The following is a 70,762-nucleotide window of genomic DNA, read 5'->3' as shown; positions in this document are numbered from 1 at the left end:
CCACTTCACACTATGGTTAACAAGTAATTGCCCTGCATCCACAAGTTCTTAGTCTCTTAGCTTTATAATTTTTTCCCCCACCTGAGTTGTAAATGGTGACTCAGCCCTCAGATTGTACTTAACATCCCCACACGTAACTGCCACCTTGAAGTGCACATCGCCCTCACTGGCTGCGATGTCCCCCACCGTGGTTTCATTAATCCCTTCCTCTCGCCTTCTTGTAGACAATGTCAAAGACCCAAGTCACCGCCTAATTCAACTTTTGATTCCTTCCTCCATTTTAATTCACTCAAAACTTTCTTACTCGGGCAAAGATCCCTCGCTTTCTTTCTTTCTTTTTTAAGTGTCTGGTTCCATTTATACGAAATTTCCAGAACAGGCAAATCCATGGGGCCAGAAGGGATCCCTTGCTTCCTGAGAAAGCTTTGAGTCTTGACTTCCATCCCTCATGCCCATTTCCTGGCCCTCCTCTCAGGGTCACTTCTCCCAAGGAGGTTGTCTGAGTTTCCTGTAGCTGCTATAACAGATCACTGCAAACTCATGGCTTAGAGCAACGGAAATTTACTCTCTCACAATCTGGAGGCCACAGGTTCAAAGTCAAGGTCGGCAGGGCTGGGCCCCTCTGAGGCTTTGGGTGAGGGTCCTTCTTTGCCTCCTCCTTCCTGGTCGCTCCAGGTGGTCCTTAGCTCTGCCTTGGTCTGCACATGACCGTCTTCTCTTCTCCCTGTGTCCCTCCTGGACATTTGTCATCAATTTAGGGCTTGCCGGGGGTAACCCAGGATGATTTCATCTTGCGGATCTCCACTTACTACCTTCTGCAAAAACATTTTATCCAAACAAGGTCCCATTCGTGAGGTTGCAAGAGTTAGGAAGTAGACATCTTTTTGCGGGGAGGGAGCTACCTTTCAACCCACTTCAGGAACCCAGCTGTTATCCCTGGGGGAGAGTTACTGCAAAGGCCGAGAGAAGGGGAGCCCACCCACGTGAAGGTGAAACAGAAGCTGAAAGGTGGGTGAGGTTCCCTTGCTGGCCATGTGGCTGCAGCGACTGAGACGTGTTTCAGCCAAGTTTCATACACAGCCCACCACGGGGCTTCGGGCTGCTCTCAGATGATGGAACTGACTGATAGGACAGCCTCAAATACCAAAGGTCAAGCTGTACCTTGTTCAGCAAAGAATAAGGAAGTCAATGTCATTGTTCGTCATTGGCAGTCAAGTCCACACAAAGAGCAGATGCCTGGTGTGGGCCCTCAGCTTAGCCAGCTGGAGGGGGGTAGAGGGGGGTGGCAAGACGCTGGCCAGGCTGAGTCACAGTTTCCTCACTGGTTCACCAGGGACTCGGGGCTAACAGGGCGCGTTCTGCTTATCACAGGGCAGGGGCAGGGCAGCTGATGTCTGCGAAACAGTCTGCAAAGTGTGAAGGGTTAGACCCACACAAGCGGCGTGCCCTTCTGTTTGCGTCAGGGGAAAAACACTCTTCAGTGAAAATTTCAAAAGATTTCAGTCTTGCATCCCTTAGAAGTTCATCCTGTGACTTTGGGCAAGTCACTTGAAGTGGAGATAAGAATGCGATCCAAAATAAGGAATGTCATAGAAGGCAAGTCTAGGAAAGGTACAGAGTACTATATAAATGCCAGATGCTACCATTATTATGGTTTTTCCTACTTCAGCGAAGAATTATAAAAGACATTGCATAATGTAGTTACATCTTTTTATGGATAAAACGTTTAACATAGGCATCCATACTTACTATCCAACATTCTACATGTTCGCTGAAAAGGCGATAAAAAGTCACCCATGGAACTCATTAGCGTCATTGGCCCAACAGATATGTGTTGAGTCTTAGGTATCAGGAATTGTTCTGAGCTTTGCAGAAAAGTAGTGAAGAAAATGGATACAGTCCCTGCCCTAATGGAGCAGAACTTGGGCTGGAGAGATAGAGAATGAATTGGGAAAAGAAAAAAAAAAAAGATGTAAAGAATATTCAATAATGATATGTACTCAAGAAAAAAAAAATCATGTGGGTCTGATGGGAGTGGTTGAAATGTTGGTGGGGTAGCCAGGGAAGGTCACAGCACAGGTGACTATTTAGGGAAAATCAGAGGCAGTAAGGGAAAGAACTCTCCCAGGAGAAGAAGGAGCCTGCCTGGCATCTGGGGGAGGCCAGAGGCTGGTGCCCGGCAGGGGTGCAGGATGGGGGACAGAGGACAGATCACAGACATAGAAGGAGGCCAGGTCACAAGGCATTGAGGGGCCTGGCGGGCTCTTGAGCTTTTCGTCCAAGCCACATGGGCCATTGGATGGTTTCTGCTGGGGAAGGACAGGATGACAGATGTTTCAACAGCATGCCTGTGAGAATAGACATCTAGAAGTCTTTAGAAATAAGCATAAGTATTTCAATTCACAAGTTATACTGCAAGTCGTTTAAAATTGTCGAATGATGTCATTGTATCTTAATAAAACTGAATGGAATAAGTGATAAGCAGATGCTAGATGCTAGATAGATAGATAGATATAGAATGGTTGTTTTTCCTAGACTATAGCAAATGGTTCTTGCAGAGAAATAGTCTACTCGTTTTGCTATACAAATGCCAAAGTACAGGGTGAAAATAAAGAAACAGGAAGGCACCACTCACCACATTTAGTCAACAATCTTCTTGCTCCCCAAGCTCAAACTAGCGGCGCCCAAGCTGAGAAGGAGACGGGTTTCCCTGGTCTCCCTCCCACAGCGCTGCGGAAGGCCAGGTGGGCGGTCAGGTGAAACCCAGCCTGATCCTGCCTGACGTGACTTTGTGTCTTCCTCCCCTGCTCAGGCTGGTCCAGGAAGAGAACATGAGGCGTTAGCCCACTCTGGGGGCGAAAGATGCCATAAATTTCTTTTTTATTTTTATTTATTTATTTTTGGAGGTTAGTGTGGATATTTATCATTTTCACATGAATAGGATCATACTGTCCAGATTATTTAGCCAATCGCCTTCTTCACTTGGCTGTATATCTTGGAAATCTTTCTACCAAAACCAAAATCAACCTTGTTTTTTTCCTGGAATTCTTTTTTTTTCTTGTATTTTTATTTTATTTTTTTAATTCACATCCAAGTTAGTCAGCATATAGTGCAACAATGATTTCAGGAGTAGATTCCTTAAGCCCTTTACCCATTTAGCCCATCCCCCCTCCCACAACCCCTCCAGTAACCCTCTGTTTGTTCTTCATATTTAAGAGTCTCTTATGTTTTTGTCCCCCTCCCTGTTTTTATATTATATTTGCTTCCCTTCCCTTGTGTTCATCTGTTTTGTCTCTTAAAGTCCTCATATGAGTGAAGTCCTATGAGACTTGTCTTTCTCTGACTCATTTCGCTTAGCATAATACCCTCCAGTTCCATCCACATACTTGCAAATGGCAAGATTTCCTTCTTTTTGATTGCCGAGTAATACTCCATTTTATATATGTACCACGTCTTCTTTATCCGTTCATCCATCGATGGACATTTGGGCTCTTTCCATACTTTGGCTATTGTTGATAGTGCTGCTATAAACATATAAACATTGGGGTGCATGTGTCCCTTTGCAACAGCAGACCTGTGTTCCTTGGATAAATGCCTAGTAGTGCAATTGCTGGGTCGTAAGGTAGTTCTATTTTTAATTTTTTGAGGAACTTCCATACTGTTTTCCAGAGTGGCTGCACCAGCTTGCTTTCCCACCAACAAGGCAAAAGAGACCCTCTTTCTCCGCATCCTCGCCAACCAACATCTGTTGTTGCCTGAGTTGTTAATGTCAGCCATTCTGACAGGTGTGAGGTGGTATCTCATTGTGGTTTTGATTGGTATTTCCCTGATGATGACTCATGTTGAGCATTGTTTCATGTGTCGATTGGCCATCTGGATGTCTTCTTTGGAGAAGTGTCTATTCATGTCTTTCGCCCATTTCTTCACTGGATTATTTGTTTTCTGGGTGTTGAGTTTGATAAGTTCTTTATAGATTTTGGATACTAACCCTTTTTCTGATATGTTGTTTGTAACTATCTTCTTCCATTCCTTCGGTTGCCTTTTAGTTTTGCTGATTGTTTCCTTCACTCTGCAGAAGATTTTTATTTTGATGAGATCCCAGTAGTTCATTTTTGCTTTGGTTTCCCTTGCCTCCGGAGATGTGTTGAGTAAGAAGTTGCTGCAGCCAAGGTCAAAGAGGTTTTTGCCTGCTTTCTTCTCGAGCACTTTGATGGCTTCCTGTCTTACGTTTAGGTCTTCCATCCATTTTGAGTTTATTTTTGTGTCTGGTGTAAGAAAGTGGTCCAGGTTCATTTTTCTGCATGTTGTTGTCCAGCTTTCCCAGCAACACTTGCTGAAAAGACTGTCTTATTCCATTGGATATTCTTTCCTGCTTTGTCAAAGATTAGTTGGCCATACGTTTCATTTCTGGGTCTATTTCTGGGTTCTCAAGAACCTCTCAGATCTGTTCCACTGATCTGAGTGTCTGTTTTTGGGCCAGTACCATACTGTCTTGATGATTACAGCTTTGTAATACAGCTTGAGGTCCGAAGATGTGGTGAGTTTCATTGTGCAGCCCAGCAGTTTCCCAGGTACCTGCAAATGGAGACTGGACACTGGCTATAGGAGAAGTGTATATCATATATATATATATATATATATATATATATATATATATATATATATTTACGTCATGAAAGGAATGGAATACTGACACATGCTACAACATGGATGTCCCTTGAGGACATGATGCTGAGTGACAGAAACCCATCACAAAACACCACATACTGTACAATCTCATTCATGCAGAGAGTCCACAAGAGGCAATTCTAGAGACAAAATCAGATTGGTGGTTATTTGGGACTTAGGGACAATAGGGTGATAGCTAACGGAAACAGGTTTTCTTTTTAAGGTGATGAGATGTTCTAAAATTAACTGCATAGTAGTTGTACAGCTCCATGAAAAGTCTAAAATAAAAACGATTGAATTGTGTACTTTAAGTGGGTCGGTTTTATGGTATGTGAATTAGATCTCAATAGAGTGTGTGTGTGTGTGTGTGCACATCTACATACCTACACACACACACAAACACAATGTTTTTTCGTGACTTCTAAAAAATGTTAATAATCCCTAATGGAAGCATTTATGCCCAGCCAGGAGAGAGACTTTTTAAAAAATTTTTATTATTATTATTATTTTTTTAGAGAGAGAGAGCGTGAGCAGGGGAGAGAAAGAATCTCAAGCAGGCTCCACTCTCAGTGCTCAGTGCCCAACGCGGGGCTCAATCCCAAGACCCCGGCATCATAACCTGAGCCAGAATCAAGAGTCAGACACTCAACCAACTGAACCTCCCAGGCACCCCCAGGAGAGCCTATTAAAAGTGCATTTTGAACCTCTGTTGTCACACAGGAAAGGATAGTTTGAAGCGATCGACCGAGATGACCCAGTCTCTGCCTGTGACGGGACTAATGGGGCCCTGAAGGTGCAGAAAGCCCTGGGTCAGATGTCCCCCCCGGGACCAACTATATCATTTGGAGGGCCCATTGCAAAATGAAAACGGACCTCTTGTTTCAGACAGTCACTAAGAATTTCAAGATGCCAAGTGGAACCCTGTCCTTTTCTCCAGCCGTGGGGGCGGGGGTGTTCTTACCACATGAACCTGCCTGTCAGCTCTGCTTCGTTTTAATGAAAGGGTATTTCTTCGCCAAAACAGGGGACTCCAACAGCATTCTGTGAGACTCTTCCAAAAGATGGGTGCTGATGTTTCTCTCCCTTGACAGCTAAGTGTGGACAATCGCTTTCCTCCTCGTCCTCCACCCGACCCAAAAGGCATGTTCAAGTGCAGTGGTGAAATTTTTGGCATTTAAGAGGTAAAAGAAAGCATTAGCTGGGAGCAAAGTACATGAGGAGGTGTGATTTACATAACAGCTACAAAACAAGAGGTGCTAATAGCTCAGTGGGTCTGAAATAGACAAAGAGACCAAAATTCCTAAGTGCAAAGGAGTCGGGGAAACCTTGCAGCAATTGGGAAACCATTCTTCAAAAGAATGGACACCCCCCGAATATCCCAACATCTTCACGATTGATTCACATGCCTGCTTGAGTGTGTTGCATTATTTAGCTTTAAAACATTAATCCAGGTTTCAGTTGCCACCAAAGCGGCAGGTGAATTAACCTTTACTTAATCACTTGCTAGGCTGACCGCCACAGCAGTGACTAACTCTTCGCTTGTGCGAGGCCTAGTGTGGCTCAGTGTTGGGTTTGCAAGGCAGACAGTCAGGCTGATGATTTGAGCATTATCCAGTTGAGTGCATACTGTGGGAATCATTCTGTGATTCAGAAAAAAAAAGCACACGCAACTCCAAAATCATATATCTGTACCGGTCTGACTCACACTGCAGACACATTTATTTAGGGATTATCGATTTTACAGCATACAAAGGGTCTTTTGCTATTTTTGTTGTTCAGACTTGCCTAAAGCATGGCATCATGCAGTTTAACACCACGGCGGATTTTGAAGGTGTTTTATATACTCCGAGAGTAATACCTTATAAGGGAAAATGCCGGCAAGGGCCAGTCGGCCTGGAAATAACCCCCAGCCCCAGCCCTGCCAGGAAATAGCCGAATGACCGCAGGTAAGGGATTGATCCTCCTTGGGCCTCAGTTTCCTTATAAAAACAGGAGCTGATCTCACTTATCAGATCTCTGAAGTTTTTTCCAGTTTTAAAATTCAGTGTTTTCATTCCACCACCGAAGGCAAGCGAATTATGGTGAAGGAAACCGTAGGCTCCTATTGATGGCATTGGTCTTGACTTTATTCCTTGTTGTGAACCAAAGTCCTGCTCAGAGTGTAGAGCAAAGCGGCCATCAGAAGGCGCTGGAAGGGATGGTCGGAGGATCTGCTGCTGATTTATCACACACTTGGGCTTGGACTTGTGACTGTGTGGCCGTGCATAAGAAACACTAACTCATTTCATCCCAAGGCAGCCTTTGGAGAAATGTCAGCATCGCTATTATGCAAACTTGACTGAGAAGGAAACCGAGGCTTGGAGAGGTAAAGTAATAACTTTCTGAGGGCCACAGTGGATGCCTAGTGAAAAAGACTGAACTGGGTTTTGACCCAGGGAGTCTTACCCTACAAGTTACCCTTCGGAGGTTCAGATCACAGGCTGTATCTAGTTTTTAATGCCTTTGTACCCACGGGGAACCCAACCAATAAATGAGTGTTCTAGACACTCTTCCCCAAGAGTATAGATACCGCCTGCTCTTACATAGCTTGGGACCACCCTGTCAGGAGGCTGGGAGGCTGCTCCACGACCCCAAGTCGCCCCAGCTTCCTGGTAACTGATGCCAGCTTGCAAATGGGCAACAGAGAGCCACTTGGATCGCGAATGTGGTGTCTGAGGACATGGAGATGGGGAGAGGTGCGGGTTATAAACCTTCACTTCGTCCTTTCCTTGACCCCAACATACATCCGTGGGGTCCCTGCTGCTGCCAGACCCCACCCACTCCATGACTGCAAGGTAAATAAATAGTCAACAGAGGAAATTCAAGTGCCAGAATACGCGTGAGTTCCGCGATGCCCATCTGTAAGTGCGTTTCCCCTCCCCCATCCTGTCCCTGCCCCCAGGATCTCCAAGATTTCCTGTTTCTGTGTGATTTTTACAGTGCTGTGGACTCATTTTTATGTCTTTAAGGGCAGGGGCTAGGCTTCACTGGTCTCTGTCTTCTCAGCAGCTGACACTGTGTTTGCTGACTGGGTAAATGAGACACTTCCGACCAAATGACGTCTTTTGTGATTACAACTAGAAACCACACGTACTGTATGTTGACTATTGATTTGGATTTCAAGGTAAATACAGACATGTTTCTAAGGAAACATGTTTGGTTGTTTTTCAGGGTTTTTTGGTTTTTGTTTTTTTGTGTTTTTTTTTTTTTTACAGAATGACTTGGGAAGCTAATCACTTTTAATAATTATGTCTGGATTCTAAAAAACTCCTGACTGCATTTCAGTCTCTAGACATTTGGTATTTAAACACACATGTTCTCCTGTAATATTCCTTTCCTCTTCTCTTCTATGAGTGTCCCTCCTTCTGGAGAGCAAAGAGTCAAGATAGCTTTTAAACTCAGTTTGACATAGTGCATCTGATCATTTCACCCCGCGTGCCTTCTGACTTTTAATTTCCTTCTAACACGTTCGACTTTTGATCTTGAAGCACAAGGGCTGTCCTTTTATTAGGTTTAATTTACTGTAAAGCTCAGTGTTCCCTGTGAATCAAGCCATAATAGTGAATAATCACAGGCTTCATTCAGTCAGCCAGGTTTTCGTTCTGCTGAGTAACTAGGAAACCGACTAGTAACAGGAAGGTTAAAAAATGTTAGGAACCCTGCTATCGCCCCAGAGCTAGGATCAAGCCATTTTATTCTTTGCACATGACTGTCCAAGCGGACAGGGGGATCAGCCATGGCACAGGACCCAGGGCAAGGGGGCTGTTTGGATGGGCCCAGGGCTCCCTGGAAGGGAAAGCAGGGGGTGACAGGGGCTTGATTAGAGTCCAGATTTGGGGCTGGCATGTGACCTCACTTTCTCTCCCCCGGCTTCCCACACCTCTTTCAGCTCTGCCATTTGTGCCTCTGGCCAGATTATTTTCAATAGGGTTTCACACAGTATATTTGAGAGGGTAGGGATAATTTCCTTCTTTTTTTTCTTTTCCACATATATGGCATTTTTTTCAAAGGGTTTTTCATAAAATGAAAAGAGAAAAGCTTGGAAAAAGACACTTAATCGCTGTATCATTTTGAGATTCTCTCTACCATGTGCTCAAGGCCCTGATAAGTTCTTTACCCGTTTGGTTCTGTGTAGACTGCTCATCACAGCCTGACGACGTAGGTTCTATAATCACCTTTTCTTCGGTAGAGGCGAGAACCTCCTTCACAAGTCAGAGCAGAAGAAAATAGTTGTCAGGAACGGATTATCTCCCATGCCCCTCTTCTGACATCTTTCTGCTCAGATAGGTTGTCCAACAGCCCAGCATGACCAAAGGTCCCCTCCAGGCCCCCAGCCTGGATCCGCCCCTGCAGGAGGGAAGATGGCTTCCCAAAGCATCAATGGACATCAATGACTTGGGGAGCCTCTGAGCTCGGACCGAACACCCGTGGTCACGGGAGCCCCACTTTGGGCGACTGAACTTAATGGAACAGCTGTAGGCATCACACTTCTCAGGCTCCATCAAGGGTTGGATGAGTAGCCTGGGGGAAAAGTCCCTCTATTCGCTGAAACTGCAGCACCCATGAGTCAGTATTTTCTGCTACAGTTAAAAAAAAAAAAAAAGTAGCATACTGTTCACATCTCCATGGTAACTTACTATGGATCTGCATTCCATTTATGAAACTCCTTCTTGACCTATCTGTGATTTCTGATCCAGGATTGAATATAAACTGAGAAGCCATCAGAATCCAATCAGTCTCCTCGAAATATCAACACCCTCTGCATGGGGGGAGGGGGGTGTTTCAGCGGTGTAGACTCTGCCTCTGACCCATGCAGGGGTGATGCCGGAAGAGCCTCAGGTGCCGGTGGCAACATTAAAGTGCAATAGTATCTCAATTATCCGGGTAACTCCAGATTTAGGGTTGCCATGGAAACCGGGAACCTTGGTAACAGTGAGATGGTTCCTGTCTCTAAACAGCACTGCAGTCCCGAGATGCGCCAACTTTCAGTCCCTTGGCCTTCCCTACGCTGGGCTGTTTTATTTTATACCACCTTCAGGAGTCTAAATTTTCCTCCAAAATATTGAGAGCCCGAGTAGGAAATGCGCGCATTTCTAGGCATGGACTCAAGTATTTCGTTAGCAACGGAAACCGGCAGTAGGGGTGACGGTTGTGACAGGGATTGGGAGTCAGATAAACTTGAGTTTCAACGTGAATTTCCCATTCATATGTTTTATGGCCCCGCAAGTTATTTCCCCAAGGTTCAATTGCCTCACACTGTCAAATGGGGACAACGATGCTTCGGAGGATGGTGAGCACTCACCCGGAGCCACTCAGCCAAGGCTGGTTACCATCCAGGCACCGCTCAACTCTAGGGGGCGCCCCTCACACGATGCCGGAGGCTGGGGGCTCCCCGGAGCAGGGCAGACTCGGCGACCCAGCCAGGGGCCCAGTTCGGACGTGTAGCATCTCAGGCGCATTTTTAGAGACTCTTCGTGACAGAATGATGAGAACTCCCGAGGCCGGGAGGAGATCCAGGAATGGGGCCTGAGCGAGTCCCTCACTACCCAAGTGTCGCAGCCCCTCGGTGCCACCACCCCGCTCCTGCCCACTTCCAGAGGCGCGCTTGGTGTGGAGGCCTCGGGACGAGGGGAGGAAACCGGATCCTCCAAGGGGAGGCCCTCCCCCTGACCTCCCGGGGCTCGAGTCCCCGGCCCACCGCGGTCCCAGAACCGCAGGCGAGGGACGCAGCCGGGTGACAGCGGGCGCGGAGCAAGGTCCCAGCCGGAAGGAGCCAGCTCCGCCCCCGCTCCCCTCCCCTCGAGTCCTCACCCCTCCCCTCTTCCCTCCCACTCCTCCGCTCCCCTCCCTCCCCCACCCTCCTCTGTTCTCACCCCACCCCTTTCCTCCCCTCCTCCACCCCTCCTTTCTCCCCCTCCCTCCTCCCCTCTTCCTCCCTCTCCGCCCCTCCCCCCGCCTCCTCCCCTCCCCTCTCTCCTCCTGTCTCCTCCCCTACTCTCTCTTTCCCCCTCCCCCTTGTCCCTCCTCCCCTCCCCTCCCCTCCCCTCCCCTCTGTCGTCTTCCCCCCTCCTCCTCCCCTCTCCCTCCTCCCTCCCGGCTCTGAAGAGCGCGCCGCGAAGGGGACTGGCCGGTTACTTCCTCCGGTGGCGGCACGGAGCGCAGTGCGTCCCCAGCCTCGAGCGCCCGGAGCCGCCCGCCCGCGTCCGGTCAGCGTCCCGGCCCCCGGCCCCGGTGCCCGCGGCTCGGACCCCCGCCCCGTCGCCCTCGCCCGCGTCCGACGCGCACCGCGGAGCCCGGCCCCGAGCCGCCGCCGGCCCTGCCCGAAGCGGCGCGGTAAGAGCGGGGTCCAGGACAGCGCCCTCCGGCGCGGCTTCTCTCCCGGGGCCCCGGACCGCGGGCGGGGGACGCGGGTAGCCCCGAGGTCCGGGTCCCCAGGCGCGGCCGGGCTCGCGGCGGGGCGGCGACTGCTCCCCGGCTTCGGGCTCGCTCCCGGGGCCGGGGCGGCTCGGGGAGGTGGCGGGGGGGGGGGGGGCGGCGCGGGTGGGCCCGGCCGTGACGCTCCGAGCCGGCCGCGAACTTGGGCCGCGGCCCCCGGCGGCCGAGCCGCCGGGCGGGGCGCGCCCGCTGGCTTCACTTGCTTTTGTTTTTAAAAGGAAACGCGGGTCTGGTGGGGGGGCTTCTGCCGGAGGGCGCCCCCGCGGGCCGATTTCGCGGAGGGTGATGGGGGGGGAGTGGGACACAGCGGAGGGTGTCGGGGCGGCCCCGGCGCGCCCGGCTTTGCGGGTGACTTACCCGAGCGCACCGGGCCCGGTGGGATCGCGGGCGCCCGAAACACCTGGCGGCTGCACCCGCCTTCCCCCCCCCCCCCACCCCCGAAAATGTGCCCAGCACCGGCTCACCTGCTCCGCCGCTCCGGGGCCCGATCGGGGGCTGTGGGCGAGGGAGGCGCCCGGGAGGGCGAGCCCCCCGCGGGCGCCCCGGGACTTCTGGATCTGGGCCCTCGGTGCCGGCAGGCGAGCGTGGGAGCCTGTCGGAAACGCGGGTGTGGGTGCGCAGGGCTGCCTTTATTTTCGCGTTCTTAAAGGGTTTTGAATGAAAGGTTGCCGTTTGTGCGTGTGTGGGTTGTTTGCTTTGGTTTCGAGCCCAGGAGACTTTTAAGATGTTGGCCTGTATTCGGTTTCGGGGTAAGCTTAAACTGCCAGGTGACGTGCTACTTATTCAGAAAGTAAAGAAGTGAGCAGTCCCCCCTTTGGAGATAGAGGTGATTTATTTTAATTCACCGGTAAGAGATTATATTTGTCCTGGACAATGGAGGCGCCCGTGCGCCCTCGGCCTGTCCACACCACCTCCAATCAGGGAGATAAATCTCCAAGTTAAGGTTTATTAAAATTCTGAGTAATATCACAGTATAGTTATAGTTAGCGCCATGGGCCCTGCAGGGAAATATTCACTCATTTCTGGGATTAGTCATTCCTCTCTCTCTCTAAATTGATAACTTTGAAAAGAAACGGCAAAACCAGCCTTCAAAAGTAGCCTATGGGTCTGTTTTGGCTTTTGTTTTTCAAATTTACCTCAATACCGACCTGTGCTCTGATCTTGTTCCGGTAAGGGTACTGTCCTTAGGCAAATTCTCTTTGTTTTAAAATTTTATTGTTCTCAGATCTTCCATTTCTGCCTTTTTTTTTTTTTCCTTTTTTTGTTCAAAAGCAGCCATCAATAGGGCAACCTGAAAGGGACCTAAATATGAAATTGATTCAGGTGAAGAAACTTGACCTTAATCAATGCCACCTTAAGAAGCCTTGTGGAGTAAAATAAGCGAATTTAAATTCCATTAGTTATGTGTCTGCCTGAAACCATTGGGGGGACACTTTGATTCTACGTGGTTCTTACAAAACAGTTGAAATGCCGGACAACAAAAGAATTCTATTCTGTAGCTAGTAATCAGAGCTTTTTCTGTGGGGATGGTAGGCTGCCTTTTCTCCTGATATTTGTACCCCAAACCAGGCGAGCTTTTTCCATCGCCTTCCATACCAATTCTCCATCCATCCCTGGAGGTTGGAAAAAAAAAATGTACAATAAAGTCAGCAAGTTGTCTGCAAACGAGACTTAGAAAAAGTGCTTGGCCCAGTGTGGGCTCAGGAGAGAGAACTGGTAACAGTTAAGGCGTCTTTTCGTTTAGGTCTTCTGTTTGAGGTTGGTTGATTTAATCGACAGGTAACAGCGTTTAGTTTATCCAGATAAATAACATAAAGCTGTGAGTGAAGGAGCATTTCCCGTGGTAAAGAGGAGTGAGCAGGGGCCTGGTCTAATAATATTTGTATGCTCTCTAGGCTCCACAGTGATGTGGTGGGAAAGACCCAGGCCTCATCATTCGGGTTACCCACCCAAGGACTGATCTGGACTGTAGTCGTGCTGTAGCTGTGTGGTCCTGGGCAAGTCATTGGAGGTCTCTGGGCCTCGGTTGCCCTGTAAGATGCAACATCACTGTAAAATGTTACGACATCCGCCTCTCAGAAACGTAGGGAAGATTCAGTGAAGTGGGAATGTGTGGTCCCCCAGCTTGGGCTTGGCTCTTGTAACTAGGATGGTGTCAGTGCAGGGATCATTAGTAGGGAATATTGATTCTTGAGCGCCTGAGCCACTAAGTGGAGATTCTGAGCCACAGTGGCCACGTTTGATCCCGGACAGTCCTTCCTCTGCTCCCTTCTCCCCCAAAGGACTATTAATTTATTGTCTGTGCTTTCCGGCCTCCACTGGCCACCATGATAATTACTCGCACTCTGAGGGTTTTAACAGCCCTCTCCAGTGTCTCTTGCCTGCTCTGTGGCATAGACTTCTCCTCCCACGCTACCTGTCTAGCCCAGGGTGCGTGTGTGTGTGTGTGTGTGTCCGCGTGCGTTCATGCACAGGTGCATGTCTAGTAGCTGGGAGGTCTGGTTTAGCCATAATGTTGATCATAAGAGGAAACAAAGTACAAACTCAAAGTAGTCACGGGGAAATGTCCTATTCTCCACCTCCAATAAGCCCTATCAATTGCGCAACACTTTAATTACTCAGAGTTCCTGGTTGTAACAGGTGGGAGCAGCCCCCCCCCCCCCCGGGGAGATCGTGGGGGGAGGACTATTCGGGGTACCCTGTAAAGCTTCCTATAGACCTTCAGTTCCATAGCCTGTAAGCTGGGGGGCGGGGGCGGGGGTGAGTGAGGCTTGCCTGTTTCTATTATTGGTGCTAACCCAGCTTCTTTGAAAATGAGTTTTAGTCGCTCTGTATGTTTATCTACCACTCTGGTGACATGATCTTGGTACCTTTCTCACCTATTAATATAGAACTTACTCCGCCAATTATATGTTAGGGCTCCAAATAAGTTTTCAGCCTACATCACTGTCCCCTTGCAGGCCACGTAAGCAACTATAAATTTTCTAACAGCCACATTAAATATAGTCAAGTAAATGAAGTTAACTTCTATGTTCCAAGTCACTGAATACCTTCAGAATGTTATACAAACGTGCCGTCAGTCCACGGTCGTTACTGAGATACTTCGCTTTTTTCTACAGAACCTTTGAAATCTTGTGTTTGCCATGCAGAGCTCTCAGCTCAGCCCATCCCAGCCCCGGGCCAAGCACTTGGCAGTCCACGCAGGGCTGGTGGCTATAGCACAGTGGTCAGCACAGGTCCGCCTGGTAAAGCCCAGACTCTCATCAGAGCCAGTAAGACTGATGCATACCCAGCATTACTCCCCCTGGAAGAAACACAGCTGAGCTACACACACAGCAGACACGTTTTGAGTGTGTGTAGACAATACTGTAGGGATCCGGGGCTTTGGACTGAAGCAGTGGTTCTGGGAACCTTTTACGTCCTACCTGGGAATGTTCGCTCGTAGCTTAGGCAGGAGAAAGGGCCTCCTAGGCTCCTTCCAGCATGCTGGTCTGGGTCCACCAGGAGCCGCCTGGGTGTGGGAGCAGGGGGCTGGCCCTTAGCTCCCAGGTGGAGCTGACTGCCCCGGGGACATGACTGTGGAAAGCAGCTTACCCCCACCTGTCCTATAGTCCTTGCTCAGCTCCCTGAACCAGGCTCCCTTGGGAGGCCCTGAGCAGCCAGCCAGAAAGTGCCTGGAATCTAAGTGGATTCGGTAGAGAATCAGCATTATTATTTAATTGCTTAAATAGCGTACCCTTTGCGAGAAGGGCCTTTTAAGCAAGAACTGGCCTTCAGTCTTGAATGACCTGTGCTGTAGACGTTGACAGACTCCACCAGAATTAGGGTTGACCTAGCCAGTAAAGACTTCTTAAAAATGTGATGTTTGTTGCCCCTGACTTTATTTCTTTTCCTTTTTTTTTTTTTTTTAAGATGAATGATTTTGGAGTCAAGAACATGGACCAGGTAGCCCCTGTGTCTAACAGTTACAGAGGGACACTCAAGGTGAGTGAGCTAAGTCTTAATTTAAACGTTTTTTTAAAAAAATATATTGGAAAACTCAATCTCTAGGATCGTAAAACGATGCGCCAGGTCCCAGAAGACTGGCTTTAGCCCCGGCCTTTTAATATACAGGCTGTGTGACTCTGGATTGTTTGCTTAGTCTCTCTGGACCTCAGTTTTCTAGTCTATAAAATGGGTATCCTGAGGCTTGTTTCTGCTTGTCTTCCACGCTAGGAAACCATTTAATTTGCAGATGGCGAGGCCTTTGTGGTTTATTTCTGAGACTCCTACCAGCTGAAAAATCCTGGGATTCTCAGTGGGACAGCGCTGGAGAAGCTGTCTCTACTGCGGTTCTGTTCATCTGTGCATTTCCTGGGGTCACGGGCTGGGTTGTTTAAGAACTGACCAGGGAAGGGGCGCCTGGGTGGCTCAGTCGGTTAAGCTGCCGACTTCGGCTCAGGTCGTGATCTCACGGTCTGTGAGTTCGAGCCCCGCGTCGGGCTCTGTGCTGACGGCTCAGAGCCTGGAGCCTGTTTCAAATTCTGTATCTCCCTCTCTCTCTGACCTTCCCCTGTTCATGCTCTGTCTCTCTCTGTCTCAAAAATAAATAAACGTTAAAAAAAAAAAAAATTAAAAAAAAAAAAAAAAAAGAACTGACCAGGGAAGATCGGAGAGGAGGAAGGCCCGCCTCCGCAGGGGGGGGGGTCCTTCCTTCCGAAGGGTCTGTGCCCACCGGGCTGCTGGAAGCCTGCTGCCACACGGCCACAGAACGGCACGCCTCTCTAGGTAAACCAAAACACAGGTGAAAGATGAAGGAGGCTTTTCCGGTGTCTAAGAGCCAAATTCCATGCAGCTTCTGCCTTCGTTCCTTTGGGGAACATTCTGAAGGAGCAGAAACTGATAATTTCCCGTTTGCTTTCTTCAAACGTGACAGTGAGACCTGATTGTTTTTTTAGCCTCGCGCAGTAAACACCTGTAGAAGCAGGGATTTTTCGATTGGCCTCCACCAAGCTTAGTGTTTCGTACGGTGACGGAGCTCCGTCGTGTTGCATGATCGTTTGTGTATCTTTAGGAGGTGATTTAGTCCGGGAGAGTCCCCGACGGCCAAAAATGGGCCCAGGCTTTTCTTGCGTATTAGGAAGGTCAGGAAACTTCCAGCCAGTGAGTTTGCTCGTTTGATTTGGTCAGATGTTTTCCACGTGGCAGAGGCTGTATAAGAAATCGTGGTGTTAGGTTTGAAACCACACCCCTAGAGAGGAAAATTCTTCCAGACGTTAAAAGAACCTGATGATGCTCATGTGATCTCTGGGTTCGGAGAAGAAACGTCGTTGCTGACATTGATGTGTTGGTACACTCAGTGGGAATTTGTATTGTCTTTTGGCTTCCTGACTTTAAAAAAAGAACTTCCAGCCAGGAAAGGAAACGCATTTCTTGGTCACCTGGGGAAATGTTACTGGGAATTAAAAAAAAAAAAATAATTAATTGGCTATTTCACTGAAATTGGTCCTGTGGTATAGTTTATAAATCCAGATGAGGATTTCGAACTTACTTGATTGTTTATTCCCTTAGGTTTCTGGCAGTCAGACATTAGAGTCTCGGGTTTTGGGGGGCTGGGCTCCCATATCGTTGGGACATCGCTGTGTTGAGTGTTTTAGGCTGCGGTCCAACTTCTGCCTGCTCTCTTACGTAATGCGTCATTCATTGTTCCGCATTTCTAGAAAGAAAGCACACAAACCGATTTTATTTGTAAATGTGTTGCACATTTTTTAAATTGATGACTCAACAGATGGTTCATTGTATTACACATAACACGGGATTTCCAGTGTATGTTGGAAAAACATAACCATCTTTTACATTGTTACTCAGCAAGTCAGGCAGTGATGAATCAAGACTTTATCTGTTACTTATAAACAAGTCTTCCATTAAAGGCTACTTTCATAACTGTTAGATGAAATTATCTTAGATCGACACAGTGTGGGGTTTATCTTTCTCTGTGTCGCCATTCTCTTTTTCCCCTAAGCTATAGATAGTTGAACTTGAAACCTTTTTCCTTTGGAAATCTTTCTCCTTAGTAGATGATGTGGGGTAGAGGTCTTTGCAACACCTTAACTTTTATAAAAGTAAACCTTAAGGTGTTTTTTTCATATCCATTACTATTTTCTGGACTATTGGAGTTGATGAGTGAAAAAAAAAAAAAACTAGTTTCAATTAAAGTGTTTCGTGGTTAAACATAAAGATAACTGCTTCCATAAATAAAGTAATTTATTTCACTGTTTGCTTCTCTGTTTTCACTCAGTCATTCGTCTTCCCTTTAACGGCAATAAGCTAAAACTGCCCAACTGAGGGTAGTTTTTGCTTTTGTGCCCAGTCTGACTGAATTTCCCTCTGATGTAGTGGAGGGACCAGGTGTTTGGACCAGGTGGGTCTCTTAGTCTGGTCCAGTCCTGTTCTTCCAAAGTTCCATTATTTTTAGGTTTGTTTACTTTGTTTCTTCGTTGAAGTTAATTATTAAGCCATTAAAAATAAATTCCTGGGTTATCCTGACTCTGCGAAGTCAATGAAATGATCCCGAGTAAAATGGAACCCTCCCCATCACTTTGACTGTCTCGTAAGTCTGGTCTGAGAGCGCTCAGTGGTCTGGTCCATTGGTGGCTTTATAATTGCCAGTTTCGTCAGGCTATGTTGGGACGATTACCCATGGACCACTTTTAAAACAGGTAATTAAATGGGTTGAAATATTAATTCCCGTTTTCTTTTCCATCTGTTTCCCAGCGCCAGCCAGCTTTGGACACCTTCGATGGGTCCCTGTTTGCTGTTTTCCCCTCTCTAAATGAAGAGCAGACACTCCAGGAAGTGCCCACAGGCTTGGATTCAATTTCTCATGGTAATTTGTTACTCAGACTTGACAAAGTGTGCCTGGTTTCTTCCCCTAGTTCGGTTACTAAAGAGGTGACCATTTGCAAGCGGCCACGGTTGGTGTCTTCAGTCTTTGGCATGCAGAGTCGGTGACTCTGGACCTGGGAGAAGACAGTTTTCTCACTATGAACATGCTGGCTCTGGTGTCTTCCACTGCCAGGCGCCCCCCAGCCAGAGCAAATGCCCTGCTGGGACCAACCTGTAGGGGAGCCCCTGAGATTTCCACTGGGATGTTTGCAACACTGTAGCCAGCCTGGGTCCGGTCTCCCAGGCGCACCTGCAAAGCCGATGATTAAAACACACCCCAGCTTCTCTGTCTGGGGTCTCCTCATTAGTCAGATCATCCACCCCACCCCACAGTCTTGGGGCAACAAATGACACTTGCTAATATCCGCCCGCCCGTATGTATTTATTTCTGTAGTTCTTAATGTCATGGCTTATTGTTTTTAAAGGGACAGCAGTCAGATAATGCCTGTACAATTACTGGGATAGGGTTATTCGTTGGAAACATTCCAGAGATTACTTTGTCATAAGAAGTAGGTGCTGGAAAATACAGCCCAGAAAACTAATTAAAACACAGATGCCTGCCTAAGTATACCATCATGCGGTCGTTTATCATTCATGAAATTGCTGAGGGAACCCGGAGAAGATTGGTTTTCAATAAACATTGCAGGTGCGCTGACGTGACCGGGGCTAAATGCTGTGTGTTCGCATTACACCAGAAGGCCCTTTACCTGCTGCTTATTTGAATGGAGGTAACTTCAGATTGTACATTTACAGGGGCACCTGGGTGGCCCAGTCGGTTAAGCGTCCCACTTCGGCTCAGGTCGTGATCTCACAGCTCCTGAGTTCGAGCCCCACGTCGGGCTCTGTCTCTGTCTCCTTCAAAAATGAATAAACATTTTAAAAAAAATTCTTTTAAATGGCAAATTATACATTTACCGTCCCTTAAAACCTTTGACCGAAACCACCTACTGTCTTTCATTGTTTAAAAATTTTAAAAGAGGGGTGCCTGGGTGGCGCAGTCGGTTAAGTGTCTGACTTCAGCCAGGTCACGATCTCGCGGTCCGGGAGTTCGAGCCCCGCGTCGGGCTCTGGGCTGATGGCTCAGAGCCTGGAGCCTGTTTCCGATTCTGTGTCTCCCTCTCTCTCTGCCCCTCCCCCGTTCATGCTCTGTCTCTCTCTCTCCCAAAAATAAATAAACGTGGAAAAAAAAAATTAAAAAAAAATTTTAAGAGATTTAGATAGGAATTTCACCTAAGGATAATGGCAAAATAATTTGCAAAATAAAATAGAACTTGCATTTTATTTTCATAAGTGTATCTGTGAGATGTAGGATATTTTCTGAATTTCTACCCCTCCCTGCCCAAATTTTTGATAATATTTATACTCTCTTAAGGAATTACGTCAAGGTTTGAGATCAAAATTGTTCTTTCCTGAAAACTTAACAAGATTTCTCCCCTGAATTCAGTATGTGGTTGTGCCAGCTTCCAGTCCTCATGTCCCCATGGGGTTTCTTTCTAGATGCATCCAGCTGTGAGTTACCTCTGTTAACGCCGTGCAGCAAGGCCGTGATGAGTCAAGCCTTAAAAGCTACCTTCAGCGGCTTCAAGAAGGAGCAGCACCGTCTTGGCATTCCAAAGAGTAAGGGCCACTTTTTCCAGTAGTTTCTCTGAGTCTGGGTTGTACTGGAAGAACGAATCTGACTGTCGTTGCTTGGGATGACGGCTGGTTCTTCCCCAGGCAGCTTGCAGGGTGGCGGGGGTGTGCATAACCCGAGCCAGCGATGGTTTCAAACCCCTCAACCAGCCGAACACTCAGTCCGGCACCGTTGTTACTGTCTTAGAGTTTACTGGGTGTCTTTCCCCTCTGCCCGGTCTCTGGTACACATCTGGACTTTGCGGGCAGATCAGGAACGACGCTGCTCTCACTGCCTCCCTCCCGTTTTCTCCCTATGTGTGTCTGTCTGTCCTTCCCTCCCCCTGACAGACCCCTGGCTGTGGACCGAGCAGCAAGTATGCCAATGGCTCCTCTGGGCCACCAGTGAGTTCAGCCTGGTCAACGTCAATCTCCAGAGGTTCGGCATGAATGGCCACGTGTTATGCAACCTGGGCAAGGAGCGTTTTCTGGAGCTGGCACCTGATTTTGTGGGTGACATTCTCTGGGAGCATCTGGAGCAGATGATCAAAGGTACCCGCTGGGGGGCCTGGCTCCTGCTCGCCGAGGAGAGCCGTGGCAGGGAAGAGGGATGGAAGGGGGAGTGGTGCTCTGTAATCGTATGGTTGGGGTTCCGAATTATGTAAAGTGCCTGAAAATGCCACCGGAGTGAGTCAGATGTGTGGCCGTGATTAGAGGGTTTTTAATCCACTGAAGTGTGTGTGTGTGTGTGTGTGTGTGTGTGTGTGTGTGTGGAATGGAGCATAGCCACGAGGCAGTGACCTGAGTCACTAACTCGTTGACCGTGGTCAGATGTCATGTGTCAGAGGAGTACGTGTTGGCTCAGATATGGAGGCCAGCAGAATTCCCAGGTGCTGGGGTGCATCTTAGAGAACCCGAAGGAGCAAGTTGCCCTGAGTGAAAGGGAGCTTTTATTCAGACACACTCCGTGCATTTTACAGTAAGTTTTCCTAAGACCCAATGGAATGCAACAACGAGAATTTCCTCCGGTTTTATCTATTTAAACAAATGCAGAAGTGATTGATATATGTTTACACGCTGACATGTTCTGCAGAAACTGGCCATTGGATAAAAAGAACTCTCATCAGATAGAAAGTCTTTAATTTTTTTTTTAATGTTTATCTTTGAGAGAGAGGCAGAGCGTGAGCAAGGGAGGGGCAGAGAGGCAGGGACACACAGAATCTGAAGCAGGCTCCGGGCTCCGAGCTGTCAGCACAGACCTCGACGTGGGGCTCGAACTTGTGAACTGTGAGATCATGATCTGAATCGACGTCGGACGCTTAACCGGCTGAGCCACCCAGACGCCCCCAGAAAGTCTTGATTTAGACCTTATAAGAGTGTTGGCAGCAATGTTAACAACACATCTAGTTAAAAAGAAAAAAAAAATTATAGGAAAGGATCAAGTTATAAATATAAGAAAATCAGTTCATTGGTAGAGTTCAGAGAAATAGTCCTCATTCACTTAATTTTAAACCCTGTGTTTCAACACCTTTTACAGACCCAGGATCTTTGAAAGACTTTAGGTTTCAGCCACCATTTCTTTTAGGCTGTGGCTTCTGGGGGCCAAGGAAGCTTATTTGTGAAGACCCCCAAATCCTTCCTGAACTTGGACAAGTCTGATTTGACGAGTTTCTGGTGAATCTGCTCACTGGTGGGTTGGGCCTGTCTGACCATCACTCAGGGTGTGAGTGTGTGTGGGCCTGGATTTGTGGGTGTGTGTGGTTCAGTGTGTTTGTAGGGAGTAAGCACACACAGGGAATGCTAATAACTTTTTCCTTTTCAAAGTTCCCAGCCCCTGGGACAGATGGAACTTCATAAATATCTAACTACCTCTTGACGGCAGGGGTGAATTAAATTCACGGTCTAGATATTTGAAATGATGCAGTAGAACATTTAGCTTGGCCAGTGACAGCGCTCATGGTGGAAAACTCACTCTAGTTATTAGAAAATGTGTTGCTGTCTCCGGTTTTTTAAAAAGACCAAATGACACTGATTACCGTGTGATTAAATGTGGAGCACAGGGGCGCCTGGGTGGCTCAGTCGGCTGAGCGTCCGACTTCGGCTCAGGTCATGATCTCGCAGTTTATGAGTACAAGTCCCGCATTGGGCTGTCTGCTGTCAGCACAGAGCCCCCCGTCAGATCCTGTTCCCCTCTCTCTCTGCCCCTCCCCCGCTCACACTCTCTGTCTCTCTCAAAAATAAATTAAAAAAAAATCTTTAAAAAAATTTTAAAAAACGTGAAGCGTAAACGCATTTCGATATTCTAAAATAACCGTACGATAGTAATTTGGGAATAAATGTTTTTAACCTTGATTTGCAATCCTATGCCTCCTGTATCTGTTTTTCAGAAAACCAAGAAAAGACAGAAGATCAGTATGAAGAAAATTCACACCTCAACTCCGTTCCTCATTGGATTAATAGCAATTCACTAGGTCAGTCCAATCGATTCTTGCCCTGAAGACCTTGGTTTCAAGCTTTTCTATTAAATTTGCACTCTCCACCCCCACGAAAAAAATAAAAATAAAAATAAATTCGGACTCCCTGGCGCACAGTCTTGGCCTGCACTGTGCCCATGTGGTGACGACACGTGGCTCTTGATGCGTGGCTGGTCCACGTTGAGACGTGTGGTAAATAATACACATCTGCAACGATAATTGGTACTATTGAGTCAGATAAAAGGTTAAAATTAATTTCACCTGTTTATTTTCAGTTTGCTGTTGCGGCTACTGGAAAATCTAACGTTGCCTGAGTGCCTGGCATGATCTTTGCCTGGCCAGTGCCGTCTAAGGCAGTCCGTAGAGCCCAGGGGCAGAGCGAAGGGGGCTGACGGTTGTAGTCAGAGCTGGTGCAATCAGTAAGAGGTGACAGGCACGGGAAGCATTTAGAAAGCAATTCTAGATTTGCTCTGAACTTTGGAGTTCAAAGAAGTGTCCTGGAATTCGGGTCTTCCCTTCTGGTCACTGACACTGATGAGTGTGGATTACAGATGGTCCCCCACCAGCCCCCCCCCCCCCCCCCCCAGCCAGCAGAGGGAGGGGATGTTCCCTTGCAAGGCACACGCTGGGTGGCAAATCACTTACTCTCTCCGAGCCTTAGAAACTGAAAGAGCCAGTGACCTCTGCCATCCCGAGGCAGGATGAAAGCATTTGATAAACCAGAGCCGTAGAAATGCTGACATCGAGGCACCGCATCTCGGTCCGGGGAATTTTGGAAAAGGGCTCCCTGGCTTCAGAAGAGCTGTTGCCAAAGCCCACGTCCCCCCCCCCACGGTTTCGTGGAGGGTGAGAGCGCGCAGAACGGGTTGTGTTTGGTTCGGTTCGAGGGCACAGAGGGTCTCTGATGACCACGTCGCTCCTGCCTAACAACTCTGCCGTCCGATCGTTGTGTCCCAGGCTTTGGCGTGGAGCAGGCAGCGTATGGTGTGCAGACACAGAATTACCCCAAAGGCGGCCTCCTGGACGTGTGTCCATCATCCTCAGCACCCAGCGCACTCGGTTCTGAGCAGGACTTTCAGATGCTCCCCAAGTCTCGACTCAACACCGTCAGCGTCAGTTACTGCCCCGTCAGTCAGGACTTCCCAGGCGGCAGCTTGAACCTTCTCGCTGGCGGTTCTGGTAAGTCAGGGCTCCAGGCTTGATTCAGACAGTCGCACAGTGAGGGGAGCTTCTCACGCAGCTCGGCCTGGATTCAGCCTTTGGAGGAGGGCACAGGTCCCCTCTGTGTCCCAAGTGCTGTGGGGCACTGTTGCAGGGGACAGATGGTCTCCGCAAACATCGACTCCCGCTATGTTTCACGCTCTGAGCCAGGCACCGCGGGTATTGAGCAAACAAGGCATGGTCTCTGCTCTCGCAGCTGGATTCCTCCACTCAGTGGGCTATTTTGGGAGAAAACGTAGGAATGTGACATTCCTGCATGTGGGAGAAAACGTAGGAATATGACAGATTTCTTTTTATGGAGGTGCACACGTACAACGCACAAATCTCGGCTTGTACTGCCGGCTGACTGTTTACATGTATGCCCCTGAGTAAGTAACAGCCACCCAGATGGAGATAGAGAAGCTTCCAGCCTCCCAGAAGACCCCGTCACGTGCCTTCCATCGGTAGCGTCCACACAGCAAGAGGAAACCATTGTCTTGACTGCTGTCATCATAGATTAGATTTTCCTGCCCATGAACTTGATATAAATGGAATCCTAGCGCTCTGTTTTCTTGTGCCTTTTGTTCCTCATCGTGTCTGAGACCCATGCATGTGGTTGGATGTGGCAGACAATTGTCCTTTTCTTTTCTTTCCTTTTTTTTTTTTGTTTTAAGAGTGAGTGGGGGAGGGGCAGAGAGAGAGGGAGACCCAGAATCCGAAGCGGGCTCCAGGCTCCGAGCCGTCAGCACAGAGCCCGACGTGGGGCTCAAACCCACGAACTGGGAGATCGTGACCTGAGCCGAAGTCGGGGGCTTAACAGGCACCCCCGGTTGTCCTTTTCATTGCTGTGTAATACTCCATCCTGCAGAGCTGCGCTTGGTTCGGCCATGCTGCTGCTGGGTGCTGAGGTTGTATGGCACATGAGTCATCAGGACCGAGTGCCTCGTGGAGGAGCTTTGTGAGCAGTCCCCAGGGGGGTTGGTGTCCATGCTGCTGCAAAGCCCCAGACCAGCCTGAGGTCCCTCGCGGCTCAGTAACACCGGACGGTCCCCTGCCCTGAGGAGTCAGCGTCCGTGCCCGGTTGTCTTTGCCAGGAAAGCCCCGGGACCGTGACTCCCCTGAGAACGGCACGGACAGCTTTGAGAGCTCGGACTCGCTGCTGCAGTCCTGGAACAGCCAGTCGTCGCTGCTGGACGTGCAGCGAGTGCCTTCCTTCGAGAGCTTCGAGGATGACTGCAGCCAGTCCCTGTGCCTCAACAAGCCGACCATGTCCTTCAAGGACTACATCCAGGAGCGGAGCGACCCGGTGGAGCAGGGCAAACCAGTCATACCTGCGGCGGTGCTGGCCGGCTTCACAGGTGAGCGCAGCGCCCGGGTCTCCCCGTCACCTCCCCGGGCCCCGCCCGGCCGCAGCGCCGCATTATTTATCCAGGGTGTTTCTGGTTGGAGCACATTGTATTCACACCCCGCGTTGCCTGCGTGGCCGTCATCCCGAATCGGGCAGGCCGCATCCCTGATTTCTAAAACGGCCAACGTTGCAGGGATTTTCGCACACCCAGCTCGGTGGCGGGGATGCGCTTCCAGGGGCGGCTCCCTCACCTGGGGTGTGCAGGGCCGGCCTGCAGGGGAGACGGCTGGGGCGCACGCACCGGGCCTGCGGAGGCCTTAGCTCTGACTCACCCCCTCCAGGAATTCCAAAGAACGTCAGCCAGCCCAGGGAGGGACAGGAGCCCGCCTGCAATAACACGGGGGCTGTTTACCTTTCCGTGTTTCTAAAATCCATCTTATTTTTAAGATTTGGGCGAGAGCTATTTTAGGCAACGGATAAATATTAAGGCTGTTTCTGGAAGCAGATATTTCCAGTGCTTGAGCAAAATTCCCAAGATTTTTTTTTTTCATTGCTTCATAGGTCCTTAAATGTGTGTGGGTGTTTTTGGTTTTTTTTTTTCATATTTTGACCATATGGAGCCACTGAATTAAAAAAAATACCTATGGAAAAACAACTCACAGGTTAAAGTAAGAATACAGAGGGATCCTTTTTTTTTTTTTTTTTTTTTTCTTTCTGTCGTCCCAGACGTCCACAGAAATGGGCTTGGTGAGAAAATAAACAGCCATGGTGGTCTTCATTTTAAGATTCGTTACCATTTGCCAACTGTCAGCTTTTTGTGGCTAACTAGGCGCGAATAGGGTTGGCGATCCTTGGGACAGCCCAGCGCAGGTGAGGGCAGTAACCTGCTTTACAGTTGGGGCAGTTGGCTCAGAAGTAGACAGCTTTCCGGGCACATAGGTAACCTGGTTGTGTGTGTCTGCTTCCAGAACTCCTGCCCTTCGTGTTTTCTAGCCTTATTGATGATGGCCATGGGGTCTTGAGGAACAGCTCTTTGATGGGTGTGTGATTAGGGGCAAGACACCTGGCATCTGAGCGCACCTCCTCTTTAAAGCAATGTTACAGGGGTGCCTGGGCGGCTCAGTCGGTTAAGCCTCTGACTGTGGCTCAGGTCATGATGTCACGGTTCGTGGGTTTGAGCCCCGCGTCGATCTCGGTGCTGACAGCTTGGAGCCTGGAGCCTGCTTCGGATTCTGTGTCTCCCTCCCTCTCTGCCCCTCTCCCGCTCATGCTTTTGCTCTCACTCTCAAAAATAAATTAAAAAAAAAAACAATACATTAAAAATAAATAAATAAAAGAGTGTTACAGGGCGCCTGGGTGGCTCAGTCGGTTAAGCATCCACCTCTCGGTTTCGGCTCAGGTCATGATCTCATGGTTCGTGAGTTCGAGCCCTGTGTCAGGCTCTGTGCTGGCAGTGCGGAGCCTGCAGATTCTCTTTCTCCTTCCCCACTCACTCTGTCTGTCTGTCTCTCTCTCAAAATAAGTAAACTTTAAAAAAATAAATAAAATACAGTGATAACCCTCTTCACAAGGTGGGGGTTCTAAATATTACCCAGGAAAGGTATATGAAAAGCAAAGCATCCCTCACCAGAGGTGGTGAAGCAATGGATACAACCCCAGATGCCCAACTCACTGTTGAGTAAACTGAGTCCTGGATTGAGCAATTTACCCACCCTCATTCAAGTCAGGAAGGTGCAGCGTAGGATTCCTTGAATGGCGTGCCTCATTCTGTGGGGAAACGCCCCTTCAGCCACCCCCGCCCCTGTCCTGCTGGGTGGCTCTAGAAACAAACCCTGAAACTTATTACATAAGGAACAATTAAACAGGATGAGGAATCTTTTTTAAAAGATTTTAAGGCATCTCTGCACCCACCATGGGGCTTGAACTCACAACCCCGAGGGCAAGAGTCGCACGCTCCCCCGACCGAGCCAGCCTCCCCCGACCGAGCCAGCCGGGCGCCCTCGAGCTGAGGAATTTTCATGTCTAGAGTCGGTGGCCCTGAGTTTTTTTCCAGAAGACCAAACTCGGCGACCCTTAAGGGCCCAGTGACCCCTTGTTTCTGGAGTGGGAGGCGGGGAGGAAGATGCCCTATTCAGTCTCTAGCCTGGTGCCGTTGAAGTGTCACCACCCTTGAACTGGGTCGTCATGTTGGCCCCCTGTCCGGAGGTGGGTCTCACAGGGCTCCGGCAGCCGAGGTCACTAGGAGGACGAAAGCCTTGCCGAACTGTAAATCTGTAAAAACGTGTAACCCGCCCCTTCCCCCCGCAGGAAGCGGACCTATTCAGCTGTGGCAGTTCCTCCTGGAATTACTCTCGGACAAGTCCTGCCAGCCATTCATCAGCTGGACCGGGGACGGATGGGAGTTCAAGCTCGCTGACCCCGATGAGGTATGGCCAGGGCTCGGGAAGTCCATCTCTGGGCTCAGAACCCTGATTTCCTCACCTTAGGCCCAGCTGGGCACACGGCAGGGTCCATGGCTACTAACCAGAGCAGCTCTAGTGTCCCGTGGGTGTGCACGTGGGCACCGGGCAGGCTTCTCCGTCTTGCTCTCTCCTCTGATGTAGAGGCACAAGCGGTAAACTGAGGGTCTCTCCCGACCACTCGCAAATGCCGTGGGGAGTTTGCCTTTTCCCCCCGCAGCCCCGTGCTGGTCCTCGGGGCTTCCCCTCTGCAGGAGGAGGCCGGGGGCAGATCCGAGACCCTCCCCTGCGGGCCTTAGAGAGGCCCGTGATCTCTGGCAGCAGGAAGGTGCAAAGAAGCACCGAGGAATGAGGAATGCATACCGTCCCGTGGCTCAGGACCACACCCGGCAGCTGTTGGCTGGGGTGCCTGGAATAGGAGCCTGGGGGGAGGGGGGACACAGCGTTTCCCTTGCGTCGGGGCCGCCTGACCGTGAACCATCGCTTCAGGCCGCAGGAGGCGGCGCGGCGGGTGGGGGCCCCTCCCTCCGTCCTCAGAGACACGGTGCCCCCGGCAGGTGCCCTGAAACAGAGCACACACCCCCAGGGCTCGTGAGGGCCGGCCCGGTTCTCGCCGGGTAAGCGGGCACGACCACCCTCATCGGGGGAGAAGGTCCCCCCGCTTTTTCTTTACCTGCCCAGTTGAAGTCTCTCCCTCCGTGTCCGCCGCAGGTGGCCCGCCGGTGGGGGAAGAGGAAAAACAAGCCCAAGATGAACTACGAGAAGCTGAGCCGCGGTTTGCGCTACTACTACGACAAGAACATCATCCACAAGACGTCGGGCAAGCGCTACGTGTACCGCTTCGTGTGCGACCTGCAGCACCTGCTGGGGTTCACCCCCGAGGAACTGCACGCCATCCTGGGCGTCCAGCCCGACACGGAGGACTGAGGCCCGCAGGGCCCCGACTGGAGCCGGCCCCGCCCGCGTGGGCCCCCCCCACCCCCCACCCCGAGGACCCTGACAGGCGGCGTTGATCGCGTCCCGGAGAGTCGCCGCGGAGCAGTGGCCTTGTTCCCTCCGAAACCGCGGGTTTTCCGCCACCAGGAAGCACGGTTTCTCGCTCGGAGAGCCTGCCGACTTGGAACACGCTGCTGATGATGCTCTTAACGTTAGAACGGCCGAGAAAGAAGCACTGGGAAGCCGCCCTGGCCGCCCCCCATCCCCGAGCAGGCTGTGTGACCGGAACGTCCGGGCTCTTGGAGAGTCTCAAAGGAGCGAGCCTGTCTGGGGCACGCGCATTTTGGGTTTTTTTTGTTTTTGTTTGTTTGTTTCTCGTAAGTTTCTTTCCGCCTCTGGCAGCCAGGAATCACAAAGGCAGGGGTGTTCTGTTCGGTTCAGAGAGGCGGAGGGGCGGTGCAGGGAGACTGTGGTGCCGTTTCAGGAGTCAGGTTTGTATATATGACTGTAGTCTCCTCGTTGCTGTCTGAATCCTCTAATGGTCCTATTTAACAAAAACTGTACATTGTAATTTAAAATAATTCCATAAGCGTACGTGGGGCAGGAACGCAGAGCCCGTGCGGCATTCTGCAAACGTCGCGTCTGCCCGGCCAGACGCAGAAGTTGTAAAGCCGTGTGTTATTTACATTCAATATGCCTACAGGTGTAAGTTCTGAGAGGGTCAGTCCCTTGTTTTTGTTTTGTTTTGCCCGGATTATCATCCGGCAAGGACTTTGTACATTTGGGAATTTTTATAAAAACACTTAATGTTATTATCTGGAGGCACATGTAGCCTCCGCTTTCTCCTTAATTGTAACGTAAAAGCTATAGAGCAGTATTTTTCTTGACGAATGGCATATGTTTTCCATTTCTGTGCATGCCTTTAAACCAGTTGATACGCAAACCTTCTTTTATTTTTTAGTTCGAACGGGTTTCCCCGACGACTAACGTCCCCTGACCAGCCATTCCCTTCCCATGGTCCACCTCCGCGCCCCAAATTATTCTGTATGATTAAAATAAGAATGCTATTTTTGGAAATATGTGGCTCCTTTTCAGAGATCAGGAAGGATTTATGTAGCAGCTATTTTTACTGCAGAAGTAATTCACTGGAAAAAATGCAATTTGTAAGAAAGCTTTATTTTTATCTGCACTCCATGTAAAGTTAAACGTATTGTACAGAGCTGAAGGTTGGGGCCGGTGAGGGGAGGGGAGGGGGACCTTCACGAAGTCTGTTGGTCATGAACGAAACTCGAATTTTTTCCCTGGCCTGGCTCACCTGTCGGGTCGTGGGCTGTCTGGACACGCACGATGCTGTTCCTTTCTGCTCAGTGCCCGCAGTGGCACGGGTCTTTGTTCCTATTTTCATGGAAGCTGAATGCCCAGAGGCAAAGAGAGGGCACAGAAAACGGGAGAGAGAATCCTTTGGAGGGGTCGACTTGCAGAAATGTTTTGCGCCCGACGGGAGACTCCCGTGGTTGTTTCGAAGGAGCGCCTGGGTCCTCGAGCAGTCAGGACGCTTGAAAATGATCGAGTCGACCTGGTTTCGGAGCCTCACCGACTTCACTCGCAATGTGAGAGGCCACTCAGAGGAGTGGCTGACGTCCCCAGAGAGGAGTCCATCTATGTATTGAGACCACGAAACTGGGTGCGGGGGGCAGCTGGGAACAGCAACACCAGAGCTGGGGACTCTGTCTAAGTACCTACCCGAGACCGTTTCCAGTGTCTTTAAGCACAGGATGTTTTTCTCAAGCGGGACATGTTTATCACTCAGACATCTGTTTATAACATCAACAGACATGTGACCGGGAATGTCTTTCTGCCAAAGGGGATCTTAGCCCTTGGCTCATTTTAAATGGGGTTGAACCACATGAAATTGCCAATATTGGACTTTTTTAGAAACTTACAAAGTTGGCAGTGTCATGTGGTTCAACCTAAGTTACAGAAACCAAAGTCCATCATAAACCTTTGGTGTGGTCATGCACAGAACTGAAGTATAAAGATTTTGTAATCTGGCCTTTTCTCTTGCAAATAATAAAGTATTTTGTTTATATATACGCCTCCTGGTAAGGGTCCTCATTCTTCCCACCCCAACAGGGAATGAGGGGAGGTGGTAGGATATTGAGCTCTGATCCATTGTCCTCTCAGCAGCTTTCCGTCTGTTGAGAGTCACAAGTCCATTTAACCGATTTTACACACAGGTCACCTAGTAAATCATGACCAAATCTCAGCCACCTGTGAGCTCTTCCTGACGGAATCCCAAGAAAGTGTTTGCTTAAAGCAAAAAAAAAAAAAAAAAAAATTCTTTTAAGAAGGGGTTAGAATGGAAAGACACAGCTGTCTTGTCTTTGCCAAGGGGTCGGCAGAGGGAACACGGGGGATGGTAGGATGTTGTGAGGAACGTAAGAACTTCAGTCTCAAAAACTTTCTCCAGGGTGCCTGACATTGCTGAGCTGACTGAGGTCAGGGTGATGATCCTGGGACACCTGTTCTCAAACACACTTCAGAATTAGGATAGGGCACCTGGTGGCTCAGTCTGTTAAGTATCTCACTCTTGATTGTGGCTCAGGTCATGATCTCATGGGTTTGTGAGATCAAACCCAGCGTGCTGACAGCACGGAGGCTACTTGGTATTCTCTCTCTCTCTCTCTCTCTCTCTCTCTCTCAATAAGCTAAAAACACAAGTTAGGATGCCAACAAAGAGGTGGGTTATAATCAGTGATGTGCTGGATCCCTCTCACCACAGGCTAGAGGGAGAGCAGGTCCCTTCCCAACTTTGCATCAATGACATATTGGCACCTTGAAAGTGGTCGTGATGAGAGCATTTATACCATGGAAATCAGCGGACACTATAAATCAGGGCTCCCTTCAAGGCCCCTCAGGGAGCTGGTTGTTAAACATTTACCAAAACACCACTGGCATCGGTGTTCACCATATTAATAATTAGAACAAATTTTGCAATGCAATTCCTTTTTAAAATAACATTGTTATGAAAAATAACTTTTCCAAAAAAACAAAGGGAGCATTGTTTTACATGTTTCCAAATTTCTCTGATGTCTGGTTGAAAAGAGAGCTGGGTTCTTATATTTTCTTCTGCATTTTGTCTCTCGCAATATATTTTGGAGGAAATCAGGTCTCACAGATACGTAATTGGAACAGAGGAGTATTTGGGAGATGTTTAGGATAATTGTGTGTATTTTATACTAAACCTAACCTGGCAAATGAAAGTTATTTAAAGGTTCACTGCAGTTGGAATATGAAACCATACCAATAAACTTTCCTGTGATTACAGTAAATTCCATTGGTCTGTCTTGCACTTTGAGTGGATCATTTACCCAGGGGTGATTTTGTAACATCATGCATTAGTCATTTGGAAAATATTGCTTCAAAATGTTGACACATTTCAATGTTTAATATCAAACAATCACATTAATTACCACCATCACCAATTTCACCAGGAAAGTACTGAGCATCTATCAAGCTCACAGTGGCAATGTAAATTTTCAGAAATTCAGATTTTCACTTGAAAGTTCAATTTTTATCATTGGCAACAGTCTTAAGTTTCTTTGAAATGACAGACTCATTTCATTTGCTTGTGAGGAAATACCTGTCAGATACCCAAGTCTGAATAAACATAACTTGTCAGTTGTTCTTGCAGGTAAAAATGGCGTCCATGGATAAAGTGGTTAGTTTAGCTTGCAACTCACACAAATGCATGATGCATTTCCCGGGACAACCAATCTACCTTAGCATGCAGCAGTTCTTCGTGTGTACTGTTACCCAGAAGTTAAAAACGTGTATTCACTCATTAATAAAATTACTTTTTACTCCTTTATCAAGGACATTTTTAAATGGAACTGGTATTTTTTTTCCCTACCAGTACATGGTGGTGAAGAATGCAGTGATGGCTGGGACAGTTAATGCTAAGGCCCCAGCAATTTTACACACCTTTGCCTTTGCAAAGTATCTGAAAGGGTGTCAGAGCCCCACAGATATCTGTGGACCTCACTTTGAGAAATGTTCTGGAAAGCAGAGCAGCTCACCCAGAACGGAGTGGAACAGGGACCAGAAGGTGGCCAGGTATCAGGTGAAGAGAATTTTCCTTTCTCCTTCCAGATCCAGGGTCCATCCTTCCAATCTTACCCTTTCATAGCCAGTTAAGATGAGCAGTTTTATGTAAAACAACAAGGATTATCTAATGTTCTACCTGATAAGGAAATAAGGTGAAATGGATATTCTCAAAGTCCTCCTACTGTCCTTCACTCTTTGTCCTTTTCCATATGTCACTCCAATTCTTTTTTTTAAGTTTTTTTGCTTGAGAGAGAGAGAGAGAGAGAACAAGCAGGGGAGGAGCAGAGAGGAGAGACAGAATCCCAACCAGGCTCCACGCCATCAGGGCAGAACCCAGTGTGGGGCTCAAACCCACAAACCACGAGATCATGACCCAAGCTGAGACCAAGAGTCGAACATTTAACTGGCCAAGCCACCCAAGTTCTTCTCTAAATCTTTTTTGGATGTAGTGTATTTCACATTTTAAAAGTTTATTTTTAACATAGTCAAAACTGAAGTCATGAAAGGCAAACAACTCAGCCCACCCCATGTCCTGGTTGTTCCCCATGCAGAGGCCTCAGAGGTCCTCAGATCTGCAAATGGTGGACACTCAAAGCGATAATGATTCAGAGCCTGAAGGGGCTGCTCCATTGGGTGGGTGAGGTAGTGAGGTACAGAATGTGGGGGACAGAGCAGGTGGAGACGGAACAGGGTGGGTGGGGAGGGCAGTAACCTCTCTCATCACCTCTTTGGAAACATCAAGTTGACGGTAGAGTTTGTCATGCTGTGGCCTGCCCTTGGGTTATGGTTCTCACCCAACTGTTCATGCACTGCTGCATGACCTTGGGCATGTTACTTCATTACACGGTGCCTCAGTTTCCCCTCCATAAAGTGGAGTCACGGGGCGGTCATGGGTGGATGAATCCATCATTTGTTTAAGATTGTGGGAAGTTAGTGACCTGAGGGTCTCCATTTAAGTCATGAGCAAAGGGGTCTGTGAAGAAAATACAGCTCCTGACCATCATGTCTCTGTTTTCATAAGAAGAAACCCAGGCTGCAGAGTTTGGCAAGAAAGCTGGCGTTTAATTCAATCAGGACTCAGACTTAGGCCTTCCGTTTCCAGATGCTGTTCTCTTGCCATGATAACCACGCTGCGTTTTGTTTAAATCATTATAAATCCTACCCAGGGGCTCCCCCAAGCTTCCAGTTCCTCCTTCTGTTCTGTTTTGAACACAGTGCACAGCCCTTGAATTTTAAAATTATCCACGAGCCTTCTACCCAAAGGACACACAGTCCTCATACACGCAGCAGCTGGTCACGGCTAGTTTAGTTTGAGCAGATGCGTGAATCCCATAATCGGGGCCAGACGTTAATCTGTCTTTTCTGAAAAAGCTGCACAAAAGGGTGAGGCTCAATGCAGTGAAGGGGGAAACCCCTTATTGTGTAATTCTTTTGAAACGCCTGGGCAGGGTTTGAACATGTGATTCTACTTGAAATCTGACATTCAGGGAAATATGATTTTTGTCATAGCTGGTGATGACACCTTCACAACTGGAATGGACATCGCCTTTGTCCATGTGCTATGAGTAACTGTCCCCTCCTTGCCTCCCCAAGTCATGTTCAGTGGCAAGATAGCCCAGGATTGCCAAATCTGACCCCCACCAACAGTTTCCATATCTATGGTTTCATACTTTCCAGCCAGGGCTCAACACACATGTGTGTTTGCACGGCATGGGGCTGGAAATGCTGATTCACGGGAGCCCATGGCCCAGATTGGCTGGCAAATGACGTGTCCTGGGGATGCTGGGGGCAACAAACGGTACAAAGAACATGAGGTCTGGAGCAAGAAGGTTGTGCATCCGCTGTGGCCCATCTCCACGTAAAGCCCATGAGAAACACCTTTGCCATTTGCTCGTAAACTCCATCAAACTGGCTAACAAAGAGGTTATTTTTCATCACAGCACCAATGTGTAATTAACAATTGTGAAATACAATAGCATTGGCATCATCTCCCTGGGATTCCGGGAGGTCGGTTTCATTACGTTCATTTTACAGATGTGGGAACGGAGGCTTGGAGAGGTTAAAGCCCTATGTTCAAACTGGAGGGGCTTCTTTGGACTCAGCAGTGGCCTCTGATCTGTCCTGACCGTGGGCTTGGGGGTGGTCAAGGCCTCCAGGGCTTGGAGCCCAGAGCCACCCCCACCTCAGACGAGGGGCTGGACGGGCTCTCAACACTGTCACCCTCATCTGCCCCATCCATCCTAGGCATTGTCATCAGTGGTACAGGTGTTCTTAGCCTTTCCGCCCTGGGGATGGAGTGAGTGCATCATCTCACGGACACAGCACCTTGGCCAGAGCTCTCAGACCCTGAGCAATCAGACTAGTATTTCTGATCAAATTTACACGAGCCTAGGCTTCTGCTTCCCCAAACAATGTATGAACCCCATAAGACCCTCCAAGGGGAGCCCCAACAATTTAGTTAACTTTTATTCAGTCATTTTTATATTCACCCCTCCCCCAACCATTCATTCACAAGCAGCTCTTAAACGTCAACCACTAGGAATGTAGAGATCACAGAAAGCCAGATACTCTATGCTTTTCTAGGAGCCAGTTAAGTGAAGGAGCCCAGGAGTAACGACGTTAAGAGCAACTGAGTTCCATCTAGCACCAAGGCCTGGGTCCCAGTGCTACCCTTGCACCTGTGGCTGGCGTTTCTCCAATAGCTGTGCGTGACAGCGGTGGCATTGCAACAAGAGGTGACAAGGAATCAACCTTACTGGGCGCTGGGGTAGGTGTTGGGGTCCACAAGTTCACCGATATGTCTCTGAGCTCAACCCTGCAGCCGGGAATAAGACGATCCTCCGAACACGTGTGTGCACACACACACTCATGCTTACATGCATCCTCGCACAAACACACATGCACACTCACACTTACACATGCGCACACAGCACCCTCTGCTTGCCTCTGTCCCTGTCCCTCTTTCTGTTGGTCACCACGTCTCTTCTCTTCTCTATCGGCTTCCTGGGGCGGCTGTCACACAATACCCACCTTGGAGGCTCAAACAAGGTAAATCCGTCATCTCCCACTTCTGAAGGACAGAAGTCCCCAAGCAAGGTGTTGGGGGGCAAGATTCCCTTCAGAGGACTATGAGGGAGGATCTGCTCCGGGCCTTGCTCCCTGTCTTGTCACTGGCCATCTTCCCCAGTGTCGCCATATTGCCTTCTCTCCCCACACGTTTCTGCCCACATTTCCTCTTCTATGTGGACACAGTCCCACGGGATTAGGGCCCGTGACTTTAACTTGATTACCTCTGTAAAGACTCCATTTATAAGTAAGGTCCCATTCTGAGGTCCTGGGAGTGAGGACTTCAATATTTGAATTCTTCAAGAACGTAGTTCAACCCATAACATCTCCCAACACTAAAGAAGTTAAAATCAGCAGAAGCAGACCTGGGGATGCCGGTCCTTGCACACGGACTTGGGCCAGTGGTAGAGGTACACTACAAATTCAAGGGCAACTATTACAAATTATTTTAATTTTTTAAAGTTTATTTATTTTTATCTTGAGAGGGAGCACAAGCAAGGGAGGGGCAAAGAGAAGGAGAGACAGAATCCCAAGCAGGCTCTGCACCATAAGCACAGAGCCTGATGGGGGGCTTGAACTTACAAACTGTGAGGTCATGACCCAAGCCGAGATCAAGAGTTGGACCCTTAACCAACCGAGCCACCCAGGTGCCCCAACTACTATAAATTATTAAAAGAAGTTTGATTCCAAGAGAGAAGGTAAAACAAAATCCTATAAATTGCTCAACTAAAACCACAGAATGCAGAAAAGGAGTTTAAAAAAAAAGAAACAGAACAAGGGTGACAAAGGAAAACAGTCAGAAATGTGATAGGTATCAACCCACAAATATTGAGAATCACTTTAAATGTTAATGGTCTAAATATATGAATTAAAAGACAGAGACTGAATGGATAAACACACACACACACACACACACACACACACACACACACACACACACAAGACCCAACTCTATGTTATCTACAAGAAACTTACTTTCACTATAAAGACACAGATTAAGAGTACAGGGATAGAGAAAGGTATACCACAGTGACAGTAATTTTAAAAAGCTGGGATCATTGTATTAATGTCACACAAGCTGAATACAGAGCAAGGAAAATGACCAGGGGCTCAGGGGGAGGGAGGGAGGGAAGGAGGGAGGAATGAACAGGGGGAGCCCTGGGGGATTTTCAGGGCAGCAAAACTATTCTGTAGACTCTGGACCGGTACACTTATGACAGAGTGTATTTGTCAAACACCGGAGAATGCACAACACAGACAGTGATTCCTAATGTAAGTTATGGACTTTAGATGATAATAATATACCAATGCTGCTTCATCACTAGTATGGACATACTACACTAATGCGAGTTGTCAACAGTAGGGGGTTCTTAACAAGGGAGGCAAGGGGGTATATGCGAACTCTCCATACGTTCCATTCTATTTTTCTTCAAACGTAAAATTAACTACAAAAAATAAAATCTAGGGGCACCTGGGTGGCTCAGCTGGTTAAGAGTCCGACCCTTGATTTTGGCTCAGTTCAAGATCTCACGGGTTGTGGGATCTGGCCCCTAGTCAGGCTGTGTGCTGACAACACAGAACATGCTTGGGATTCTCTCTCTCTCTCCCTCTCTCTGCCCCTCCCCAATTATGCACAAATGCTCTCTTTCTCTCTCTCAAAATAAATAAATAATTTTTAAAAAGTCTACTTAAACAGCTCTCGCTTCAGACCATGGGCCACCTCCTCCCTCATCATCAAACCTGCTCAGAGTACTTGTTCTGTCCATCCAGAGGGCCCCCACAGCCTAAGCCTGGAACCCCTCGGGACACCTGACCAGCCTTACTGACTTCTCTCTTCCCCTCTCAGACAAGGAGAGTGGGAACGGCCTCTTCCATCAGGGTCCCAGGGGACGGACGAGGGGCTCGGAGCCGGACTCTGCCGCAGAGATACTGGGCCCCTCCAGGGGCCCACTTCCGAGGTGACTCGCTGGACTGGGGGCCCTCCCCCGGGCACCGCGGGAGACATGGCTGTGGATGGAGGGCCACACGAGGGAAATGGCCACTGCGTCACCCTGTAGAAGCATTACCCCCTCACAGGAGCACCAGGATTGAACAAGGACAGGCTGGCTGCACAGAACCCACGACATTGTAAGACCCTGCCAGTTCCTGATTTCTCCCCAGTTGTTAGGATTGGAATCCTGGTCCCTTAGTAGCTTTGGGGACAGACCCAGAGTGACCTGCCCGCTCACAGTGACCACAGAAAGGAGGGAGGGAGCCTCCAAGGAGGGAGATCCCTGGGACCTTTGCGGGCAGGACCAGGAGTCCCTGGAGCAGAGGGAAACTTCGAGTCAGGACGGTGGGCCTCGCCCGGGAACCTGACACTCTGCCCCGACTTCCCCAGTGCACAGAGAGGGACCCTGCCTGGCTCTGCTTTGACCGCCTAGGTTTGCCGTCGGGCCAGATGGGCCGAGCTCCTGGCTGGGATCCGCCCCTCCCGCCTCCCCCGGTGCTTGTGTAAGTGAGACCACGTTCTACGTCAGCAAAGTTAAGCAGAGCTGTTTTCTAGAAACTGGTTGGCTTCCCCTCCCCCCAGCCCAACCGACGTGCCCCGGTTGCCGAGCACTTGTTTACCTTAGAGACGGAACTCTCCCGAGTGGTCAGTTGGGAACCACAGGACGCTGGCCCTCAGAGGCAGTGCTGTGGTCGGAGGCCGAGGCGTGGAGGCCCGCGCAGCCATGCAGGGCCCGCCGTCGGCCACGGGATGCGCGTTTCAGCTGGTCCTGAAGCACCTGTGCGATGCGGGGAGGGGATTTCTGGAAGCCTGAGACACCCCGAGTTTCCCGGGGCTGTGCTGGCATGTGCTGTGGTGCTGGTTCTGACAGTGAGGAGACAACACAGTCCCAGAAGCACGAAGACACTGGGCGAGAGGTGTCCAGCCCGCGGTGAGGCCTGCGGAGGACGCCGTGAGAGCCCTGGCCCAGCCTCACGGGCCGATGACGCCCTCGGGCCGCCCCCGCTCACCTCACAAATCCCGTGCTCCTCGGCGACGGGCACACACCTGAGCAGCGCCTCACTGCGGGACTCCGTTGGCTTTGTGAAACAGGCACACGAGAGCCAGCCTCCTACACTTCCCCAAGTCACTGATGAAAATGCCATCTTGAGGGCATCGGAGAAAGATTGAGAACAAGGTCGGAAGGAAATAACGCATAATCGGGGCGAAAACCCTCATTGTCCAGAAAGTCCGGAAACGCTCAACCAAGAAATTTCGAGACGGAGGCAGAGAGGTCAGGAAAGGGAGGGGGAAGAAAGGCTGGAGCGGGTGAAGGCACGCGGGGAGCAGGGCCTGAAAGATCAAGCAGGCCCGTCACGGCCTGGGGCTGAGCACCTGCTGCGGGCCATCCCCTCACCTGACCTCCCTGGAGATGGCGGGGCCGCCGGGAGCGGGGACGTCGAGCACGGGGGGCAGCGGGGAATGGCCATCGTCCCCTGCAGCGGGCAGCAGGTGATCTGAAGGATGTCGCTGGTGATGCTGGCGTCACTGTGTCCCCTCGGGGTCCCGAAGGGGGGGCATCGAGACAGAGCCAGACAGCGGCGGGAAGACCAGCACCTGACTGCAGAGCCAACAGGACAGGCAAACAGTCTCCAAACCGAGGAAGCCACCCTGCAGCGTGAAAATTCCCAGCTTGAGAGTGAGATTCAGCAGCTGACGCTCCAACTTCAGAGCCTGCAGGATGCACGGGACGAGCACATCCTTCAGTGTCACAAGAAATGGTTTCGAGAGGAAGCGCGGTGCTTGGAAATCAAGAGGGCCAACCTGTATAGAGACATAAACTGCACGTACCAGCTTCGCAACCTCTACAAGAAGATGGCCCAGGACGTGGGCCCAGAGCTGGAGAGAAACTCCCGCTACTGTCACCAGGAGGTCCTCGCCCACTGGGACAGAGCCCAGAAGAGCTGGGCGGCAGCCGTGTCCACCAAGAGGAAGCTCGAGGCGCTAAGGGCAGAAAACGACCACATCAGGCAGCTGCTGGCCCGCCAGGAGTCCAGCTGCCAGCCTTTCCCGAGGGGCCCTTTCGCTCCCGCTGCTCCCCCCGCAGCCCAGAGAGGCCGGGAAGGTCGGGGGGTCCCCTGGGTCACCAGGGTCCCCACTGTGAGGGCTCAGGGATCCGGGGTCGCCTGTGGGATTGACTCAGCTCAGGGCAGCGGGGCCCAGAACACCCACACCCCCACGCACACCTGCACGCATTTCTGCGACAAATTTCTGATCGTCCTCGCTTTCCTTATGCTGCTGTCGTTACACTCGTGCTATACTTGTCTTCCTAGGGGAGCAGCATAGCTTTACCGCGGCATCATATTAATATAGCTGCGTGAATGCTCTCACGAATACATGATTTCCCCCTCAGACGCTTTAGAAACATGGAAGTATTGCGTTTTGATTTAAACTGACACCACTCGTCCTTCAGACATTCTCTAAGGTTGACATAGAATAAGGCCGGACATAAAAATGTCCAAAACAAGACCACTTCTGCGCCCTAGGACTAGGGTCGCAAATCTGCAGAAGTCACCTAATATTTACATGAATAACATTCGGTTGGTTTTAAAAACAATGAGAAAAAAACGTAAACCACATCCCACTCAAACTTGCACAAAGTTGTTATTAGCGTAGTCCCCCGTTTATATTTTAGCGCTACATTTATATTTTCGTCCTAAATTCATAGGATTAGTTTAGTCCTAAATTTATAGATGGGAAAACTCAAGAATTTGCAACCATTTCTTTCTTGTTCTGTCATTTTTTTCTTAATCTTTGTGGTTTTAAGATGCTGTTGTTGAACACTTATAAATTTTATGCAGTCAAAAAAAGTTTTCTCTCGATGGCAAACACACACTCCCATGCACCTGTGCGTGCACACACGCACGCACACACACACACAGGCACACGCACGTGCACATGTGTAGAATCTAGGCTCTTGTAGTTCTTTCTTGAGTACCTGAAAACGTAACAACAGAATTGAAAATTTTAAAAGTTGTTTTTAGATGAATAAGTAACTGGAAAGCAACAACGTGTGTGTGCGATGTGTAGACAGAGGAAAGACCCCTTGACCTCATCCCCAGAAAGCAGGTGCCCGTGTATCAGCCAGGGTCCCAGCCAGGAGCACTTCTCCCCCAGGGTGCGGAGGACGACGAGGCGGGAGCTAGTCCCCAGCTCCAGCACGGATGAGGGCGGGACCTAGGAGGCGGGCTCCCAGCCACCAGCACCGGGGGAACCTGGCCCCACCTCGTCCGGAGGGAGGAGAGGGATGTGGCCTCAGCTGAGCCCAGTGGGGGCTGTCCAGGGAACAGGGAAATGCCCCCTCTGTCCTCCGGTCCCCCCCGGACTGCTGGAGAGGGACGGCCCCCCGGGGGACTGGGAACGCAGGCAGAGGGGTCAGCCTCGGGCACAGAGCAGGCAGACGGGGTCCAGACGCAATTCGGAGAAGGACCAGCACCCTTGACTCTATTGGATGCAAAGTGTGTGCGTGTTACTTCCTTCATTCACATCTGTTTATTTAGTAAATGTCTGTGCAGCTTCTATGATGTGTGTTCCAGTGCATGGGAGGCAGTGATGGAAAGGACACCCCAGTGAGCCCGTGGACCCCGGAGCTTACGCTGTAGGAGGGGCAAGGCCAGGTGACAAAGACCAAAGGGACAAAGGATGGTAATCTCTGCTCTGTAGACGGTTCCAATAGGGTGATGGCTAACCAGGGTCAGAGATCACACCCGGAGGTGACATTCAGGCTGAGAGTAAAGCTAACAGGAGGTAGCCTGGGAGGGGAGGGGGCAGAACGTTCCAGGCAGAGAGAACAAGAGTATAAAGGCTTGAGGGCTGTGCTTCTGGGGCAGGGGAACTGGGGCAAAGGTGACAGGGAAGGGGATGGGGGGGCAGGGCAACTGCACAGACGTCTCTGTGGTGCAGGGGGGGATGCCAGGGGCAGGGGTAGGCCTGGAGGGAGAGGGTGGCCGCTGGGGACGTGTGTGATGTGTGTCCTACACAGATCTCCCAGGCTGTGAGGACAGGGGACATGGGGGAGGGGGAGGGGGCTCACGGCGTCCACATGGAGCACTGGGTGCTCATCATGGTGATGGGTGAGGACAGACTGGGGCTGTGTCTGGGCAGCTGGGGGTGTGCTCAGAGGAGAGCCAGGAAGAAGGCTTCATATCTTTCCTGAGAACCCCGAGGGCTGTCCGCACGTCCCCGGGGAGCCCTTAGAAGAATCTCTACGGGGAGCCCTGAACACTCAGGAGGGCGCGGACCGTTCCAGCAGGAAGCCAGCTTTCCGAGGAGGGGAGTCCGCGGCAGGCACGTCGGTCTGGGCTCCCACCACGCTCCCACCGCACCCGAAGCCCTCGCGAGCAGGTGGTCTCCCCTCCCAGGGGCTCCCACAACAGGGACCCCAAGCACGGCTACAGGAGGGGCCTGAGTGCAGGGGGAGGATTCCCAAGCGGGCGCTCAGACTCCGGAGCGCCGACCCCGGCAGAACCACGACAGACGATACGCGTCCTTCCGCAGAGTCACGGGCACAGAAGACAGACGCTTGGGGACGCAAAGTGCTGGCGAAGGTGGCCTGCGCGCCAGTTGCCGGGCCACCCCGGCTCTCCAACTGCCCCTGCTGCAGGCTGGGGGCGGGGAGCAGGCCGGGAGGGCTCTCTGGAGGAGGTGGCCTCTGAGCCGAACACTGACGGATGAGCAGGAGTCACTGATGGTGCTTCCGCGCTTCAAGGGGCGTCTGAATCACTTGAAGACCTTGTCACAGAAGGTTCTGACTCATCAGGTGATGGGGGGAGGAGCTGAGACCCCGCGATTCCCCCATGTGCTCTCGATACCGGGACCAGACATGGAGGGCCAAGGACCTTTAGGTGAGTGTGGGGTAGGAGAGGGGAAAAGTGAAGGGGGAGGGGCGTTTCCGGCAGAAGACAGGGCACAGGCGAAAACACAGGGCACCAAACAGCCTGGACTGGGTGAGCCAGGCAAGTCGTGTAGTTAGCTTTCCGCAGCCCGGAAGCTCAAAGCTGGGAGGGCAGGAGGAGGAGGCAGAACGGATGCATACTCTGTGCACACACACACTGTTCCCCTTACCTTGTCCGGGGCTCCTATCCTACAGGGGCCATCTCAGAGGAGCACAATGAACTTGAGGTGCCTCTTGGGGAAGCCAGCCATGGGGGCACCACTCCGACCAGGCACAGAAACAGCTTTGCAAGGAAGAAGATAAGTAGACCCCTTCAGACCGTGCACATGAGCTCATCTATCCCATGAGCAGACGTCTGACAGCTCAACGGTCTGTACATTTAAGGGACACATCAAATGCAAATACATCTTACGTCTAAGTACTTGGTGACAAATTATATGTTCACCTCTTTTGTGGTTAAAGAAAATGTATTTGACTGTGTCCACCTCCACTGAAGATTTACAAATATAAATACTTAAGATACAGGATTTTTAAACTATTTTGAGAGAGAGAGAGAGAGAGAGAGAGAGAGCGGTGGAGAAGCAGAGAGAAAAGGAGAAAGAATCCCAAGCAGGCACCACACTGTCGGTGAAGAGCCCAACCTGGGGCCGGAACTCATGAACTGTGAGATCATGATCTGAGCTGAAATCAAGAGTCAGATGCTTAACCCACCCAAGTGCCCCTTAAGGTATGGTTTTTAAAGCATCACAACCCTATAATGCTTTCCCATTTCAACCACCAACTTTTCATCCAGCAATTACCCCGAGTGTAAGTTTCAAGGACGTCTGCGAGAAAGGTTGTGTGTACTTTATAAAGGGTTACATGTTAGTTAGACTTTTATTTTTCATTCCTTCATTGCCTGGCTCACTCAGCCCTGATTTATTAAGCACCTTCTATGTGCCAGGCACCAGGCAGATTCGGGTACTGCTCTGAACAGGACAGACAAGGTCCCAGCCTGAAGGAGCTGACCCTGACCAAGAGGCAGGTGGTGACCCTGGCCCTTCCCTGGAGGAAGAAGACCCCCACCGCCCCAAAATGTGCCCAAGTCCCTCTCTGGTTCGGTTTCCCGTGAACCAGGGAATACAGCTGTGTCAGGGAAACTTTAATCATCAGAGTTTATCAGGCCAGATGACAGAGCCGAAAGAATCCTCTGGCCATCACACATGGAACAACGAAATGAAAAAAACGGACGAAGCAAAATCACGGAAGGAAAGCCATGCCTTCGCCCGCTTCTTAATGCATATATTTGCCTTGATTACTGAGATTTTTTGGCATCGCTTAAATTTGTTATGATTACAAAACATACATATATGATTTTCCATTTTACCTACTTTTTAAGTGTAAAATTCAGCGGCGTTAAGCACATTCCCATTGTGGTGCAACCATCCCCGCCATCCATCGCCAGAAGTTTCCGTCTTCGCAAACTGCAACCCAGCCCCCCGCGACCTCTGGCCTCCTCTCTGTGTCTAACAACCTGACTACTCCAGACACCTCACTGAGCAGAATCAGACAGCGTCTGTCCTTTGGGACTGGCCTGTTTTGCTGAGCACGATGTTTCCAAGGTTCGTCCCTGCTGTAGCGTGTCAGAATTACGTTCTTTTTTTTCAGCCTGAATAGTATCCCATCGTGTGGCTAGACCACATTTAGTTTATCCGCGGGCCCATCAGTGGGCATTCCACCTTCTGGATGTTGCGAATAATGCAGCCATGAACATCGGTGTGCAAATATCTGTTTTGAGCATCTGCCTTTAGTTCCTTGGAGTGTATATGCAGACTTGCTGGACCCTACAGTCATTCTATCTTTAATTCTTCGAGGAAGCTTCCTATGGTTTGCCACGGTGGCTGCATCTACACGCCCACGAGCAAAGCACAAGTGTTCCGATTTCTCCACATCCTCACCGACCCTTGGTCCTTTCTGGTTTTGTTTTCTGAGAATCGCCCTCGCGACAAGCATGAAGTGGGCCCCCTCTCAGACTCTGTGCCCAAGGTGAGCCCGGCCACAGTTCCCAGTCTCCCTTGAGTGGTCCCGGACGAAGCCCCATCCCTGTTCATGGATGAGGGCTCTCTCCTGATGGAACCCCGAAAGGGGGCTTTCCTGTGTCCCCAAATGGCTTTACTTGGTGTGTTGGCAAAGACCACAGTCTGTGCCCCTGGACCCAGTGCTCAATTCCCACAGATGAAGGTGAACCATTGGAAAAAGTAGGAAGGACTGGGGTCCTTCAAGGCAGGTCCTGACCTCTGAGAAGCCAGACATCCTCATTTCAGTGACCAGAGTGCCATCGAACAAAAAAAAAAGAAAAAACAAAAAACAAATAAGCCAACAAACACTGCTGAAAAGCACTTCAAATTTTTAAAAAGGGTTTTGAATAATATCATCTCATATATATTCTTCTGGAACTTGATCTTTGGCTCAGTCGTCCGTTCTGGAGAATTGTTCACGTTGAGAGTCGCAACTCTAGTTCATTCCTTTGAGAGACCGAAGAGAGTCTTGTGTACAAAGACCCCATTTACCAGCCCCTGTGGGCACGTGGGTTGTCTCTACAACTTCATGTCCAGTGCCTGACCCCTCTTTTTCTCCTTCTGGAGGGATCGGTGAGAGGGTTTCCTCTGACGATATGGACAGTCCCGTGCATGGACACACCACAGACATCCCCAGCCAGGAAGGACAGACAGACAGACAAGCCCATTATTACCCTTGACCTCATTCCACGAGGATGGGAGACGTACCCAGAGGTGTGTGCCCTACGACGAACACCAGAAACACGAATGCCTGAGTGATCAGAGCACGGAGCTAAGATGGAAAGATGGGCGAGGAGGGGCCAGAATGCCCTGTGTACGTTATGGGAATTCAAGAACTCACAACACGGACTCCCAAATTTAGTCCTGAGCCTTCTGGGCCAAGCAGAGAGGGGAACCAGGCCAGGAAGGAAACACTCTTCCTGCAAGAAACAGGGACTTGCTCGGGGCCTGGCTGTCAAGGAGCCTTCCCGTGGGGCCCACACCAGAGACCCTGAGGAACGTCATGGGCTCTGTCCTCCTGGGATTCCTCCTCGCACCTGTCTCAAAGGGGGCATCCAGGACCCCTCAGGGACTGCCGTCCCAGGGCACAGGCGTCCTCTGTCTTACACAAGGTGTCTGACCCTCTGAGGGCCCATACACGGGCCACCCGGGAACACACGCAAAGCGCCCGCCCAGCAGGCCCGAGGCTCACCCCCCACACCCCGGGTGGAAACTGGGCTTCTTCTCTTTGGGGAGCGGCAATCATCCCCTGCTGTCCAGCCTCTCTGTCTAGCGGGGATGATGGGGGCCAGCTCCTCCGTGGGAGGATTAATCACCACCTCTCTCCAGCTCCCCCCTCCTGCTTAATCAGAGTCATAAAACATCTTAATGTGAGGCCACATCCATTCCACAATCGTGGGTAAGTCCCTTCGTAAAGAGAGCCTGTGCCAAGCCTTCTGACGAGGACGCCCTGTCCCTCGGCTGGGGCTTGAGCATCAATCCTGAGCAAAGCTGTGGAAAGACCCTGCCTCCCCTCTTGGCCATCTGGGCCCAGCTGGCGCCCAGGGACGTGGGACCCATGTGAGTCTGGGTGAGTCACCCGGGAAAGACATCCTGCCGCGGCCACTGGCCTGGGGGACCGTGTGCCTTCCCTCCTGAGCTCGTGGTGCCAGCATGCTCTTCGCCCCTCGTCCCCAGCAGGCATGGAGCTCAGAGAACCGGCCACACGCCCAGGGCAGGGAATCTGTACCTGGGCAGGCGGCCGGGTCAGGTTATCAAGAATAGGAGACCAAGGAGACAAGTTCCCCAGGGCTCCACCCGGGAGGTGGCCAGGCCTTGTTTTCAGAGCCATGCATATTTCGCCAAAGTATGTTTGGAAGAGGAACATGCTGCTTACCGTTTCTAAGCTGCGCAAGTGAGGGTGCCGGGAAGTGAGAGCCAGGGACGGACAGGGCTGGGTTTTCTGGAAAGGACAGTGCGGCTGTGAAATGAGAAACCAAGTTGTTGTTCAAGCCCAGGGTCAGAAGACCGGCACAGAAACTCTCCCTCCGCGATTTGGGGGTCGCTCTGAGGATGCTGAGCGTGTCCGCGGAATGAGCTGGAACAACACATCACCTCTCCGGGTGCTAAGGGGCAAAGGTGCTGGCTCACGGCCGGGTGGTCCTGCGCTCTCGGGACCGTCGTGCCGGCCCCGGTGCCGCAGTGCCTGGCTGATGGCAGCCGTTGCGGGCGCCTGATCCGCCAGACGGGGATGGTTTCCGAGCAAAGAGCAGGTGGAGAACGGAGAGCGGTTTTCGGTGGGCAACACACGGGACTGAGATAAGCCGCTGACCAAAGTTCTGTCCCCGAAGCCCAAGCCTGCAATGGCTCAGGATGCCAGGTGACATCAGGCCCTCATCACCTGTGTCCCCACGGACCGGGCGCCCGAGGGCCAGGCCCCGCTCTGTGTCTACACACAGAGTTGACAACCCTGCACTCATCTCTGAGGCAGGGGTGAGGTCTCCGTCTAAGAACACGGTTCACAGAGCTGGTGAGGCCGGAGCAGGATTTGAACCCATGTCTCTGGAAGAGCGGGTCTGGGCCCCTTTCCTTCTCTGACTTGCCCATGAACAACAGTCTGTCTATTTGCCTCTCTGCCCTCTCCTTTCCCAGCCTGCTCCCGCCTTTCCTTCCTCGCCTCCTCTTCTGGCCCCAGCGTATCTGTCCAGTGTCTCACCCAGTCCTGCACAGATGAAGCGTGAGGCAGGCGCTGTGCACTTGGACGCACGCGAACATTCTCCCTGACCCGGGAGCACTTGCAACGTGCTTGCTAAGTAACAAGAAGGAGGGTAGCGCTCTGTGTTTGCCTCTGAAAAATCAGGTGAGCTGGGGGCGCCTGAGAGGCTCCGTCTGTTGAACATCAAACTCTTGATTTCGGCTCGGGTCGTGATCCCAGGGTCGTGAGATCCAGCCCCGCGTCGGGCTCCATGAGGGGCGTGGAGCCTTGCCTGAGATTCTCTCTCTCTCTCCCTCTGGCCCTCTCCCTGGCTCACGCACGCACGCTCTCTCTCTCTAAAATGAAAAGTTTTAAATATGGTGAACCGAACACTTACCCGTCTCTCTTTGGTTGGCTTCCGCTTCTGGGTAACGTTCAATCAATTACTTCAGGCAAACCCCGCTCACCGGTGATTCAGGGAGAGCAGCTTCTGGGAGGAGAGGGGCCTCCCGGGTGTCTGAAGGCGGGTAGCGGGTGGGGTGGTCAGGAGGAGGGGGCCAGGTGTTCTGGAGTCGAATTCCAACTCTGCCGCTGGTGGCTCTGATACATTCCTTGGGGAAGGTATCCATCCTTCGAGACTCGGTCTTTCCATCTGTTAAGTTGAGGGGGGGGGATTGTTAATACCCACCTCACAGCGTGCGTGTGAGGGCTCCCCTAATAACACATGTCAGACTCACAGCACAGAGCTGGTGGCCGGGCGACGCCGTGGCTCCCTTCAGCAGGCCAGCGAGGCTCACGGACCCCTTCCCAGAATCGTATGCTGAAATGCGTAAAACAAAATTCGGAAGGATGACAAAAAAAAAAAAAAGCCCCACAAATATCAAAATGGGCGTAGAATTGTAAGTGTGGAAAAGCAACGTGTGTGCTCTTTTCTCGTGCATTCGTAGTAAGATCCAGTGGCAGGTCTGATAATGATTGCAATTTCAGGGCAGAGATGATCAGGAACCATTCCTTCCAGATTCCACAAGAGTAATCACGTGGTATGAAACACCTGTGATCCCGCTGGTGCTAAAATCCCCAGTCCTGCTAATGCTGCTCTGAGTTCTTGCTTCCACTCAAGAATCAAAGGAAATGCTACAATTCAGTTGAAAGCCGGCGAAAACAAAACCACAGCTTTCTCCCCCCCAACTTCACCCATGCACCGTGAGGAGTCACTTCTTTGGGCTCCGGGTGAACAGCCACCCAGAGGCAGCAGGGTGGGGACGGAGAGAACTCACGCCTCATCTGAGCTGGGAACATGGTGGGCAGTGAGGATATCAGAGAGGATTTCTGCATTTTGCTTTCTTTCCCTCACAGTTCTCCTAAAGAAAACAAAACAAAACAAGACAAAAAGAAAAGTGCCAGGGGACAGCATTTCAGAGGGGATCATTTTCTCCAAGCAATCTATTTATCCACCTGAATATTAAGTTCACAGATACTCTCGTCTCGCAAAGAAAAGCCGTGGGTGGAACATTCTTCTAAATGTCAAATCCGAAATGAATCTGTAGGGCACAGCTTCGAGAAAGCTCTGTGTTCTCCAGCAGCCGATTCTGAACACAAAGAGATGTACAAGCCCTTTCTTGTCAGAATTTAGGTAACATTTCCAAGTTTCAGAGTCAGAGTTCTGAGGTTGTTGGTGTGTGGGGTTTTTAGAGGCTCTTTTTTTTTTCTTTCTTTCAATATTCCTCCTCCGTCTCCGCTGGTCCCTGTCTCCGACCTCTCAGCAGGTGCCCCTGTAACTCGTCCCCTGTGGGAGGCTGGTCTCCAAACACCCAGCAGTGAACCCAGTTGGTTCACTCAGCATCTCTGGCCCCCTTCTCTTGCCTTCTGGGAACTGCCCTCCTCAACATGGGAATGACCTTCAACCCCTCAGTATAGCGGTGGGCATGAGACCCCAGCTGGCCCAGGCCCAGCCCCCTTCCACAGACAAATATAGACACTAAGAAACAGGGGACTTCTCTCCTGCTGAAATCAATCACAAGCACCAAGAATCCTATAATCTGGGGGTGCCAACAGCCATTGCGTCCCTTTTGGAGATGCTGTGAGAGCTAAGGTATCTTCCCCTGTAGAGGAAGCAGTAAAGCTGAAAGACAGCAAGAAACAAAATCCTGGTATCTGCACCCTTGATCCAGCTGTTCCTGAAGCCTCCGTCTTAGTCTCATAAAGGACCTAAGCTGAGTCCCCTCTGAGGCTTAAGCACTTTGAGATGAGTTTCTGCCACTTGCATGTGAAAGAATCCTATTGTTTGTAATAATTCTGATGGCAAATGCCGTCTTAAGTAGAACTGCTCTGTCCAGAGTCAGAGTCCAGCAGAGCAGACAAGGTGAGGCGGCTCGCAGTTCAGGTGGCCACACCCGGGCTCACACCTGACAAGTTCGAGGACGGTCACAAGCTTCCCCGTTGCTGAGATTGCAGGACGTCTTCCCTCTGGGCCCCCCACTGTCCATTACAGGTGCCCCCTCCCTGGGGGGTCCTGGGGGGCGTTGTTTTCCTCTGCGTCCGAACATCTTCAGGGGCCACGGCAGGGACGGCAAGTTGAGGGCTCGGCCTTGGCCGCTGACCCATCCCGCCCACGGCGGGCTCCTCCTGGGAGCAGCGCCTGGGCCTGGAGGCTCCCAGCTCCTGTGTGTGCAGGGGGGCACCCCCCCCTCCTGGGTCAGCCTCTGGGGAAGGGGGAGGCCTCAGGGGCAGGACCCGGGCCATTCTGTCCCCAGCAATGCCTCTCCCCGCCTTTCGGACGGACGGCTCCTCCGCGGCCTCGGAAACCCGGATCCGAGGCCACGCCCGCCCTGAGCGGCCGAGGGGGAGGATACGACCGCGCATGCCCAGGAGTCTTCCGCTGGGCGCCTCCAAGGAGCCTGGAGGGAAAAGGGAAGAAGGTCCGGATTGGCGCCCCGGTCCTCCGACCCCCGGAAATACTACCCAGACCGGAGGGCGAGGAGCCGAATACAGCGGAGCCGTGGAGCCCTGGCGCCCGTGTGGGTCCGAAAGGGTGAGACGGAAAGGCCGCTCGTCTCCCGTCTGTTAAGATTTATAAAGACGAGGCCGGAGACAGATCTCCCCGCAGAGCTGATGCCGGGCTCTATGGGCTGACTTTCCGAGGGAGACAAAGCTCACGGGGACGAGTAGTTGTGCATCTGAGACGGGCACGAGTGTCCCGGCTGCCAGACGCGGCCCAGACTGCTCCCGCCTCACCCCTGCCGGGGACGCCCAGGAGATCCCCGGGTGTGGTTCTCAAAGCCAAAGCCCACGGAACCCTCCTGACGTGATGGGGGCGGGGGGGGCGGGTACTGACCCCCGAAGGCTCTGCCGCCGGCTGACATAAACCCCCCAGAACTCTTGTCTTTGCACCAAAGGCCAACCCCCGGGCAGCTGTGTGAATCACTGCCCTGGGTTAGGCTTTGAAGGGGCCTCCGTCCGTTGCCAGGGTGACAAGTCCTGGGCTGCCTCCCCCGGGACTCTCGGGCAGCACCCCTCCCCAGAAGGACGGGCCGCTCCTACTGCCTCCCGGAGCCATGAGGCCGCTCCGAGGCTCCGTCATGGACCCCAGACTCGCGGGTGAGGAGGAAAGGCCGCCGGCCACCCACAGGCCCCGTGTGGAGGGTGCACCGACAGACCCAGGGGGGTAGGACAGGACCCCGCGGGAGCTAGGGGGCCGTGATGGACCCCAGACACAATCACCGTGGCAACCTGCTCTCCAGCCTTGGCCTCCCCACCTTCCAGACGGGTGTCCTGTTCTCCAGCATGTGGTCACGGGCGGGTCTTGCTGCCACATGCAGAGCGAGGTGACAGACATACCCTGTTGGTGCTTGGTGCCCGTGCTGGCTTGATTAGTGTCCCCCCAAATTCGTGTCCACCTGGAACCTCAGAACGTGAGCTTATTTGGAAATAGGGTCTTTGCAGATGTAGTTAGTTGAGATGAGGTCACAGGGGCCAGAGCAGACCCCCCGATCCGAAGTGACCGGTGTCCTTGCAGGCACAGGAAGGAGACCCAGACCCGCAGCGGGGAAGGCAGGTGAGCCCCCGGCAGGGACTGCAGGAACGACCAGCTTAGCAGCAGCCCAGAAGCGGGACAGAGGCACCAAACGGATCTCCCTTGGGGCCTCCAGAAGGGACCAGCCCGGGTGGACCCTGACCCCACCCCTGCGGCCTGGAGAACAGCGAGAGGATCCAGTTCTGTGTTCTGTTACCGCAGCCATGTTCCCCTTTGAGTGAAGAAGAAGGCTCTTGATTGTTACTGGCCCATGGGGCAGCGTCAGCCCGGGCCCCTGGTGCCCTCAGAAGGTGCCTTAAAACGTGTCACCATCAGAGATCAGGCTGAAGGGTCAGGGCTGCCCTCCCCCCGTTAGTCCTCTCAACTTTGGAGAAATGGGACAGGGAGGGAATGGGGAGGGGAGGGTATGGGGAGGGCATGGGGAGGGAAGAGAACGGGTTACTATACAGGACTTTAGCACCAATGCACAGCTACATTCTGAAATTTTACTTTTTCTGATGGCAAAACCTAAAAGGTATGATAGTTTGAATTCTAGTTAAAACTTAACTCTGCAAAAGATAAATTAAGAAAGAGTCCCACTTACAGTTGAATCCAAAAAAGAATGAAATACCTCAGAATACACTCAACCAAGGAGGTGAAAAACCTATACTCTGAAAACAATAAAATATTGTGGAAAGAAATTGAAGATGATACCAGCAAATGGAAAGATACTCCACGCTCATGGATTGGGAGAAAAAATATGAAAACGTCCATATTACCCAAAGCAATCTACAGATTTAGGGCAACCCCTATCAAAATACCAACAGCATTTTTCACAGAACTAGAAGAAGAATCCTAAAAATGTGTATGGAACCACCAAAAAAAATCCAACTAGCCAAAGCGATCCTGAAGAAGAAAAACAAAACTGGAGGTATCACAATCCCAGATTTCAAGATAAACTAGAAAGTGTAGTAATCAAAATAACATGGTACTGGTACAAAAATAGACACAAAGATCGATGGAACAGAACAGGGAGCCCAGAAAGAAACATACATTTATACGGTTGATTAATTTGCGACAAAGCAGGAAAGAATATCCAATGGGGAAAAGCTGGTATCTTCAACAAATAGTATGGAGAAAAACTGGACAGCAATATGCAAAAGAATGAAACTGTACCACTTTCTTACACCATACACAAACTAAACTCAAAATGTATTAAAGACCAAAATGTGAGACCTGAAACCATAAAATTCCTAGTGGAGATCACAGCAACATTTTTCTAGATATGTCTCCTGAGGCAAGGGAAACAAAAGCAAATATAAACTCTTGGGACTACATCAAAATCAAAAGCTTCTGCACAGCAAAGGAAACAACCAACAAAACTAAGAGACAACCTACCAAATGGGAGAAGACATTGGTAAATGACATAGCTGATAAAGGGTTATTTTGCAAAATATATAAAGAACAGATACAACTCAATACCCAAAAAACAAATAATCAAATTAAAAATGAGCAGAAGACATGAATAGACCTTTCTCCAAAGATGACATCCAGAAGGCCAAGAAACACATGAAAAGATGCTCAACATCAGTCATCATCAGGAAAATGCAAATCAAAACTACAATCAAAACTCACACCTGTTAGAATGGCTAAAATCAAAACCACAAGAAACAACAAGTATTGTTGAGGATGTGGAGAAAAAAGAACGCTTGTGCACTGTTGGTGGGAATACAAACTGGTACAGCCACTCTGGAAAACAATATGGAGGTTCCTCAAAAAATTAACAATAGAACTACCATATGATCCAGAAATTTCACTACTGGGTATTTATCCAAATAACATGAAAACATTAACTTGAAAAGATACATGCACCTCTATGTTAATTGCAGCATTATTTACAATAGCCAGATTATGGAAGCAACCCAAGTAACCATTGGTAGATGAATGGATCAAGAAGATATAAATGGAATATCACTCAGCCATAAAAAAGAATGAAATCTTGCCATGTACAACTACATGGATGGAGCTAGAGAGTATAATGCTACATGAAATAAGTAGTCAGAAAAAGACAAATATCATGATTTCACTCCTATGCAGAATTTAAAAAACAAAAACAAAGAAAAAAAAGAGACCAAAAAAAAAAAAAAAACCCACAAAAACCAGACTCTTAACTACAGAGAACAAATTGATGGTCACCAGAGGGGAGGTGGTGGGGGGATGGGGGAAATAGGTGATGGGGATTAAGGAGGGCACTTGTGATGAACACAGGGTGATGTATGGAAGTGTTGAATCACTATATTGTACACCTGAAACTAACAGCACTCCATGTTAACTAACTGGAATTAAAAAAATAAAAATTAAAAAAATTAAAAAAACTTCACTCTGCAGTATCCCCTGCTGGCGTAAGGTTCAAGGCCAGATGGATTCCCCGTATTTTTTCCTTTAGTATTTCTAGTTTTTATCGATAGATACCACTTCTACCGTGGGTGCTCAAATCTCGGGGTCATTTAACTATTATCCAGTGGCCTTTTACATAGCTCTGCAGTCATGGAAGCTTCTTCCAGAGAAAGATGCCAAGTCTGCCAGGCCCAGCAGGCCCCTCCTCGATAACTAATCCCCCCCCCCCCCACCCTAGAGGAAACTGCAGCTCTGACCTCTGGCACTACGTGTTACTTAATTTAAAAGTTAGAGGTGGAATCATCCACTATGCCTTCCAGGACCTGCTTTCTCATGCTCAACATTGTGTCTATGACATGTCCTTGTGTATGGCAATAGTTTGGCTTTTTAAAAATTATTATTATTGCTGTATACTGTCCCGTGGCATGCTATACCACAATGAGGTTGATTTCCTCTGCAGTTGGTGACCTCTCAGTTGCTTTTATGTTTGGGGCTGTCATAAACAATGGTGCTATGACCACTGGATGCATGTCCCCCGGCGGCCATGGCCCTCACTTCCCCGAGTACACACCCAGGGATGCTGGCCGTGGACATCGGTATGTTCAGCTGTATGAGACATGGTCACGCTGTTTTCCAAAGTTGTGCCACTTTACACTTCAACCGTCGATGTTCGGGACCTGCCGTTGTTCCCCGTCATTGTCACACTTGGTGCCGGTCTTTTTCATTTTAGCCATTCTGGTGAGTGTGCAAGGGTATCTCACTGTGGGCCGCATTTGCATTTTCCTGTTGGCTGATAATGTTGGGCACCTTTCCCTATGCTTATTGGCCTCTTGGGTTTTCTCTGTTACGGGGGTCTGCATATTGTCTTGTAGGGGGCTGATAGTAAATATCTTTGGTTTGCAGGTCGTTTGGTCTCCGCTCCAACCACCCAGTCCCTCTGTTGTAGGGAAAAGCAGCTGTAGGCAATGTATGAATGAACGAACAGGCAGTGTACCAATAAAACTTTATTTTTTTTTCAACGTTTTTTATTTATTTTTGGGACAGAGAGAGACAGAGCATGAACGGGAGAGGGGCAGAGAGAGAGGGAGACACAGAATCGAAAACAGGCTCCAGGTTCTGAGCCATCAGCCCAGAGCCTGACGCGGGGCTCGAACTCACGGACCGCGAGATCGTGACCTGGCTGAAGTCGGACGCTTAACCGACTGCGCCACCCAGGCGCCCCAATAAAACTTTATTTAGAAAGAGGCTGAGGGGTCAGATCTGGCCTCTGGGACTTTCATTTCCTGACCCCTGCTCTAGTGTAATGCAGCTACCCGGATGTTTGCCCATGGTTAAACTGGTTTGTTTGAATTCTCTTATCAATCTGTACAAGTTGTCTATGAGTTCTGGATCCCAGTCTTGTACATTAACATTACAATATTTATCATGTTCTGGAAATTAAAGAAGTCATGGTATATTGGACCATTTCTATAGCGTTGTCCTTGATGTTTCCACCCTGAGGCCCCTAAGGGATGAAATGATGGTTGTCGCAGGGAGCCTCCCTGTCGACACAGGTACCCAGGAGACCTGTCTGCTGCTGTATCACCCGAGTGGCACACAGTACCCCCACACAAACCCAGAGCCCTGTGTCCCTCTGTGCCTCTTGCGGTGACCCGTCATGTCAGGACAGGCTGCCTTAAAAATGGCCCTGACTTGTTAAAATGCACACATTTTCCAAAAGTAATCTTGTGTGGATAATGAATGTACATGCCACCGGGACTTTTCTCCATTTGGAGGAAAGTTTTCAGTCCTTCAGACCAAAGATGGTCAGAGTGGGGAAGCTGGGAGGGACCCCTTTCCATCATTAACCAAACGCGTTACAGGCTGGGCATCCGCTGACAGAGGGATGGAGGGGAAAACGGCCCTCATTCAAAGATGGGGCTGGAAGGGCTGCTCCTGGAAATCTGGACGAGACCTTGAGGTCTGGGAGTGGTCAGGGGACTCCTCACTCAGGCCCCAACCAGCCAGCTTCAAAGCTGGCATGAGAGCCCAGATTTTCCAAAGTCTTCCTCACATCTTCTCTTTATTTAAATAACTTTGACTTTACCATATGCACCATAACGTGAGCTGCATAAAAGCTGCAGTGTATTTTGTCTTTCTCTCCACTGCACCTGCAGCAGTGAGAGCATAGAACCACTGAGGTGCCCCATTTGTTGAACACACAGATCATCAGGAAATGAATAGCTGGATTCATCTGCAGAGATATTTTGGGTCTCATCCCACCCATCGCTCCCTCTCAAGCATCTCCTCAAGACGAAGAGGGTGGCTGGATGTGCAGCGGCAGGCAGAACCTGAGGCCAAGAGGAGACTTGTGGTATCAGGCCTCGTCTTGTAGGTTCCTAACGTTGGGAACTCACCACAGTCTGGGTCCTTCACGGATGCTCTCATCACAAAGAGATATTCCAAAATATGGGAACTTCTTGTCTCATCCAACCTGGCCTTAGATGGCCAACGACTCTTACTTTCAATGTTACACGATTCCAAATAGACAGCCCCTTAGGAACATAAGAAAGCTGTTCCCAGCCCCTGAATGTGGGGTTTATCAACCAAGTATTGTTTATTCTTGCGCAAGTAGCGACATCATTTCTGGAAAAGGACTTTCAGGACTGGATAAATCTGTGCCATTTTCCTAGCACTGATTCTGCTTCTTCAGGCATGCCCTCCTTTCAACTACCAAACTTGGGTTATGGGAAGTTTGGGTAAACAAAGCTCTTATGAGTAATTAGTATCCAATTAGACCACAGTTTCATGTCTGTGGGAGTCAAGGCCTCTTTTTCTGACCTCTGGGAAGAATTAAGTAGGTCAGACCTTTGTTTACAGAGCAAGGCCCATGCTGACTGCCCGGCCATTTACAGGTTGTTGTTAGTGGCTACACATCTACAGAAAGCTACTCACTATTTTTGTTGGCCCTTGCTACTGATGGAAGGGCAAGCCTGGCCTCCAGTGACCTAGGTCCTGCCTGTCTGTGTCCATCTTGTAGGAGGCTCCAGCACCACGGAGAAGCCTCATCCTGACCCAGAGGGAAGGTTGTGACAATGCTCTCTGGGTGAAAGGTCATGACATGGTCCTTCCTGTCATCAGCCTGTTTAAAATGACAAGCCTGGAGTGAGAGCCTCTCCACTGATAAGAGTTTGTGCCTGGTTTATATTTCTCAACTTTGTATTATGAAAATACAAATGTTCAACAAAACGTTCAAATATACAAAATTTTGCTGAGCTATTTGAAAACTAAATATTTCTGCATGTATTTCATAAGAATAAGTACATTCTTTAATACAACCAAAGTAACATTATGACAAAGAATTTATCTATTTCTTTTAATTTATTAAAGTAGTTGGAGTAAAATTGCTTGTAATTTTTTCCTTCTTATCTTTTTAAGGTCTGTAGGATCTGTAGTGATGCTTCTATTTCATTCCTGGTGTGGTAAGTTGTGTCTTTTTTTTTTTTTTTTTCTGAATAAGTCTAGTTAGAGGTATATCAAGTTCATTGAATTTTTTTCCCAAGGAAACAACTGTGGATTTCATGCATGCTATTATTCTTTTCTGTTTTTTATTCCATTGATTTCACCTTTTATATTTATTTCCTACCTATTTTTGAGTTTAATTTGCTTTTTTTCCTAGAAATTTAAGATGATATTTTAGATAATTTTTAAGCTGTATCCCACACATTTTGATCTGTTATGTTTTTATTCTTACTTAGTTAAAAATATCCTTAATTCTCTTTTTGATTTCTTCCTTGACCCATGGTTTATTTAGAAGTATGTTGTTTAATTTCAAATTTCTGGAGATTTTCCAGACATTTTTCTGTTGTTGGCTCCTTACTAAATTCTTTTGTTAGGCAAAGCATAAACTTTGTATGATTTCAATCCTTTTAAAGGCTTATTCTGTGACTCAGCACATGGTCTGTCTTTGTGCATGTTCTACACGTACTTGAAAAGAATGGCTCTTCTGCAGTGTTGGGTAGATGTATTTGTGTCAATTAGTTCAAGCTGGTGAATAAGATTATCCTTATTGATTTTCTGTTTACTCGTTCTATGAATTATTAAGGAAGGAGCGCTAAAATTTCCAATTATAATTGTTAGTTTGCCTAGTCTTCCAGGTCTGTCAGTTCTTGCTTTATTTACTTACTGTACCTGTACACACTTAGGATTGTCATGTTTTTATGGTGAATTCTTTATCTCTGTTTATATATTCTTTTCTGAAATCCATGTTCTTTCACAGCTACTTTGCTTTCTTTGGATTATTGTTTGCATGGTATATCTATTTCCATTCTTTTACTTTTACATATCTTTATCATCACATTTAAAGTATGTTTTTGTCGATCACATATATTAATCTTAGAAGCTCTGTCTTTAGTTAGAATGTAGACCATTACTTTTGTTATAATTACCAATGTGACTGAATTTTAATCTATCATCTTGCTACTTTTTTCTATTTGTCCCATCCCTTTCTTATTTTTTTCCTCTTTTCCTACTTTCTTTTGGATTATATATATACATATATATATGTATATATATATTACTGTTCTTTTGTATATACTATTGGATGATATGCTACACTTTTTGTTTTATCATTTTTAAAGTGATTACTCTAAGATTTATGTTACTCAATTTTATCACAGTCCACATAGGAATAATATTATGCCACTTCACATATAATGTATAATTCTTACAACATTGTACTTCTCTCTTCCATATGCTATTTGTGCTATTTTGTTATTGTCATATTTTATGTCTTTTTCTTATGTTTTTATTTTATTTTTGAGAGAGAGAGAGAGAGAGAGCATGAGCAGAAGAGGGGCAGAGAGAGAGGGAGACACAGAATCTGAAGAAGGCTCCAGGCTCTGAGCTGTCAGCACTGAGCCTGATGTGAGGCTCAAACCCACAAACTGTGAGATCATGACCTGAGCTGAAGTTGGATGCTTAACTGACTGAGCCACCCAGGTGCCCCTGTCACATTTTATTTCTTACATAATACTAAACCCACAATACAGTTTTACATTTTGTCCTAAATATTCAATTATTCTCTGAAGACATCTTTTAAATGAGGCAAAAAATATATGTTTACCATGTATTTGCCAAATTTTTGCATTCTCTATTTCTTTGTATACGTCTGAGATTTCAGGTTTCATAAAACTTGGCTTCAATTTATTGCAGATCAATCTCTCGGAAGTGAATTCTTGCAGCTTGTGTTTGTCTGAAAAAGATTTAATTTACTTACATTTTCAAGGAATTGTTTTCCCTGAATATTAAGAATTAAGGTAGCCAGAACTTATGAACTTATTATCTATCTATGATCTATTAGTAGTCTACTTAGGTCCCTTTAATATCTCATTTTTTGTCATCTCACCTGCATAGTTTCTGACAAGAAGTCTGCAGTCATTTTTACCTTTGTTCTTTTGTACATATGCCCACTTTCTCTTTGCTTTTAAGAATTTTCCATCACTGATTTTCAGCAATTTTATTATGATGTTTCATGGTGTACGTGTTTATCTTTGGATTTGTGGGGCTTCTCTGGCTATATAATTTTCACCAAATTTGGATGCATTATTTCCTCAAATAATTTTCCACTTTTCTCTCTTTCAAGGATTTCAATTACCATCATGTTAGAGGGCTTGATTTTTTTCCCATAGATCACTGAAACTCACTTTGGGTTTTTTGGGTTTGTTTTTTTTTTTTGTCTCTTTTCTCTAGGCTTCATTTTAGATAAATTCTATTGTTATATCTACAAGTTCATTGACTTTTTATTCTGTAGTATCTAACACACTATTATTCCTTCCATTAATTTTTTAAAATTTTCAGTTATTATGTTCTTTGTCTTTTAAATTTCCATTTATTCTTCTAAATTTATCTTGTCTCTCTCCTATCAAGTTTGTTTCCCCTTAAATATTGAAAATTGTTATAATTTCTGGTGTAATTGTTTTATCTACTAATACCATCATCTCGGTCATTTCTGACTTGCTTCTAAAGACTGATATTTCTCCCAGTTATTGGACATTTATTTGGGGGGCTTCTTCTAACCTTTGCTGGATACTGCAAATTTTATGTTTTATGTCTGGATCTTGTTTTCTTGTATAAAGTAGTGGACTCTAGTTTGGAAGGCAGCTAAGTTACTTGAAGACCAGATCCTCGTGAGGCCTGGTTTTAAGCTTTGCCAAAAGAAGGTCTAGAATAGCCTCGCTCCACCAAGAGTTTTATCCTAACAAGGTGGCATGACAGCTCTGGGGCCTTCCGTTAATGCACCAGGGAGGTTTTTCCACTCTGTCGGAATTCAAATGTCCCCCTTCCTTCCCTGTGCGACTCTGGTACTCAGTCAGTTTACGACACCCCACTCATTGCTTTCTGATCTCTGTTAAGGTTCACTGTACCCTGGAATGGCTGAGCACTCCGCAAACAAGAAGATTGTATGCAGATGTCTGCAGCTCCTTTTCTGGAAAGCTCCCTCCCATCTGGAACTCTGCCCTGTGACTTCATGTGGCCCCAGCCTCCCTGAACTCTGACCGCTCTCTCTTCAACTCATGAGGCCACTGGACTCTGTTTCTGTTGCCTCTCCCGTGTCAAGGGTTTAAAAAATGCCTGTAGGCAGGAAGCTGGGCAATCATAAGACTTCTCTCTTTTGTTTTTCTATTATTAGGGATCGCAGCACTGTGCTATTTATTGTCCAGTGTCTGGGAACAGTTGTCTAATCTACTTTGTCCCATTTTCAAATTGTTTGCAGTGAAAGGGGAAGTCTGGGCCTTCTTTTCCTTCATGGTCAGAGGTAGAAGTCCTTATTTGTTTTTTAACTTCCTTTATTTCAATCGTTATTTCCCCCTTGTCGTTTATATGTTTATAGTTGTGTTTCTCCCTTTTTCTCTTGAATAGAGTTGTCTGCTTTATTGTGGGTTTTTCCATGAACTAGTTGAATTTATTATGTCTGTTATTTTTTAAATTTGTAACTCCTTAATTACCGCTTTTCTCTATTATTCCTTTCTTCTGCTTTCTTTTGGTTTGCTTTTCGAAAACTTCTTAATTTAGACTTTCAACTTGTTATTGTTTCTAATTAAAATTTCTTTTTTTCCCTGAAGCTAGGACTTTACTTCGCGCAATGAGCCCATCACAAATAAATTTACGCCAGCCGAACGATGCTTTTTGTGAAATTCAAAAACCAGTGTCGTGCAGTCCTTAAAACCCCAATGAAGTATCACCTCACAGTTATTAGAATGGCTGTTAGCAAAGAGACAGGAAATAACAAGTGTTGGCAAGGATGTTGAGAAAAGGAAACTCTTGTGCACGCTGGTGGGAATGTTAATTGGTGCAGCCACCGTGAAAACCAGTATGAGGGTTCCTCAAAAAAGTAAGACCAGAACTACCACATGGTCCAGAAGTTCCACTTCTGGATATTTACCTGATGGAAAAAAAATACTAACTCAAAAAGATGTGCGCACCACCGTGATCATTGTTCATTATGGTATTGTTTACAGAAGGCAAAACATGGAAGCAACCTAAGTGTCCACTGATGAATGATGATGAATGAATGGAAAAGAAAATGTGATATGGGTATATATATGTATGTGATATATATATATGTATGTGTATATATATGTATGTATGTATATATATATGTATGTGTGTGTATATATATATGTATGTATGTATAATGGAATGTCGGGATATTATTCAGCCATAAAAAAATAAGGAAATCTTGACATTGTGACAACATGGATGGACTCTGAAGGCATTTGCTAAGTAAAATGAGACATGGATACCATATGATCTCACTTATATATGGAATCTAAAAAATAATCGTAGATACAGAGAACATATTCGTGGTTGCCAGAGGTAGGGGGTGAGGGGATGGACAAAATGGGTGAAGGTGGTCAAAGTTTATAACTTCCAGTTGTAAGATAAATAAAACCTGGGGATATAATGTACAACACGGTAGCTATCGTTGATAATACTGTATTGTATACTTGAAAGTTGCTAAGGAGTAGATCTTAAAAGTTCTCCTCACACACACAAAGTGTGTAGCTACGTATGATGATGGATGTTAACTAGACTTCCTGTGGTGATCGTTTTACAATATATACAAGTATCAAATCGTTATGTTGTACACATGAAACTCATATAATGTCATATGCCAATTGTATCTCAGTTAAAAAAAATATTTTTTGAACTGAAGCTAGGATTATACCTCATGCAATAAGCACGTTATGAATGCATTTGTGCTCGGCGGACGATGCTTTTTGAGAAATTCAGAAAAATAATGGCATGCATTACTTTTCCAATAATAGTTTTATTGAGATATAATTAACATACCACAAAGTTCACTTTTGAAAAGTGTTCTCATTGGTTTTTAGGAAAGTCACAGATTTGTGCAACCATAATCATAATCCTATGTTGAAACATTTTCACGACCCCAAAAGGAAACACTGTGCCATTAGTAATCTCTCCCTTCCCGGCTCCTCTAAGCCCCTGCTGACCACTGATCTGGTGTCTGTCTCAATGAATTCGCCCACTACGGACTTTTAACATGAATGTTATCGTATAACATGTGGCATTTTGGTGACTGGCTCCTTCTCCTTTCACACATCATTATGTTTGCAAGATTCATCCATATTCAGGACGTATCAGTACTTTTTTTCCTTTTTATCACTAAATAACATTCCAAGGAAGGGTATACCACATTTGCTTATCCACTCATCAGGTGATGGATTTGGGGGGGTTTCCACTCCTTAGCTTTTATGGATAATGCTTATATGGACATTTGTGTATGAATTTCTGTGTGGATATGTATTTTCAATGCTCATGGCGTAGAACAGCTGGGTAATATGGTAACTTTATGTTTAAAATGTTTGAGGAACTGCTAAACTGTTTTCCAAAACCACTGGACTATTTTATTTTATTTTTTTAATTTTTTTTAACGTTTCTTCATTTGTGAGAGACAGAGAGAGACAGAGGACGAGTTGGGGAGGGGCAGAGAGAGAGGAAGACACAGAATCTGAAGCAGGCTCCGGGCTGGGAGCTGTCAGCACAGCCCGATGCGGGGCTCGAACCCACGGACTGCAAGATCCTGACCTGAGCCGAAGTCAGTCGCTCAACCAAGCCCCCCAGGCACCCCTGCCCCTGCACTATTTTAAAGTACCACCAACTTTATGAGGGATGAGAGTTCTAGTTTTTCCACATCCTTGCCAAAACCTGTCGTTTACTGTCTTTTTTTTTTTTTAATTTCAGCCTTCCTAGTGGGTATGAAGTGTATCAAATTACGGTTCTGAGTTGCATTTCTTGAACAATTAAGGATGTCAAACATCCTCTCATGTGCTTATTGATCATTTGTATGATTTCTTTGCAGAAATGTCTATTTAAACGCTTGGTCCATTTTTTTGTTCAATTGGATCACTTGTCTTTCTGTTCTTGAGTTGCTAATGTCTTATACACACTGTGGACAGAAGTCCATCATCATATATATGATTTGCAAATATTTTCTGTCATTCTGTGGCTTGTCTTTTCACTCTGTTGATGATGTCCTTTGAAGCACAAAAATTTATTTTGATGAAACCCAATTTATAGGTTTATTTTTTCATCACTTTAGCTTTTGGTACTGAATCTAAAAAACTATTGCCTGATTCAAGGTCACCCAGATTCATTCCTGTGCTTTCTTTGAAGAGTTTTATCATGTTAGCTCTTCTATTTAGGTCCGTGATTGATTTTGAACTCATTTTGTGTAGAGTATGAGGGGGTGTTCTACCTTTATTGTTTTGCATGTGGAAGCCCAGCTGTTGCGGCATCATCTGTGGAAAAGTCAAGTATCGTTTTTGTCAGGAAAAAATTTTTCTTCTAATATGTACATAAATGACTTTGTAATTTCATAAAATCATAGGACATCATCTCTTGAAATACTCTGAGAGATAACTTAGTCCAGATGCCTTCAGACAGGTCAACGGACTTACCCAAGACAATCCTCGCCCGGATTCTCTTCTCAGGTCATGCCTGCAGGACCCATAACAACCCAGAAATGGTGCCCCCCGGTCCGCCACCATGTTGTGGCCAGAATTAATTTCTCCTTGGTATCCCCACTTATTTATATTTCCATCCAGAGACTCTAAGTCCCCCCCCCAAAAAAACTAGTGGGTCCTAGGGGACGTGACATGGTGGGTTTGAGGAAATACTGCTGGTGAAACATTTCATCTGAGAAAATTAACTTGTGTGGAAGGGGATTTGAGAGACGCTGTGGAGTTAGTGCAAGAAGGAACTGTGGGGTTTTTTATATCTTTGTTTGGTCCAGAGTCACAGAAAATCAGGGGTATGTTGGAAGACCAATGCCCGTACAGCAAAGCCACCACAGAAGCCACACTTTTAGACCTGGGATTGTAGACAGAGGTGTTCCATCTATCACTAAGCTAGTTAGTGCTGTGGATTTTTCACTGGTTCACCCAGCTGCTATCCCCACTCCCTCTTAGTGGGGCTTCCAGGATAGCAGCTACCTACCAGGGAACCCCGCTTACAAGACCCTGGACGTTGTATGTGCCTTAGATCTTGACCCTCAGAACCAGGAGGTGGTCAGCACAGGGAGTCAGTGGCCAAGGTCAAACTGTAGGGGAAGTGCAGGTCTCTGCAAACAAGGGCAACGGGCATGTTGGTTGTTCCAAGGCAGCTCTGGCAGAGTTTCAGAAGTTTGGTTCCTGGTTAACTTAGGTAATAAGGAGTTGTGGTGGCAACAGCCAGGCTTCCACTAGGAAAGCTAATGTGCTGCTGGGCAGTTCTCTAGTGGCTGTTTCTGACCATGTGGTGATCAAATCTCATGCCCTAGAGATTCTGCAAGCTTCATAATACCCTCTGGTAAATCACCTCCTTCTTAAACTATGATGCCTTCTGCTAGCTGTCACTCTGAGCCTTGACCAGTACAACCCGTGGCCTCACCAACAAACGAGAGGGCGACTCACATGTTTTTCTGGAGGCCATCCTCAAATCTCGGTAAGTGTTTCTTCTTGGAAGAGTACATTCCCAAAAGGAAAAAGCCAATATGGTACCAAATGGAATAAAAACGTCAAAAAAGTTGAAAGAAATAACAATCCTGAGGACCACAGAAACCAGAAAGAGGGTATTCTGGAAATGGTTTGCCCCCCATGGTAGAATAGGTATTCTGGAAACAAGATCAGAAAACCAAAATGTCGGAACAAGCCGTGGCGAAAGGAAACAACGAAGAGACTTAGAGACAGAAAGGTAGTGGGAAGTGTACCATCTCAGGGGCAAGGTTCTCAACATCCACAAGAGTCTCTGGCCCAATGAGTGGGGGGTTGATAGAAATTTTAGCACGTGAGAGCTCTGAGGAGGGATTGAAACAAGCGGAAAATGGCCAGGAGCTCCCTCAATGGGTCTGATGTGGTGGCCTCTGGCCCAGGAAGTTGGGCGAATGGTGGCCCCGTCTCCCAGGAGCACCCCCGGGACACCATGCCCGATGGCTGCTCCAACAGAGATCCAGAAGAGGTCAAGGGGAAGAGCAGGTGGCTGCTGAAGACCACCCCCACTGCCCAGGCCACCGAATGGGGAGGAGCAACCACTGAGTGGCCTTAGCTGTTCTTTCGTAGACAACGGATGTAAGGTTAATGGAAAATAAACATCAGTTTCTGTATTTAAAAAAAAAAGGGGGGGGATAAGATGAGTCAAGACTGTAAGATGAGAAGATAAGCAGTTTAGGGGCAAAAAGGAAAGATTCTAAGGAAACCAAAATTGCAACAACATAAATATGTTTAGGAGGAGGTAAAGAGCACAGGGTCACATAGGATGTGATAAAATACTTGATTCTTTAAAAAAATAGATAAAGTCTAGGGAAACACAAAGAAGAAAACAGGAAATTAAATGAATATGGAAATGAGAAAAGGTTAACATAGATAAATTTCTGGCCAATAGAATCAAGAAGAAAATGCACACATAAGAATTGAGGAAAGAGAAATTTCAAGAAAAACGGGGTAAATGGAAGGAACATACAATCAAAAAAGATACAGGGGGACATATCAACCCATCTTAAGATGACATTGACTCACATCATAAAGTAGAAGAACACTGCAGAGATGGGAACTGGATGTTGGATGATGTTAAGAAATTATTGTTAATGCTTTATGTAAGTAGAGGTACTTTCGTTATTATTTAGACTGAAGCTCACAGATACATGTTGAGATATCTACAGATGGCATGACAATAATGGGATTTGTTCAGGATGACAGAGGAGGACAGGGAGTGAGCACATGAGCGAGGAGAGAGACAGCATGAAGTTGCCCCCCAGGGGCAGTCAGTATGGAAACTGGAGGATGGGAACCGTAGAACCTTGTACTATGCTCTTGAATTTTGCATAATAAAAAGTTTTGAAATTAAACCGAAGCGAAACAAACGTGAATGGGAAAGTATGCTATTCTATTCCATGGAAAATATAATATGTATTAAAAAAAAAAAAAAAGTCCAGATGAGGGGCCCCTGGGTGGCTCAGTCGGTTAAGCTTCCAACTCTTGGTTTCAACTCAGATCATGATCCCAGAGTCATGGGATCAAGCCCTGAATCAGGCTCTGCACTGACAGCATGGAGTCTGCTTAAGATTCTCTCTCTGCCCCTCCCCCCAAATGCACGTGTGTGTGTGTGTGTGTGTGTGCATGCTCTCTATAAATAAGTACATAAACAAACAAACATTTTAAAAAAGGAGGGCATGGGGCACCTGGGTGGCTCAGTCGGTTAAGCGTCCGACTTCGGCTCCGGTCATGATCTCGCAGTCCGTGAGTTCGAGCCCCGCGTCATGCTCTGTGCTGACAGCTCAGAGCCTGGAGCCTGTTTCAGATTCTGTGTCTCCCTCTCTCTCTGACCCTCCCCTGTTCATGCTCTGTCTCTCTGTGTCTCAAAAATAAATAAACGTTAAAAAAAATTAAAAAAAAAAAAAAGGAGGGCAGACACATTTCTAGGGATATTATCAAAATGGACATAAGAAAAAATGTTACAAGTCAATAGATGACTAGTGGTAGAGGAAATTTAAAATGCAATCGACGTATCTCAAAGATTTCTTTCAAACTTTTAAGGCATTAGGTTCTATCAGCTCTCCCAAAGCATAAAAAAGTGGAAAGCTACATGATCTATTTTAGAAGTAACATTAACCCTGATTCCAGCATCTAATAAAGATAATTTAAGGGGCACCTGGGTGGCTCAGTCGGTTAAGCATCTGACTTCAGCTCAGGTCATGATCTCACAGTCTGTGAGTTTGAGCCCCGTGTCAGGCTCTGTGCTGACAGCTCAGAGCCTGGAGCCTGCTTCACATTCTGTGTCTCCCTCTCTGCCCCTCCCCTGCTCATGCTCTGTCTCTCTCTGTCTCAAAAATAAATAAAAAGCATTAAAAAATTTTTTTAAAAAGATAATTTAAAAAAGAAAAAAAAATATATAAACTGGCTTCACTTAGGAGTAATTTTTAAATCCTAAATAAAGTAGCTGCAAAATAAATCTTAAAAGAATTTTCGGGGCACCTGGCTTGGCTCGGTCAGTTAAGCAAACGGACTCTTTCAGTTCAGGTCATGATAGCACAGTTTATGAGTTTGAGCCCCTCCGAGGGCTCTGTGCTCACTGACAGCAGAGAGACTGCTTGAGATTGCCCCCTCCCCCACTCATGCTCTCCCTCTCTCTCTCAAAATCAATAAATAAACTTTAAAAAAGAAAAGAATTTTCTAGCATGATCCAGGACAACTTAGCTTGGGATTGCAAAAGGGTTCAAGATTAGGAAATCTGACGGCCTGGGGCTTTATGTCAATAGCCCCCACCTGAAACACATTCCTGAATTTTTTTTAAAAAATCCTTAGGGAAAACTACAACACAAGGCTACTTCTTTCACGTGATAATTACATAAACTAATAGCCAACATCTCAATAGTGAAACACCGAATTACTCCTCTTACAATCAGAAGCAGAGCAGGTGTGTCCGATTCAATTACTGCCATGTCTTGTGGCTTCAGAAGATTCGGCTCACGTAACGAGATCTGAAAGAGAAATCCGGACGACCAGTGGCAAGGAGGAGACAGAGACGTATTCCACACCCGTGATGCCACTCATTAACCCGAACCCTTGACAGAATCCACTCTGAGACACTTAGAGTTTGAAGGAAAGCGTAGTAAAGGGGCCAGAGGAAAAAATTAATAAACCTACAACAGTCGCTAGCGTTTCCATATACCCACATGAACCAAACAGAAAACACACTCTCCTGGGCAGAGAAGACTCCGTTCTCATCAGCGACACGAAGTGAGCAACAATCTTGACGGAGGCACAAGGGCGAACGTAATGGGCGAATGACACACAACCACACAACGAAATGCTGTATGGCCCTCAGAAATTTACAATGATGTGTGGACGTCATTCTGGGGAAAACCACACGAAACCAAACAAAATGCAGCATCCATAAGTGTTCATTCCCTATGATTCTTTTTTGGAGAATACAAATTTATCCACATTGGCCCCAAATATAAAAACGAAAAAGTCTGCAAACAAACCCAAGAGATTCCAATAAGAATTACTTTTATAAAATAGATTTTCAGATTATTTTTGTACTCCCTATACATTTATGCTGCATTATCTACAACCAGCCAATATTACTTTTGAGGTCAGAAACAGAGTTTAACGTGCTACACTGTCTTGAGTTTAATACCAGTCAACTGAAAAATAATACACTCATTGGCTACTTATAACTTTCAAGATTTAAGATTGTGCTTCTCTGAGTCAACCTGGGGATGAGAGTGTCTCTAGAACATGGGGTAATTAATACCCAAGAGCAAAGGGTCTGGACGCAGTTCAAATGGATGAGAGTGGAAATGTTTCTCTGGCTTTCCTGAGCTGGCCAGTCTGCCTAGAATCTAATTTAAGAACACGAACATGACCTCATTGCAGGTGTTCTTTCAAAGTGGAACACAAATTTATAATGTTTTGGCTGACAAAACTGGAAGGGAGACAAGATTTTAAAAGCCTCAGATATTCTCTGTCGATGCTTACCATCTCTATCTTCAAATAAAAGTATTTATATTCCTTATTTCTGCCCCTTAGGCTCTGGTTCTTGGTTAAGAAATGTCTCATAAACGGCAGAAGGAAAGAAAAACATAGGATGATAACACATGATGTTCTATTTTTTAAGACTATAAACACTTTAACTTCTAGAAGGGACCACCTATCATGAAAACTTCTGATCTTCTGATCTTATAAAAATTAACTGTAAAGTTTAGTATGGTTTCCAGACTCAAGTAGTATAAACCAGATTGGCTTAAAACATTTGGAAACAAATATCTTGGATGTTTGTGAAAGGTCAACACATTGGAAAGGAGTGATGTCAAATTTGGCAACTGGACAGCAAGAGATTCTGTCAATCAGAAAACTAAACACCTAAACCTGACTGAATTATTTTAATAAAATCAACAAGTGATGCCACTGCACAGGTAAAGCCTAATGTTTGCCGGTAATCCAGTAAATATTCACTAAGTACCTGCTGTTTACAAGGAATTATGGTGGCACCAGAGAGAGAACTGATAAGATACCTCGAGGAATTTGGCTAGTGACCAGGGAGAAAAGAGAAATGCAGAAATAAATAGAACTCCTACAAATTAACATGAAAAACCAAATAATTTTAAACGTGGGCAAAATCTGTGAGCAGACACTTTGCCAAAGAAGATGTACAAGGGCGCCTGGGTGGCTCAGTCGGTTAAACATCCAACTTTGGCTCAGATCATGAGATCACAGTTCATGGGTGTGAGCCCTGTATGGGGCTCTGTGCTGACAGCTCAGAGCCTGGAACCTGCTTTGGTTTCTGTGACTCCCTCTCTCTCTGTCCCTCCCCCCCCTCGCACTCTGTCTCTGTCTCTCTCTCCCAAAAATAAATAAACAGTAAAAAAAAAAAAATTTAAAGAGGTATGAAAGGCCAGAAAAAGTATAATTCACCTCTCTTCATGAACCTCTTACAGCGGCTTGCAAATACTCAAAAGGGGAATTTTAAATCCAAAAACATAATGACTGTGAAAGACGGAATATTAGAAACCCCAGATGAAGCCATGGAGAATGTTTCAAACGAGATTTAAAATGACAGAAATGGCCCTCCTCCGGAGGAATAAAACCACAGTCACCACTCCTCAGCGGCTGGCCCCTTCCAAACCAGAGCAAGTAGACATTGGTTCCGCGATCGGAAACCAACATGCGGAAAGCTTCTACAGGGACACCCAGCTGCTTCTTTCGGACGCACCCCTTAAGAGCCTTTTAAAGATTGTACCTCATTGTCCAGTGTATTTCAGGTTAAGATCCCTTGTTGGACTACAAGTGATAAAAATAAAGAATCACCTTAGAGGAGGGTTTGTACATGTTAGGCAACAGCAGATGTGAGCGAATTTCCATGTGTTTACGATATTGGTCTTGAACCCTTTTTCTGCCCTAACATGTGTGAGGAGCGGGATATGTAGACGGCTGCCTTCTTGCCCATGGGTACACACGCCTCCGTAAGACGGTGGTGTTCTAAAGAAGGGAGAGACGTGAAGGGGATGCTCCCCTCCCCACCGAGACGATGCCATGGCTGATTAAACTCATGAAACACCAAGACGCCTATTAGGTTTTTGTTCGGGCCCAAGGCCATCCTTGATCCTTCTCTTTCTCCCCAGCATCCCATGTGGTCTGCCCCATTCTTTCTCTGCCCGGGCCTCCCACTTCCCTCCCCTCCCCACAGGTTCTGCCACACTGGCCTCCTTGCTATTTCTGGAACATGCTCGATGCGCCTGCCTTCGGACCTTTGCAGTGGCTGTCCTACCCTCCTGAACAATCTTCCCCAAATCTTCCCCTTCACCTCTTGCAAGCCTCTTCACAAGCACCATTCTCTTAGTGGGGCTGACCTTGACCGTCCCTACTTAAAATCGCAATCTGTCCTCCCACGGGCAAGTTCTAGGCTCTCGTACCTGGCTCTAAGCTTCTTTTCTCTCCAGTTTCCTTGTCACCTTCAACCACACTGTAACGCTGACTTCTTTTAGTATGTTTATTACCTTATTGTATCTAACTTATTATTTATTATACTATCTTCTATTTATTGTTTATTGACTGCTGCCCCTGCCACAGTATAGTGTCCTATGTTTGTTTTATTCATTGGCATCTCCTAAGCACCTGGGACCCTACCTGTCACATAATAGGTGTTCAAAAAATATTTATTAAATGAATAAGTGTGTACTTTTCTATGTTCCTCCAGCTAACATACACAATGACTGTAATATTGCCATTGTAAGCGTCTCTCTGCTTATCTCTTCCCTCCACCCACCCAGCCCTCCACTCAGGGGACATATATAAGCGATGTGTTGAACATCGAAGACTAGCCTAGTGAGTGGAGTGGTCTGGAAAGCCTGTGATGGCAAAGACAGGGAGAACACCTGAGACATCAGC

General features: G+C 48.0%; 1 protein-coding gene and 2 long non-coding RNA genes across 6 annotated transcripts; 2 read left to right on the top strand and 1 right to left on the bottom strand.

Moving 5' to 3' along the window:
* The first annotated feature begins 10,818 nt into the window (after positions 1 to 10,818).
* ETS2 (ETS proto-oncogene 2, transcription factor) lies at positions 10,819 to 30,187 on the top strand. The gene is made up of 10 exons (XM_027041605.2): positions 10,819 to 11,040; positions 15,055 to 15,126; positions 17,896 to 18,007; positions 19,564 to 19,683; positions 20,029 to 20,229; positions 22,065 to 22,148; positions 23,109 to 23,330; positions 24,446 to 24,709; positions 27,007 to 27,125; positions 27,870 to 30,187. The coding sequence occupies exons 2-10, from the start codon at positions 15,055 to 15,057 to the stop codon at positions 28,083 to 28,085; spliced, it is 1,410 nt and encodes a 469-aa protein (XP_026897406.1). The 5' UTR covers positions 10,819 to 11,040; the 3' UTR covers positions 28,086 to 30,187.
* An 11,907-nt stretch (positions 30,188 to 42,094) lies between these two features.
* LOC113594418 (uncharacterized) lies at positions 42,095 to 49,765 on the bottom strand. Of its 3 annotated transcripts, XR_008297534.1 has the most exons (6): positions 48,377 to 49,765; positions 48,199 to 48,282; positions 47,659 to 47,741; positions 47,319 to 47,573; positions 46,124 to 46,207; positions 42,095 to 42,473 (listed from the first exon to the last, which is right to left on the bottom strand). It is a non-coding gene; the product is annotated as an uncharacterized LOC113594418 (long non-coding RNA). The 3 variants fall into 3 exon arrangements; XR_008297533.1 differs by having other exon boundaries at positions 48,199 to 49,765; XR_008297532.1 differs by having other exon boundaries at positions 47,659 to 49,765.
* Positions 49,766 to 49,858: 93 nt separating this feature from the next.
* LOC128315107 (uncharacterized) lies at positions 49,859 to 62,837 on the top strand. Of its 2 annotated transcripts, none has more exons than XR_008297531.1 (3): positions 49,859 to 50,518; positions 56,748 to 56,791; positions 59,724 to 62,837. It is a non-coding gene; the product is annotated as an uncharacterized LOC128315107 (long non-coding RNA). The 2 variants fall into 2 exon arrangements; XR_008297530.1 differs by lacking the exon at positions 49,859 to 50,518 and adding an exon at positions 55,804 to 56,498.
* The last annotated feature ends 7,925 nt before the right edge of the window (positions 62,838 to 70,762 follow it).

Source organism: Acinonyx jubatus, chromosome C2 (assembly GCF_027475565.1).
Source record: "Acinonyx jubatus isolate Ajub_Pintada_27869175 chromosome C2, VMU_Ajub_asm_v1.0, whole genome shotgun sequence".
NCBI classification, from domain to species: domain Eukaryota; kingdom Metazoa; phylum Chordata; class Mammalia; order Carnivora; family Felidae; genus Acinonyx; species Acinonyx jubatus.
Note: the sequence above shows the minus strand (reverse complement) of the source record. Positions and strands in the feature narration are given on the sequence as shown.

What these genes read in the sequence shown, in the direction of transcription:
- ETS2 (XM_027041605.2), top strand. Translation starts at nt 15,055, where the DNA reads ATGAATGATTTTGGAGTCAAGAACATGGACCAGGTAGCCCCTGTGTCT. An exon ending in CTTGGATTCAATTTCTCATG is followed by an intron (nt 18,008 to 19,563) that starts GTAATTTGTTAC and finishes GTTTCTTTCTAG; the next exon opens with ATGCATCCAGCTGTGAGTTA. An exon ending in CCTTCTCGCTGGCGGTTCTG is followed by an intron (nt 23,331 to 24,445) that starts GTAAGTCAGGGC and finishes TGTCTTTGCCAG; the next exon opens with GAAAGCCCCGGGACCGTGAC.